Consider the following 72,089-nt stretch of genomic DNA (forward strand, 5'->3'; position numbering starts at 1 on the left):
TAATTTTTTTTTTAAAGAGTTTCAACTTATAATGTCTGCTTCTAATGATAACTTTTTATTATTAGACCAAGACACCAATAAGCTTTTGGTGTAGACGAGAATTGAATCTCAAATCTCTTATTCAATCATTAGAGATTTTACCAGTTGAGGTAACTGACACCCACTTTTTTATTATGTCATTTAGATTTTTTTTTTTTTTTAAAAGAAACATTTAGAGATAAATTGATAATTTGATGTATAAGGATTTAAAAATTTTCAGTGTTTTTACAAAAGAGATGTCACGGATTAGAAAGCCCAAAACTTTTATGGGTCATTTAGCCCAAGTAAAATGTGGCTATTCTAACACAGTGAGAATATGGGTCGTTTAGCCCTAATAAAATTTATACTTTAGATTTTTCCTCACTTGGGCTTTTTTTAATAGACTTTCGGGCTTTCCCAAGAGAATTGTGGTGGGTTTTTTTTTGAGTGTCACGTGCACAGTAAAAAATGAAAGTAGGTGGTACTAGCATTATTGAGGTTGGTAAAGTTGTGATTTACAACTATATTTTATGTTGTCTTTATTTCATAACAAAAAATGTTGTAATTGCTTTAATTTATTTCCTTGTATTTTGTGAGATTTTATTGTATTCGGCTTAGTATTAAATTGGTGAAGAATCGTGCATAAAATGGAGAATCAGTAGATTTCGCAAGTGTATTGCTAGAAGCTAACCCACGAAAGAGCCATGTGAGAAACACATGCTGGAAGCTGAAGAGTCATGCCAGCCTGGAGGATTTCGCAAGTGTCTTGCGGGTAAGGTCTTCCCACGAGATAGTTGTGAAACATTCTGCTTGGATTATTTTTAAGTGTGACTTCCCTACCCTTCACCCATACTATATATATACCCTCATTACCCACAAATATAAATATTGAAAGGAGATTTCTACCCAAACGCTGCCCACACACATTCAAAGTGTTGAAAGTGTTTTTGGTACTGTTGGGAAGTATTGGAAGTTGCCAAGGATGGCATATGAAACATGGAGCTTGTTGCGGGATTCGAAGACCTAGACAAGACACAGTTTTGAAAAGCCTTGTTGGAGTAGGAGCTTGGAGGGCTTAGGTACATCGGGTAAATTAGGCTTGGAGGGTCTCTTGCTAACTCATGTATCCCAACTGATTGTCTAGTAGATTGATTACCGCTTGGAGGGCAGCGGAAAGGTTTTTCATCGAGTTCTTCGGTTTCCTCTTCGATAATACATCGGCGTGTTATCTTATGTTTGCATATTTCTTCCCTACTCTTTTAACTTTCATTTTACTGCTGTGTTATTATGAATATGGATTAGAGTAGCTTATTTGTTTATACGCTCGCATTTACTCTTTTTCGCATTTAGAATAAGTTAGAGTAAAGTTTATCTTGCCGTAATTTTAATTTGGGGATCTAAATAGCTTTTGTGTTTTCACACATTTTTTAGCATTCAAGGTTGTACACATATTCAACCTCACGTGTACTGAAAAAAATGAGGTTGAATATTTGCACAATCTCAATAATGCTAGTATCACATATTTTGATTTTTTTTTTATAACTTTTATATGTGGCAAAATGTAAGTGATAGAGAAAAAATAATATGTCTATGTAATAGTGACAAACAATCAATTATTAAGGTTTGTATAGGTATTCAACCTCATTTTTTAAGTACACGTTATAGATAATTAATTATGATATGCTACATAAAATAGTAGTGAGTCTTGTGACAAAATGTGTAAAAGTGTGTGATTGTAATGTTATATCTTGTGTGATCATAATATTATATCCTGTAAGACTCACACAAGATAGAGCTTGACTTGGATAATCCCTGACTGGTAAGAAGTTTGCACAAAAATTATGCAAATTCAGACCAGGCCTTTCAAACTTTTTCCTTCAATTTTTTTTTCCTAAAATATTATTTAAATCGTTTTAAATTTGGGGTCAATTTAAGTCGGTCTTAAATATGAAAACTTGCAACTTATACCCTTGAGGCATTGAGTTTTAAAATAATTTTTAATGTGTTTCTTTTATCAACACTTAATAGAATCTTGCTGTTAAAAATAATAATAATAATAAGACAGCGTTGTGAACAAGATAAGGGGGAAAAAGAGTTGTTGAGAGGGTAAATTATAAAATTTGAAAGTGAAAAAGACCAATTTTGAAGTAGGTCCAAATCTCTTCAAAAAAAAAAAAAAGGTAGGTCCAAATTTAAAGTGTGTATAAAAGGCATTTTTTTTAGTTTTTTGTTGAAAAATTGTTACTATAATGTGGTTTTTGATAGTTAATGGAAGTTAAGTCAGACAATGCATCGTGCACGTAGCTATCTTAAACCGTCCAAAACAAAATTCAAATGGGGTCTTACTATCATTGGCTAAAGAGAGCCGACCATGGACTCTGGGCCCATTGAAGGTGGCCACCCTTTCGGTCAATGGACACATGTACGGCTGCTGAGGTGCCACGGTACCCTCTAAATCACTCTAAATCATTTTATATGTAATGGTTGATTGCACTCGTTTAAAAAATGTTTAGCCATTTGGATTATCAACTTTCTGCACCGACAGGCTGCCACGTTACCCTCTATGTTGTTTATTTTATTTTTATGGCATATGCGTGCGTGAGTGTTTACAGTCACAGACTCAGACTCAGACTCAGACTCACGGTTTTATGACATTCACTCGTTGGAATCGAATATACCGGGTTACCCTGGCCTCTTTCTTTAATTATATTTTGTGGTGAATGGAAAAGAACATCATGTTCATGTAAAAGGTTTGTCATGGTGATTCAGTATAGATGTTGATGTGAATTTGGGTCCAGCATTTCGGTTTATTGAAATTTACACGTGTCTAAAATTAGTCACTTTTTCGCATAGTGTTTAATTTGTCTTAATTAACTAATCACTCTACTCTTAACTTAGTGAACTTTTTATTTTGGGTGAGCTTGTATATCTTTGCACTTTCATGTAGCAGCTAGAAAAAATCAAAAACTGATTTAAGAAGGATTGGATGGCATCCTTTTGCAATGGCTATGATTTCATTCATCCATCAAGAATATCAAACAACAAGACTAGTAGGATAAGCGTCACGGATACCACAAGTATATAGATCTAATTAGTAATTACCACGTGCATGTGCCTTTTGTACCATAAGCCATGTCTTGGAAATTCAAAGAGACCTTGTGTCATCTTTCATGTTTTCCACCTACACTAGAGCCTAATTCACACTTTGGTAATTTGATTAACACAGTGTGAAATTTGTTTGATTGATCCATGCATAATATGGGTGCTATTGTCTCTAGGGTGGTAATCGCATATGAAATTATAAGTGTGGGGATAGAGAAATTGGAGGAATTAATTCAAATGCATTTATTCATTTTATTTATAGAACAATACTTAACTCGTGCAATATGAAATTCTTAGAGCATCCACACCACTTTGTCTATAATAGAAAAACAAGTGAAATTTACATATTTAAGTCCCAAAACTACCTACACAATCCATCTATATCACTGAAGATTTAAATATTTGTATCTTAATATTTTATTATTTTATCTCTCTCCCTCTTCCTCTCTTCTTCATTTCACTGTTTTATTGTGTCTCTCAGATAAAACCAACCACCACCACCACAAGTCACAACTCATTACAAATTTCATCATCTCATCACAAAACCCAATCAATTAGAAAACTCAAATCAAACCCAACAAAGATCCAAAGTCAAACCCATCACCACCCCACCTACCACTGCAACCCAATGAAGCAGCAAAGAACAACCCACAAACCCAACCGAGATCCAAAACAAAACCACCACCGTAAGAAGAAGAAGCAACAGAGAGCTGAGAGGCAAGAAATAATTTTCATTTTTTTTTGAGAGAGAGAGAGATTTTTGATGTCGTAGGTTAATTTAATAAAAAAATGATTATTTAAAGAAAATGGAGTATATAATAGATAAACTGATGTGTGTGTTTTTGTGAAGTGACTTAGTAAAATAGAAAAAGTAAGTTCTTATACTAAAGTAGACGAAAATTTTTAGATGGACTGATGTGAATGCCCTTACATGAATTCATTCAACTAAACTTGATTGACTCTCAATGTTAACGATCTTGGCATAAACTTATAGAATTTTGGGTATTGTTCGGAGATGCTACCACGATTCAACGTTAATTAGATATTAAGTGCATTTTTTATACCGTTCTTCAAAGACACACTTTGCCATTCCTTTTGCTATAAGTTAACTGCAAGTGCGGTTATAATTAGTGAACTATTACTTTACCATAGATCCATTATCTTTTTTCTACCATTTATAGTCAAATAAAAATATTTTACATGTAAAATATTTTATCTCTTTAAATATTTTATGTGGAAACAAATGGAGCGTTAGTTTCAAGATAAACCTCATGTGCAATTTACTAATTTTTTTTAGTAATTTTAATTTATAATGACTCTGAGAGGATAACTTGAAATGTATATAAACATTTTGGACTTTGACCCAACCTAAGGGAGTCTTACAAATTTTTAAACTTTACTTGCTCGAATAGGATAAGAGCAAAAAATTATGAACTATCTTATTCAGTTATTTGTTTACATAAACATTTTAATATTACAAAAAAATTGAAAAGTATAGATTTGGTAAGATTGGTAACCAAATAGAGACGGATCCAAGATTTCAAGTTAGAGGGGCTCGGACTATAAGAAAAAAAGAAAAGAAATTACTACAAATATACATTTATATAGTATTAACAAATTATAAATACACAAAATCATTATTTCTTAACACACTAAGATACAATTATCTACTAACAAAGACAAAAAAAACACAAAATAATATTATTTTTTAATACTAGGCTGGCTTGATTTTTTATTTTTTATTTTTAGTTAGAGCATTTACAGTAGTGATGGTAAAAAGAGCCCACTTAAGCTTAGCATACCATGGTAAGATGAAAAAAGAAAAAAAAGAGACCAAGCTTAGATTTAAGGTTAACTAAATAGAGTCTCAAGCTCAAAGAGCTTTGCACAGCATCAATTGGTAATTTGGAATCTTCTTTTAAAATCAAAGGGTTAGTTTTTAAGGGCGCAAATTAATGTGCATTTGATGCATTATTAAATAACATTTTAAAATATTTTTTAAAAACAAAAAATCATATTGTTCACAAATATCTATAAATATATATATCAAAGTTATTAATATCGTTTTGGAGCCCGTTTCGATTTGCCCAGTGGAACGGAATATTTCGATATCGGCCGATTTCGGCATACCGTTTCAGGGTGTTTCGGGGTTTCTAAAATATAATTTATATATATTGTTGTAGAACATAAAATTGTCAATTCTAATAAATAAATAATTAAATATCAAATAATACAAATCATTTAGTCTTAACTCTTAAGTCTTAAACATCAACATAACATCAATTTAACATACACTTAGTCTTAAGTCTTAAGTCTTAAACATCAATTCAACATAACATCAATTCAACATACACTTAGTCTTAAGTCTTAAACATTAATATAACATCACACAATAAAAACATTTAACATTAATTTAACATAATATTCCTAGTCCTCCTCATCATCATCCATGAAAAAATGATCAAATTCATCATCAAAAGAACTCCCATAAGAACTACTAGCACCCATTGGAAGATTTGTCAAGACATGTTCATTGTTGTTGTCATCATCATTATCGTCATCAACATCAATAGTTTCAAGTTCAGCATCCTCTTCCACATTCACTAGGGTTGCTGGCTCATTAAGACAATCCCAATTTATGTCATCTGGATTAAGAAGTGCAGGTTCTTCAGCCACCCAATCTCCCATCAAGTCAATGTTATCCAAGCTTATAGAAAAACAAGTGAAATTTACATATTTAAGTCCCAAAACTACCTACACAATCCATCTATATCACTGAAGATTTAAATATTTGTATCTTAATATTTTATTATTTTATCTCTCTCCCTCTTCCTCTCTTCTTCATTTCACTGTTTTATTGTGTCTCTCAGATAAAACCAACCACCACCACCACAAGTCACAACTCATTACAAATTTCATCATCTCATCACAAAACCCAATCAATTAGAAAACTCAAATCAAACCCAACAAAGATCCAAAGTCAAACCCATCACCACCCCACCTACCACTGCAACCCAATGAAGCAGCAAAGAACAACCCACAAACCCAACCGAGATCCAAAACAAAACCACCACCGTAAGAAGAAGAAGCAACAGAGAGCTGAGAGGCAAGAAATAATTTTCATTTTTTTTTGAGAGAGAGAGAGATTTTTGATGTCGTAGGTTAATTTAATAAAAAAATGATTATTTAAAGAAAATGGAGTATATAATAGATAAACTGATGTGTGTGTTTTTGTGAAGTGACTTAGTAAAATAGAAAAAGTAAGTTCTTATACTAAAGTAGACGAAAATTTTTAGATGGACTGATGTGAATGCCCTTACATGAATTCATTCAACTAAACTTGATTGACTCTCAATGTTAACGATCTTGGCATAAACTTATAGAATTTTGGGTATTGTTCGGAGATGCTACCACGATTCAACGTTAATTAGATATTAAGTGCATTTTTTATACCGTTCTTCAAAGACACACTTTGCCATTCCTTTTGCTATAAGTTAACTGCAAGTGCGGTTATAATTAGTGAACTATTACTTTACCATAGATCCATTATCTTTTTTCTACCATTTATAGTCAAATAAAAATATTTTACATGTAAAATATTTTATCTCTTTAAATATTTTATGTGGAAACAAATGGAGCGTTAGTTTCAAGATAAACCTCATGTGCAATTTACTAATTTTTTTTAGTAATTTTAATTTATAATGACTCTGAGAGGATAACTTGAAATGTATATAAACATTTTGGACTTTGACCCAACCTAAGGGAGTCTTACAAATTTTTAAACTTTACTTGCTCGAATAGGATAAGAGCAAAAAATTATGAACTATCTTATTCAGTTATTTGTTTACATAAACATTTTAATATTACAAAAAAATTGAAAAGTATAGATTTGGTAAGATTGGTAACCAAATAGAGACGGATCCAAGATTTCAAGTTAGAGGGGCTCGGACTATAAGAAAAAAAGAAAAGAAATTACTACAAATATACATTTATATAGTATTAACAAATTATAAATACACAAAATCATTATTTCTTAACACACTAAGATACAATTATCTACTAACAAAGACAAAAAAAACACAAAATAATATTATTTTTTAATACTAGGCTGGCTTGATTTTTTATTTTTTATTTTTAGTTAGAGCATTTACAGTAGTGATGGTAAAAAGAGCCCACTTAAGCTTAGCATACCATGGTAAGATGAAAAAAGAAAAAAAAGAGACCAAGCTTAGATTTAAGGTTAACTAAATAGAGTCTCAAGCTCAAAGAGCTTTGCACAGCATCAATTGGTAATTTGGAATCTTCTTTTAAAATCAAAGGGTTAGTTTTTAAGGGCGCAAATTAATGTGCATTTGATGCATTATTAAATAACATTTTAAAATATTTTTTAAAAACAAAAAATCATATTGTTCACAAATATCTATAAATATATATATCAAAGTTATTAATATCGTTTTGGAGCCCGTTTCGATTTGCCCAGTGGAACGGAATATTTCGATATCGGCCGATTTCGGCATACCGTTTCAGGGTGTTTCGGGGTTTCTAAAATATAATTTATATATATTGTTGTAGAACATAAAATTGTCAATTCTAATAAATAAATAATTAAATATCAAATAATACAAATCATTTAGTCTTAACTCTTAAGTCTTAAACATCAACATAACATCAATTTAACATACACTTAGTCTTAAGTCTTAAGTCTTAAACATCAATTCAACATAACATCAATTCAACATACACTTAGTCTTAAGTCTTAAACATTAATATAACATCACACAATAAAAACATTTAACATTAATTTAACATAATATTCCTAGTCCTCCTCATCATCATCCATGAAAAAATGATCAAATTCATCATCAAAAGAACTCCCATAAGAACTACTAGCACCCATTGGAAGATTTGTCAAGACATGTTCATTGTTGTTGTCATCATCATTATCGTCATCAACATCAATAGTTTCAAGTTCAGCATCCTCTTCCACATTCACTAGGGTTGCTGGCTCATTAAGACAATCCCAATTTATGTCATCTGGATTAAGAAGTGCAGGTTCTTCAGCCACCCAATCTCCCATCAAGTCAATGTTATCCAAGCTTATAGGATCCATTACATACTTATTCCTTTGAATGTTCCTACCAATGAAAATATTAAACATTAGTAACATTTTATAAATTATAATTATTTGAAAGTACATTTCATTTACATATGAGTAACGATTATAAATTTACCTTTCTCAAAGCCTCAAATTATAATGGACAAAGACCAAATCATTTACTCGTTTATGTTCCAATCTATTTCTCTTCTTTGAGTGAACATATTCAAATGTGCTCCAATTTCTCTCACAACCAGTTGCACTACAACATTGACTTAGCACACGAATGGCAAATGATTGTAAGTCTGGAGCTCCAAGTCCAAATTGCTCCCACCATGAAACTACAATAACAAATAAAAATGTAAAATAAGCATTACTCATGTAATGTTACAATAACAACTATAAAGGATAAATAGACATATTGATAGGAAATACTATTAAATTATTAATGTTTACCTGGATTTAGTCTCTCTCGTTGGCGGATTGCTAGTGATGTGCCAAAGTCACCAATTGATTTTTTGTACTCATCAAGTTGTGAACTTATTTTTTCTTGAATGTCAGGATCGGGAACCAACCTTATTAGAGTGCTTAGCAACCCTCTTTGAACTTCATTTTGCCTTTTAAATGAAGGCCTAAAGTATATTGCAGGGTTAAGAAAGCAACCTGCTGCATGCAGAGGACTATGAAGTTGTTTGTCCCATCTAGTATCAATGACTCTAACATAATGTCCATACAAAGAAACTTTGGTCTTCAACCTTCTTTTTATTTCCTCTTTTGCTTTGTCCATTGCTTCATACAAGTACCCCATAGCAGGTTTCTCATCCCCATCAACAAGACGAAGTACTCTAACTAAAGGCTCACTAACTTTCACTATGTGCTTGCATTGAGACCAAAACGCATAATCTTCCAAAACAATTTTACTTATCTCCTTCCCAATGGCAGTCTTAGCATGGGGGCATGAAAGCCATTTATCACAAGTGAATATTTGTCTAAACTCTTTTTTGAACCTTAGTATGCTTTGTAGACTTAAGAAGTTAGTGGCAAACCTTGTAATTGCAGGACGACATAACTCTCTTCCATTTGTAAAATTTTGCCTCATCAAGTCTAAAACAACTCCATGGTTGTAAATGAACTTTATTATCTTTTTTGCCTTCTTAATTGCTTCATCAATAAGAGGGAACCACCTAGGATTAGCAATATTCTCCAACATCAAGTCTATGCAATGAGCTGCACAAGGAGAACAAAATAAAGTACCATACTTCTGCTGTAATTTTTTTCCAGCTTTTTTATAGGTAGAAGCATTATCTGTAATCAATTGCACAATATATTCCACACCAATTTCTTGAACAACAGAATCAAATATATTAAACAAAGTTTCAGCATCCTTTATAAGGCCTGAAGTGTCAATTGATTTCAAGAACATGGCTCCCCTTGGACAATACACCAAAAAATTCATTATTGGTTGTTGCTTTTGATTTGTCCACCCATCAGACATCAATGAACAGCCATATACTTTCCAATTATTTTTTATATCTAACAAAAAATCATTAACTTCATGGATAGCATTTTTCAAAAGGGGTCCCCTCAACTCATAAAAAGAAGGCCCCTTAAATCCCGGCCCAATAGCAGCAATGGATACAATCATAGGTTGATAATAAGGTGACTGAGATGCATAAAAGGGTACATTAGAATGATACCACCATCTTGCCACATTCATTTTTGCATTATCAATCATTGCTTTTGTAGCCAAAGCACTTCTTATAGAGGGTTGAGTACTGGGGGTTGTTCTAGTAGCAAAATAACTCTTAATTTTCTTCATTCCTCTTATTTGACCCATATCATTGTCAACATCCTTTCTCCTAGATTTCTTTTACCTAATGTTTGAGGGGGACTCTTTTCAACAACCCTAACCTCATCATCCTCCTCCTCCTCCTCCTCATCAACATCATATGGGTTCCCAATTTCTAATTGAATCCTCTTTTTAGTTTGTTTAGATTTTTTCAAGTCTTCAATCATTTGTTTCATTTGAAACCTAATATCAGATGAAGTCTTTTTACATGGTTCAACTTGACCCCTAATCCCAGCAAGATGATACTTAAGTCTAGTAATACCACCCCCTTTAATCAACTTATTACAATGCAAACATATAGTGTTATTTTTTGCATTAGGCACTACACGAGCATGAGCCCATGCGGGATCATCTGATCTTGTAGGGGCAGAGGCCACAGAAGCAGAGGAAGCACCTGCACGGGCATGAGCCCATGCGGGATCCCCTAAACTATGATGAGCCATAATTTACTGTTCAATGAAATGAAATGAAATTAAATCAAATGCATGAACAACCATATATAGTTAATGAACAACCATATATAGTTAATGAACAAACAAATCAAGTTAAGAAAAAAACTAAACATGGTTTGGCTGAAGCTTGAATCTGAGAGAGTGAGAGTAAAATTTATGCAGTTTACCCAATTTGTTCAATCATATAACTTAACAAACAAATCACATATCTAATATCTTAGTAAGTTCTTAAATCTTAACCACAAAACAAATCATAAGAAAAAAAAAATAATGATTTGGCTGAATTGAAGCTTGAATCCGAGAGAGTGAGAGTAAAATTTATGCAGTTTACCCAATTTGTTCAATCACATATCTTAACAAACAAATCACATATCTAATATCTTAGTAAGTTCTTAAATCTTAACCACAAAATAAATCATAAGAAAAAAAAATAATGATTTGGCTAAACTGAAGCTTGAATCTGAGAGAGTGAGAGTAGAGAAAGAATACCTGATTTGGCTGTTCAATCTGAGAGAGTGAGACTGTGAGAGAGTCAGAGACAGATGAGAATGAGAGAGTCGAGTGATTGAGAGAGCATAGCACTGAGCAACGGCAGTGAGCACGAGCATGACGGCAGTAGGCACGAGAACAACGGCAGTGAGTGAGGGATTTGAGAGTGAAAGTGAAAGTGAAAGAATGAAAGAAAAAGGGTCTGAGTTAGGTCTTTTAGTCAAGTCCAAAACGGTGTCGTTTGGACGTTACTGTTTTTTTTTTAAAACTTAGAAACCCGTACCAGCCGAAATTTGTGTACCGGCTAAAATTGGCCGGAATTCACCGGAACGGACCGAAACCTCCCGAAATCTGACCCGAGGTGGAATGAGGGGGTTTCCGGTACCGGTTTGCATACCGGCACGAAAAATTTCGGTCGTTCCGGCCGGAACGGAACGGTATTAATAACAATGATATATATTATACAAGATAGAAATTCCACTCTAACTTAATCTAAGTGTATATGTGTATGAAACTCCCTCTTGAAAATTTGAACCCTGGCTTTGAATTTGGTAAGGATGGGGTGTAAAACCTATGTTTTACACTATTCAATAAGAGATTGCCACATTAGCATTTTACTTAAAATTCAATATCACCCAATAACATTTCAATAAACTCCCAATTTAGTTGAATTTATAGATGGGTATTATAATTGATTGAGTATGGTTGTACTTATTTTTAAATATATGATAAGATGATGTGACATATTAGGATTGAAAAGGTAAAACATGAGTTTTACATCATATTCTTACGGAATTTAATAAAAAAAATAACACATGATGGGAATGACGATGATACATCCCTAGACGAAGGCAGCTACAGTGACGGAGGAAGCGTCCTCGACAAAAGCCATCAGGAAAGACGAGGAAAGCCATCATCACTGACGAAGACAAGAAGTCATTCAATGCAGCTAATCAATGACCAGAGCGGTTACGAAATCAACTCAGCAGGCCGTTGGGAACCTCTTAAAGAACTCATTATTGGACCAGGGGCGTTACTTGAGAAAGCATTAACCATTCCAACGGCTAGTCCACAAGGCCTCAGGTATAAAACTCTCATAGAACCAACAGAAGGGGGAGGTACAAAAAAATACTCAAAAAACTACACTTTATTTTCTTACTGTATTTGATTACTATCCTAACTTTGGCATCGGAGACTGTGTGGCAGGCACCACACCGGTGGCCCTCATCAAGCAAGCCTTCACATTCTGCAGGGGACTCCATCTGCTCACTTCTACTGACGGATTTGCGCTCCATCAGTTTGGCGCCGTCTGTGGGGAACATATTTTCAGATTCATATCTGAGAGCGTAGTTCCCATCAATCTTCTACATTCAGATGGAATCCAACCTAGACTCAGCAGCCCTGGCTCAGCAAGTCCAGGCCCTTGCAGCCACCATTGAAGAACTCACCAAACAGAACCAGGAAATGAAGCTGCGGCTCCAGCAGGTTCAACAAGCTCAACAGGAAGAGAACCGGTCCAAGGGTAACACAGAGGGAGAGGGGGATAGCCAGCAGAGGGAAACCCCCCGGAGACCAACCATTCCGGACGAGCAGAACTCAGATCTTCTTCGAGAAATGAGGAAAGAGATGGACGAACTAAGGAGCGCTATCAAAGAAAAAACGGATCGGAGCGTAGACAAAATGATAAGGGCTACAGATTCGCCCTTCACTGCAGCAGTACTTGATTGCCCCGTGCCGTCAAAGTTTCGCCTACCTCAATTAGAGCCGTTCGACGGACTCAAGGACCCTCAGGATCATCTCAATACCTTTAAGACGACTCTGGGTCTCCAACAACCACCTGACGAAATATTGTGTCGTTCCTTCCCTACGACTCTCAAAGGAGCTGCAAGAGAGTGGTTTACTAAGTTGCCAAACTCGTCCATAGATAACTTCGATCAGCTGAGTAGTGCTTTTTTACGCCACTTCATAGGGGGACAACGCCCAAGGAGGCCAGTAGACTACTTACTCACCATAAGACAGGGAGAAAAGGAGACTCTGAGGTCATATGTTAAGCGATTCACCCGGGAAACTCTGGAAGTGGACGAAGCTGATGACAAGGTGCAGCTGACGACCTTCAAGGCGGGGTTGAGATCCAGAGATCTTGTGGCCTCTCTTGCAAAAAACCCCCCGAAGACAATGGCTGAAATGCTCCTGAAGGCACAAAAGTACATGAACGCGGAAGACGCTCTAGCTGCCATAAAAGATACTGACAGACTAGGGGACAAATCCAAAGGAGAAGACGGCCGCAGAGGGCAAAAGAGAGACAGACCAGAACGTCGGAACAACGACGGGAATAGAAGAAGAGACGACAAAAACCCTCGTCAGGTAAAATTTACCCCTTTGGTTATGCCTGTTGACAAGATTTTCACGCAGATAAAGGACGAGCATTATCTCAAATGGCCCAGGCCATTGCACTCGTCCCCCAACACACGTGACAAGAACAAATATTGCCGGTTCCATAGAGACCACGGCCACAACACGGAAGACTGCAGAGACCTGAAGGAACAAATAGAGGAATTAATACGGAAAGGAAAGTTACAGAAATATGTGAAGAAAGGAGAACATAGCAAGTTCAGAGACGACAACAGGACCCAACACGAACCCTTCACTCGGGATGACGACCATCCGTCCCAGCCACCACGCAAGGTGATCGGGGAGATAAGCACGATCGCGGGCGGACCATCCTCAGGAGGATCATTTAGATCACTCAGAAAAGCATGCCACAGACAAGTGAACAGTGTCCACGCCATGCCTCCGCCCAAGCACCGACGAACATACCAAGACATATCCTTTAATGAAGGGGACGCCAGGGGAGTAAAGCAGCCTCACAACGATCCCCTGGTCATAGTATTGAATATTGAAGGGTTCAATACCAGAAGAATCCTTATTGATAACGGGAGCTCCGCGGATATCATCTACCTCCCAGCCTTCCAGCAGTTGAGGTTAGATCCACAAAGGCTCCGTCCCTTTGACTCTCCGCTCGTCAGCTTCAGTGGAGACAGGGTCTACCCCAGGGGAATAGTGACTCTAACAGTGACGGCAGGGACCTACCCGTTGCAGTTGACCAAACAAGTAGACTTCCTGGTGGTAGACTGCCCCTCGTCGTACAATGTCATCATTGGGAGGCCCACCCTAAACAAGTGGAAAGCGGCGACGTCAACCTACTGTTTGAAGGTGAAATTCCCAACGGACAGCGGCGTGGGTGAAGTGAAGGGCGACCAAGTCTTGGCAAGGGAATGCTATCAGGCTGTACTGGCACAAAAGGAGAACCACACGTGGACGATTGAAGAAAAAGAAGAGAACAGGATGGAGGCCCTGGAAACAGTAGAGTTGGTAGAAGGAAATGCGGATAAGACGACCAAGATAGGGACGACGCTAAGCCCCGAGATGAGAACGAAGCTCATCAAATTCCTTAAGGGGCATCTAGATGTCTTTGCATGGAGTCACGAGGACATGCCGGGCATATCTCCAGAAGTCATCCAGCATAGGCTGAATGTGGACCCCAGCAGGAAGCCCGTTCAGCAACGACGAAGAACCTTCGCTCCAGAACGAGATCAGGCAGTAGCAGAGGAAGTAACCAAACTCTTGACGGCCGGATTCATCCGGGAGGTATATTATCCAGAATGGCTCGCTAACGTCGTCCTGGTAAAGAAAGCGAACGGAAAGTGGAGGATGTGTGTAGACTTCACTGACCTGAACAAAGCATGCCCAAAGGACAGCTTCCCTCTACCAAGGATAGACCAGCTCGTAGACTCCACCGCCGGACACAAGCTACTGACATTCATGGACGCCTTCTCAGGGTACAATCAGATAAAAATGGCTGAAGAAGACCAGGAGAAGACTGCCTTCGTCACAAGTCAAGGACTCTACTGCTACAAGGTGATGCCTTTTGAGTTGAAAAATGCTGGAGCTACGTACCAAAGATTGGTAAACAAAATGTTCAGCCAACAGATTGGCAGGAACATGGAAGTATACGTAGACGATATGCTCGTCAAGAGCAAGGAGGAGCTCGCTCACCTGGACGACCTGGAGGAGACTTTTGCAACCCTGAGAAAACACCAGATGAAGCTGAATCCAAGCAAATGTGTTTTTGGAGTAGCCTCGGGAAAATTCCTGGGATTCATGGTTTCCCAGAGAGGAATTCAAGCAAATCCAGAGAAAGTACAAGCTATCATCGACATGGCTTCACCCAAGACCGTCAAAGACGTACAAAAACTTACAGGAAGGATAGCAGCCCTGAACAGGTTCGTCTCTAGAGCCACAGACAAATGCCTACCCTTCTTCAAAACCCTCAAGCAGGCTTTTGCCTGGACCGACGAATGCGAAGCTGCGTTCCAAGAACTGAAGCGATACCTGAGCAGTCCACCTCTCTTGAGCCCGTCCAAAGGAGGGGAGAACTTATACTTATACCTGGCAGTGTCAGCCTCGGCGGTAAGCGCAGCCTTGATTAGAGAAGAAGGCAAGAAGCAACTCCCGGTGTACTACGTCAGCCAAGCCTTTCAAGGAGCTGAGTTCAGGTACCCAAGGATCGAAAAGATCGTGTTTGCTCTTATAGTAGCCTCGCGCAAGCTCAGACCGTATTTCCAGTCAAACCCTATCCTCGTGATGACGGATCAACCGATTAAGAAATCAATGAACAAGCCGGAAGCAGCAGGAAGAATGGTCCAATGGGCGGTCGAACTCAGCCAATTTGATATCGGGTACCATCCAAGAGCAGCTATCAAGGCGCAAGCTCTGGCTGACTTCATCGCGGAATTCACTCTGCCAGACGAAGATAGAATTACAGACGAAGTTGATAAATGGACGATACAAACGGATGGTTCGTCAGCCCAAAAGAAAGGGGGAGTAGGGGTTGTCATAACCACCCCAGACGGAGAAGTGATGAAGTATGGGGTTCAACTGAAGTTCCCAGCCACCAATAACGAAGCCGAGTATGAAGGAATATTGACGGGCTTGAGGCTTGGGAAAGCTCTTGGTGCCAAAAAATTGCTGATCCAGAGTGATTCAAGGCTGGTAATCGGACAGGTCAGTGGAGAATACGAGGCAAAGGAAGAAAGGATGCAGAAATACCTTAAATTGACTAGGCAACTAACTCAAGAGTTCGACACAGTGGAGTTCGTCCATATACCAAGAAGCCAGAATGTTGGAGCCGACGAAGTATCAAAACTAGCGTCATCAGAAGAAGGGGAGACGAGCACAGGCATGACAATAGAGATCCAGAAACACCCGAGTATTGAAGAGATGGCAGTGTTCTCCGTCCAGAGCACAGACACCTGGATGACGCCCATAATATCCTTCCTCCAGGACGGGCACCTGCCTCAGAATACTGACGAAGCCAGAAAGGTGAAGAAGCGAGCAGCCAGGTTTACGATCCTGAATGACGTCTTGTACAAAAGAGGCTTCTCAATGCCTTATCTAAAGTGCGTCGACGAGGACGAGGCCAAATACATCCTGGAAGAGGTACATGGAGGAATCTGTGGCGACCATGCCGGTTCCAGATCCCTAGTCAACAAGGTGATAAGAGCGGGGTATTTTTGGCCAACCATGCAGGGAGATGCTGCTGATATCGTCAGAAGGTGCGACAGATGCCAGCGGTACGGGAATGTGCAACGGCTTCCAGCAGAGAAAATGACAACCATAGCCTCCCCATGGCCGTTCGCACAATGGGGAATTGACATCGTCGGTCCTCTGCCCCAAGGTAAAGGTCAGGTAAAATTCCTTCTAGTTGCTATTGATTATTTCACGAAATGGGTTGAAGCAGAAGCCCTAGCAACCATCACTGAGGCTCGGATCCGGAGCTTCGTGTGGAAAAACATAATCTGCAGGTTCGGGATTCCCTTGACGATCATATCTGATAATGGAAGGCAGTTCGACAGCCAAGGCTTCAAAGACTTCTGTTCGGACCTCGGGATCAAGAATCAGTTCTCATCCCCAGGACATCCTCAGGCAAACGGACAGACAGAAGTAACGAACCGGACATTGCTCAAGATAATCAAAACCAAGCTGGACGAAGCAAAGGGTGCCTGGCCAGAAGAGCTACCTAGTGTCCTGTGGGCATACAGGACTACAGCCAGAACCCCAACAGGAGAGACACCCTTCAGACTTACCTATGGCACAGAGGCAGTAATCCCAGTGGAAGTTGGAGTAACAAGCACCAGACGAGGAACTTTCAGAGACGGACTCAATGACGAGGGACTACGGCTCAACCTGGATTGCCTAGATGAAATAAGAGATAGTGCGTCCGATAGAATGACGAAATACCAAAAAAAGATGGCCGAGTACTACAACAAAAGGGTCAAACTCAGGCGTCTGGACATAGGGGACCTCGTCCTTCGCAAAGTCACTATAGCAACTAAAGACCCCACTCAAGGGAAGCTGGGCCCCACATGGGAGGGGCCCTATCGCGTAATCCACTACTCAAGGCAAGGGAGTTACCACCTGGAAACTATGGACGGACAAAAGCTCCCTCGTCCCTGGAACATCGAACACTTAAAGAAATACCATGAGTAAATGTAATACACGGGTGCATTCGTTATTGAAGTTAATAAAAGTATTATTCTTCTGATGTTTTTGCGCAGGTAGCCTTGGTCAACCATAGGGCCAATAAAAAATTGAAGTAACAAGATTCCGCACTGACGGATGTAAGTTACTAACGACCATAATATGATGGTCAAGAATCTAAGTAACAAGATTCCGCACTGACGGATGTAAGTTACTAACGACCATAAGATGGTCAAGAAACTAAGTAACAAGATTCCGCCTTGACGGATGTAAGTTACTAACGATCATAATATGATGGTCAAGAATCTAAGTAACAAGATTCCGCGTTGACGGATGTAAGTTACTGACGACCATAAGATGGTCAAGAAACTAAGTAACAAGATTCCGCCTTGACGGATGTAAGTTACTGATAAAAAAAAAAAAAAGGGGGAATCCGCCTGGACGGACCCAATTTGCCACACAGCACGCCCTTACAGTCTCAAGCGGCAGGGGTCAATTGACGGAGAAAAGAGTGCAATACGTCAAAACAAAACAGGATACAACAATGCACAAAATTATAGACGAATGTAATTCAGCCAAAGCATCTAGAAGAAAAGTAAGTGAATTTCATTCCAGCCCATAACCACTGGGCCACTACCATTGTTTCCAAAATAAGATTAACTGTTCCGAAATTAGATTTACAAAAAGAAAAGGCCCAAAACAAGACGGGCACCCACCATAAAAAAAAAAATAATAATAAACAAAAAATTCTTTCTAAGTATCCGAATCAAGCATCGGCTGTGCCTTCACTGGCCGGTACGTCAGTGACGGGTTCAGGCACGTCATCACCCGGAGCAGAAGATGAACCCGCCTCGTCCAGGGCCATTTCCTTGTCAACTTCTTCCAGGTCCAAACTCTCCAAGTTGACTCCAGAAGGATGCTTGATCATGTACCTCCGAAGAAGCTCGAAACCTTTGAAATACCAGCTGAAGAGCACAGTGTTATACTCGTCAGTGGTCTGGAAAGCCTCCACGGACCGAGCAGCAATGGTCACGAGTTTCTCCTTGGCTGCAAGAAGTTGCTCATCCTTCTCGTGAGTCAACCCGCGCTCGACTCTGAGGTCGTCTTCCAGCACTTTGACCCTCTCTTTCAAAGTTGTGGCTTCGTCCATGGAGGTGATCAGGTTCGTCCTCAAGTCAGAGTTCTCCTTCTCCAAGGCCTCCATCCGGGTCGTCAGAGACGCCACCTTAGCTCCTTGAGTGAGGTACTCGGCGGTAATATGGAGGCTCTCTCCCAACACCTGTAGGGAATTATGAAGCCGTCTGTAAATAAAAAAAAAAAAAAAAAAAAAAAAAAAAAAAAAAAAGTTTTTGAAGAGGGAAGAACCTCATACCTGGACGAGCTTATGGACATGACGAGAAGCCACATCATTTAAGGACAAACTAGAGAGAGCCTTCAAATCTGCTGAAGTGATGACCTCGTGAGCTCTTTCTACAGCCAATGACTCGTCATCCCATATCGTGGATGAACGAGTGTCAGTTTTCTCCTTCCCTTTACCAGCCACACGCGGCCTCTTGGAGCCAGAAGTTGGAATCTCCTCTATTGAAGCGGTCGGGGAGGCAGTCCTCGTCGTTTCGGAAGCTACAGAAGGGACGATGTTAAGAGGAATGGCTGCGGGTCCCTTCCCAGTAACTCGCACAGTTTTCTTCCCCAGATTGGACAGAGGTTCATCCTTCTTTGATCGCATCTTCGCATACATGTCCTTGTTAAATTTTGTCGTCATCTCTGCAAGAAGAAAATGCCTGTCAAAAACTGCTTAAGTGTACAGGGGAGAACCAACGTTGACGAAGTTAAAACTTACTCCTTTTTCCTTCAATGCCGAGCTGACGAAGAACGAAAGGAGACGGGTCAGGACCAAGATTGTAAAAAGCAAGAGACCGAGGGTCAACCAGCTCGTCCCAGCTCTCAATCGTTTCAGCGTACCCGATCGCAGTCTCTATGCGTTCCTTATACCGGCTCTTCAGTCCCGGTCGTCTCTTAACTATACCAAACAAAGAGACAAAGAAATTAGCGAGACCAGAACCTCAAGATTGGCAAAATTGAAACGACGAAGAGAAATACTGACGCACCTAGGGTCGGGGTTCCCCACCGACGGAGCAACCTCGGGATATCACCCCAATCACTGCTGGATTGAGTCTCGAAGTCATCCCCGGACACAAAGAAAAAGCGCGACTTCCAATACCTGAATGACGAGGGCAATCCCCTGACGATCCTAGTCTTTCTTTCCCAGGGGATTAGTTCATAATACCCCCACTCCTTAGACTCTTTCAAACGATACAGGTAGGTGAGCTCGCCTATCCTGATCATATCCCCGTTGGAGGCCAACCATATTTGCATACAGTTGATGACGATCCTCCACGAGTTAGGCATGAGCTGCCCGGGAGCTATACCAAAGTGATCTAAAAGTTCCATCAGGAACGGGTGGACGGGGAGCCTGACCCCGCAAGTAAAGGTTGACTCATAGAAGCATACCTCGCCTGGAAAAAAGTGGCAGGCCCTATCTTCTTCCCTAGGCAGACGAACGCGAACCTTAGACGGAAACTGAAACCTATCCTTAAATCTATTTACGGTCTCGGCATCCAGACCACAGACCTCATTAAGAGCATGAAAAGCCCTAACCTCTCGAGGGCCAGAGACGGCCGTATCTCCTTCAGCCGGGCCGCCACTGGATGATAGCCCAGTCTCGAGATCACTAGACCTAACCCCAGACATTAAATCTCTCCCTCCTAAACCCTCGAACCAATTGAGCGATTGACGGAGCAAGGGCAACAGTTCGCCCAAAACCACGCTCAAACTATTGCCCTCGTACACGAAATTCTCTAAAAATGGGTAATTACCCAAAGACCCCCCTAGACGCGCAAAGAGGAAGGAGATCGACGGACAGGCTATCCTAACCTCTAAGCTATCAACCATGGAAAACGCAGAAATTGAAGGGCAGAAAAATAAAGTACGAAACTAAAACCCCAAAAGGAAAAGCAAAGGCCAACAACAGAAGAGAAGGAAAAAGGAAACAGCGAATCAAAAACCACACTACGGTAAAAGAAGAAAAAGAAGAAAGAAAAAGGGAAAGAGAAACGTACCTCCAATGGCGGAACTGCAGAAGCGCAATGCAAGATAATTTGGAGGAGAAAGGAAGTCCCAAAGAAATACTCAGAGAATCACTAAAAAATGGGTCTGTTTTTGCTATCTGAGAAGTAGAAAAATGAAAGAGCAGAAGTTTTAAACATGGGCCAAAAACGATTGAAAAACCAGCGGGAAACCCAAGGATCAAGCCATTAATTCTACAGATCATAACATGCCACGTGGCCACGATTGCCTGTGGCGCCGCCATTAAGCATTAAAAGCGGAACAGAACCCCAAGAGTCACAAGAGAAGCTTTTCATCTTCTGTGATCGTCATGACACGTCACCGACGATCTCAGAACCTGGGGGGCAATTGATGGGAATGACGATGATACATCCCTAGACGAAGGCAGCTACAGTGACGGAGGAAGCGTCCTCGACAAAAGCCATCGGGAAAGACGAGGAAAGCCATCATCACTGACGAAGACAAGAAGTCATTCAATGCAGCTAATCAATGACCAGAGCGGTTACGAAATCAACTCAGCAGGCCGTTGGGAACCTCTTAAAGAACTCATTATTGGACCAGGGGCGTTACTTGAGAAAGCATTAACCATTCCAACGGCTAGTCCACAAGGCCTCAGGTATAAAACTCTCATAGAACCAACAGAAGGGGGAGGTACAAAAAAATACTCAAAAAACTACACTTTATTTTCTTACTGTATTTGATTACTATCCTAACTTTGGCATCGGAGACTGTGTGGCAGGCACCACACCGGTGGCCCTCATCAAGCAAGCCTTCACATTCTGCAGGGGACTCCATCTGCTCACTTCTACTGACGGATTTGCGCTCCATCAACACACATAGTCATAATAAATTTATTCCTACAAATCAATGAATTGTAGACACATATAATCATAATTAAACATTTAATTAATTATGAGAAACCTGATTTTGAAAGGAAAAAATAATGAGTAATGCTACCAGCATAAACTATTTTACAACATTTTTATAAATTATTGATGTGGCAAACTTCTTACTAGTTTTTAGCTAAACCTATCACTAACATCAATTTTTTATTTACCAATAACCGATCACTATATTGGTAGTTTGTAAAAAGAAATTTGTAAGAAATTTTATATCGGTACTCAAAAAAAAAAAAAAAATTGTTTGAAATAACCATGAGGGTATAATGGTATTTTTGAAAGAAAAAGTAGTTCTCAGTTCCCACCGGTCAACGAAGAACAGACAAGGAAATTCAAAAGCAGGCAATCACCTCATAAAAAAATTCAAGCAGCAAATGAGGAGAAGAATGCAAGCAACGTAGTGAGAGACATGATATGTGATGATGATGATGATGATGGGGTCATTACATATAACTCATGATGGCTCGCTCATGCATGCATCACAGTCTAGTTGAGTTCACACCGCGTTAATGTAATTTAATGAAATAAAATTGAATGATGAGGTTTTTTTTTTTTTTTTTTTTTTTAGAGTAGGGTAGGGCCCACATGGGAGGGAAGTCACGAGGCAAGTGGAAGAAAAACAAAGATCAGGGGGAGAGAGAGAGAGAGAGAGAGAGATATTCCTAGCACAGCATTGAGCCACGTAGTGTTAGGCCGAATCAGACTTTGATTTTATAATAATCAAATAATAAAATAAAAAATAGAAATGTATATATCTAGAGCTACGCTCTCATTGGTCCTAACAATTGGTACAAATCCCCATTGCAATGCTGCTGCGCTGTAAATATCTTCTTCTCTCTTTTTTACAAAAAAAGAAAAAAAAGAAAAGAAAAGAAGATGCTAAAATAGTAATGGTAATGGTGCATGCGTCCGCAGCCAGATATTTGTGGCCTGACCCTTTCAAGCTGCCCTTGTGTTCTCAGCCACTAATCTGCCCACGTGTCCACACCATAATAGAACGATGCTCTTTGGGCACTACCTGCCCGGCACCTTTTTTTCACCTGCGTTGGATTTGGGCCCACCTTTAAAGAATCGGTTTTTGCACCACTCGCCAACTCGGGGAACTCAGCCGAGCTAGTCTCTCATGTTTATTTATTTTGGTTAGAAAAATTAGTTACAAATTCAACTTTCTAATTAGATTCAAACACATAACCTCGGTTGCATTTAAAAATAATGATAATTTGATGCAATAAATCTTAGAGAGGTAGTATGTATATAATATTTTTACAATAAATAATAGATGATTAGTTGTTATTGGTTTTAATTTGAATCTATCGTCGTAACAACTTGTCATATAGGATTTGTTATAGGTTTATAACAATGCTTATATAATATATATTGTAATTTGAAGTTATAGCCAAGTTTATTCAAAGAAAAATGTTTTCAGTATATTACATAAATGACAAGATTTGGTTATAAATTTGATTGTATCTAATGGTTACAACTCTACTTAATATCTTTTTTATAAGATGTAAATTTTGACAAACCAATCATTGGATTATATATATATTTTTTATATCCTCCATGCTTTCAAAATTTTCTAGAACATTCAAAAATCAATAACTGTGTTATCAATTTCAAGTTTTTGTAGTTTAAAATTATTCATAAAAAATAAATTTATGGTTGATTAGTAAATAACATCTGATTGGAAAGAAATTTAAAATGCATGTTAAGAACATAAAGAACATACAATTTAACAATTAAAATTTTAAAATATATAACTATATTAATTTTTTTAGTAAGAATGGTAACTATAAGCTACTACTAAAAAAAAAAAAAGGTTTATAGTCAAATTTTATCAATAATCAAAATAAAAATAGTTTTAATTGTGTCTGTCTCTGAATCAGGATTAAAGAAGCAATGTTTTCAATTAAGGATGACTCACACAAAGTCCACCCATAAAGAAATCATAATGTTCAAGTTGCTAGCGTAATGGAATGTCGCTTTCAAGCATTATAAATTATAAAAGACAGGCAACTAGCCTAGCTAAAGTCCTTCTATGTCTTTTTAATCTATCATGGACACACAGAAAGCTAAGCTGCATGATCGAATAAGTCAAAGTTTTTGTACTAGTTTATTAATTAGTTTCAATCGATAACATTCATCCTTTATATTACGTGGATCGCATAAATTTTTCTTTAATCAAATAAAAACCACACTGAAATCCTTTCTCTCGCATTGGTTGCCTGCTTGTATTAAAAGGAAGAAAAGAAAAAAATTTTACCAAAAAAGCTTTGTACTACTAGATCACATAAATTGTTTGAGATATTTTGATATTCATGAATATAAAGAAAATTAAGCAACTTGTTATACGAGTAATCTTTGTAGGAGCTCTGATAAACACCAACGAGTATCTTTGAATCAAGAGCTTTCCGTGGTCTGTTTAGATTGAAGGGAGAAGGAAGAAGTGTAGAGAAGAGGGGAGTAGAGTAGAGTTGATTAAAAATAAACTAATTTTAAATTAATTCTTATCTACTCTACCCTGCCGTGACTCCCTCTCTCTCGATTCAAACGGACTATATTAAGTAATAAGGTATATGAAATTATCATGTGATGGATTGGAGGCACCAATTCATCAGCTTACTCAATCTTCTCATCTCAATGTCCACTTTCAATAAAGTTAATCATATAAAACTTTTGAAGAAGTTTATAAAAGTGTATTGTTGAGACTTTATAAAATTAGTCAGAATATCTGTTGACGAGATTTCAAGATTGCTAAAACCTCTTTCACAAAGTAAACGTTAAGAGTATTTCTTAAATTTGTTTAAATCATGAGTAGTTTATGTAATATATAGTAACTACTAGTTTCGATTTATATGATAAAGCTCAATACAAATACAAATTCAAAAGACAAAAGAAAAAGAAATTGTTTTTCTCTATTCAATTCATGTGTTCAATCTCCATAGCTTTGCTTTCCAGCTTCCCCACTTCGAAGTGGTTGACATATAAGTGTCATATCGCTGCCGAAAGTAGTCAACAAACACCACTATCTGTGGCGGCCTAATAAATAAATTATGATGGTCAACTTATTTTACTAATTTTAGCAACAGCAAATCGTTTTAAAACTTCAAGTCAATCAATGAAAACATTTTTTTGTGCTCTCTCTCAAAACACTTTCTTTCTTCCAAGGAAAGCACTAAAATTTTTTGTGCATAACAGCTCGATTAGTCAACACTAGACCAATTATTTTATAATAAAAAAAAAGGTCAACTCAGCAAGACCAGATCGAGTTAAATATTACAAAATCAAAGTCAATTGGATATCTCCATTTTAATTCAACAAAATAAAACAAAACCTGGACATCAATATTTTGAGTAAGACGGAGAGCATATGTTATTTTAGGTGTCAACGTAGGGATTTGGGGAACCAACAACATACTCGTGCATATTGGGGTCAATGGCAACTAGTGCATGTGCGAGAAAGATTGGAGGATGACCCCTCTCCCTCACGGTGTGTTGGTGCGCTGCTTTCATTACTTGTGCATGTAGAACTTCAGGGGTTTGTGAAGAGTCTATGGAGCACCAAGCCACAAACTAATGATTGAAATTTCTTAAAGGTGTGATTAGTCAAGTAAAGTCAAAATTTTGTCAAATCATCTTGTACGAAAGCCTAAATTTTCAAACCCGTCTCACAAATTTGACCAAGTTTGATCATGGTTAACCTGAATTCAATCAAGATTTGACTGAAAATATGACCATTGCAATAGAGATACTTTCTAACTCCCATTGTAGATAATTGTATTTCCTTTAAAATGATTGTTCACAATCCCAAATTGGATACAAAACAAGAAAGATATTGCGGAGATAATGAAAAAGTGCAAAACACTTGGCCAATTTTTTTTTAAAAAAAGAGTGTTTGTAAACTTCATTAGAATTTAATCTTAATTAAATTATAATCAAACAACCACCAATTGAACCAAATAAGGAGTCGCCGGAAATACCTTATGATAAATTTCAGTTTGGTATACTTGGATTGCAAAATTCCACTTAAATCAAACTCAATTTACAAAAATATCAAGGCGAGAACTCTTGAATTAAAACTTAGTTTGACATCACTTTCCAAAGTGTCTAGCTTACCAAATATGAAATTGGAACAAAAAATTGGATAACTTTAGAAAATAGACATCATGACCTTTCTAGTGACATCTCGTTTGAGCCAAACGAAGGTCAAAAAGGCTAGAAAGCAACATTGTAGAATTAGTATAAATCATGCGTAATTCACAAAAACCAATTTTGATACTCCATTTGCAGCCAAATTCTTAATTGCTCACGAAAATCAAATTTGAAAAGGTAGTGGACCTTCGAAAAATATGCTGCATTGGCTTAATTTACATCGGCAGCATGAACACAAAAATCAGAGTTTGTTTAAGACTCCAACCGAGTATCCAAAGTTACAGCCACAAAATAGAAGAAACTGGGAAAAAAAAAAGGGTAAAGGAAGGTGTTGTAAATTTCAGACTCGAGGAGAAACTACCTCGCATGGATTTACTCTGCGCGAGATGCCTCTTGCTTGGAGTATAGGAATTTGATTTCATTTCACAAATAACATGTTTCAATTTCTATGTGTATATTTGGTGAATTATGAATGTATCTGGATATCCATGTTTGTTTGGCTAAATTTTGATTGAATTAAAAATGGGTATTAGCATGCATAGTGAGATATGACACCATCATTCACATGTATATGCATATGGACTGTTAGCATCTTTATTTGCTTTGGAATTGATTAACAGCATGCTTGAATTCATGGATTATGAATGAGCTTCGTGTCTCTCCTTTGATGTATTGATGATTTGAACATGTTTGTTTGGCTACACATAATTATACAGGCATGCTGAATTGCTATTGTAATTTGTATGTCCAAGTATGATATTATGTTGGTTTTTATGAATCTTGTTATTGTTTATATGTCTCCGTTACTTTACATGTAAGGGTTTACATCAAGGGAGTCAATCTCGTATCGGAGGTTATACCTGTTTGGTTAGCGGAATGATATATTTCGATACCGGTCAATACCGGTGTATCGTTTTGGGTTTATTGCTATTTTTTATATTTATAAATATATATATATATATATATATATATATAATAAAAATAAAAGTTTACCGTAAAACATGACCTCAATTTAGAACAAATTATTCATGATTTTAGTATTTAGCATCAACTAAAAGAAAAAAAAAAAAAAACACAATATAAAAAACAAAAAGCTTAATTATTCACATACTAAGAAGACAAATAATGCAAATAAGTTACCATTCTGCCCTTATAAAAATTTGAAAATTACAAAACTAAAAAAAAAAAAAAGGATTTTTTTTCCTATATCGACCGGTTCGCCTGAAATCGGCCAATATTTAAATCGGTATAAAATAATTGTGTTTTGGTACCCGTGTATGTACTAGAACATTAAATATCGACCTTACCGACCGGTGCGGTATGGTATCGACCACCTTAGTTTACATGTTAACTTCCTAGCTAACATTGTGAACTTCATTGCACCAAATCAAATTGGCTTGATTCAACCATCTCTTAAAGTGCTTTAAAACCCTTTTCAAAATTGTTTTCCAAAATCATCTTCCAAAGCCTTTCTACAATTTAATTTCAAACTATATTCCTTGTTATTTTCTTAAAAAATGGTTTTCCAATCCATGTCACGAGGAATTTTTCATAAAAATATTTTCCATAAAACCATGGGATTTTTGCATCTCCAAATGCTTTTCCACAAAAACTCATGAAATACCCTTTGGAAATATTTTTCTAAGGAATTCGAAACTCAAAAACCTGGATTTATATTTAAATTGGTTTTCTCCATAAAACTCATAAGATACCCTTTGTGTGATCCCCAAGCCAATAGGCCATCATTAGGATTTGATTATGTTATGGGGAATGATGTGGTCCGTCTATGTATGAGGTTTGAACCCTTTTTTTGATGAACAATGAGGTTTGAAGTTTGAACCCTGAAACCTCATCTCATCAATCATCATATTTTACTATATATGTATATTATTATTTATGTCTTATAGTGACTAAGATTTTTAAACCTTCATGCATGATGCCAAGACCTCCTTCAAATGGCTTGACAATGAATTTAAAGATGAACTTGACTTCTTGAAATGCTGGACCTTCTAATTCACGGATCTTCCCCTTGATGGATGGAAGGAATTGTGTGTGTTGGTGAACGCATGGTGTTGAACTTTGATACATACATTTATCATCAATTTAGTCCAAGGTATTTAGTTTCAACTAAACTGCTTCAGAATGGTGAAACTCTCCCATGTGTGCCACTAAGCGAATCAATCAACGCGTACTCTTGCTTAGTATGCTAAAGGCATTCATAGTTTTGTAACTTGGTTAGAGAAAAATCTAATATTATTGAGTCAGCTCTAATTCAAAACGAATTGTATTCGTCTTATACTAAATAAAAGTTACAAACTTCTCATAAAAAGAAAAGAAAATAAACTAATTTTTAGCTTTTTGTCATACATTTAACATAAAAGTGATCAAAAATTGTATATTTTGATGAACATTATGTAAATAAGTTACTGAAAATAAAGAAAATCCAAATGCACTACTATTAATGATGCCATGTTGTCTAAAATATTACAAGGTCACAAGAAATGTGGGAGTGGAGACACAACTAGTAAGAGATAAAGTGGTATTAGGACAATATCACTTTTACATAAGTTCATTGTTTATATCATTTTATCATAAACCAATTATAATATATCTTTTATTTTTATATTTAAAGTATATTATTATTTATAACTAAGGAAGAAAGAGAGGGGAAGGGCCAGAACCAATGGGGAAGAGAAAGAGATGTTTAAATGGCTATCCAATTACAATATATCATAACAATGGTTATGGAAACAGTTATATGGAAAAAAATTATTGAAATTAGATATCATACTTTATTGGATGGAATGTGATTTTAAATTATATGGTATGATGTATATATATATTTTTAAAATTTGTAATGTTTATTCAGAAAAAAGAAGAGTAAAATAAATGAAAATTTCATTGTGAAAAGAAGGAGATGATGGAATCTTTGATTTGAGTATTTCAGGGTCAGATGAAAAGAAGTATGCCCAACCCACTGTCTTCTGACTCTTCTCTTACTCTCTTGTATTCTACTATTCTTCATTTGGATTGGGATCCAAATGCAATTGCACCGTTCAATTCACCTAAGTCCCTCACATTTTTTTTTTATAACTTTTTTATCGTTACTTTTTTTACTTTTCCTCACACTCTGCGAAAATCTCGTGACAGCCAAATGGTGGCAAAAGTAATCCAAGAAAAGATTAATCCGATGCGCACTTCCAGACTTCCCATGGCCATGGGTTATCTTCTTCTATATGTGGATTAAGACTTTAATTTAAAATAATCACGATTCAGAGTAATGGTTTTTGATTGGCAATCTGACGGTACAAATAAACAAGGAAGACATACACATAAGTAATAGATAATAAAGCCAAACTGCAGCAAAAATATCTAGCACTGTCCTCAGAGACCACTCCAACAACCAAAATATTTTATTCGCCACGTCTCCTACCAAACAATAATTCCAACTTTGGAATTTGCTACTTTGAACACGACCCAATACCATGTATTATGTTCAATTATTCATCATGTTGGGGCCATTTCCATCATTTCAAATTTCCCTCTTTTAACTCTGTTGTTGTCAAAATTAAACAAAAAAACAAATTTAAGAGTTTAGTTTTTTATATTTTATTTTTGTCATTTTCATCATGTAGGTTCCAAAAATTATTGAACTCTATAAGTAACATAAATACGTATTTCTACCTCTTATATAACTGTAAGTCCTAAGTACGCATTTATGGTATTCTGAAAGTATTCAATAATTACCCTGTAGATTCACACTCGTTGTCACTGCTAGTTTTTTATCAAAAAATTTATTTTTTGGAAAAAAGGTGAAAATACAAATTATACTCTTAAGTTTGGTTAATTGTCATTTTGGTCCAATAAACTTCATTTATTTTATTTCAGTCCAATAATTTACATTTGTTGTCATTGTTTTTTTATTTTATTTTATACAAAATATAAATTTTATTCAAATCTAATCTAAATGTATACGTGTGTAAAATCCCCTTTTGGAAATGAGAAATTATTAGGTCTACTGAGAGGATTGCTAAAGTGGTCCTTCCAACCAATGAAATGATGCCACCTATGCACATGTGTGAGTGAGCTTCCTAATTGGCATAAGAATAAAAAATAAAAAATCATCAAGTAATGTCATGTTTTCATAAATAACTGCATTTTATTGGTTGACAGGTCAGAAAGAACTACTTCTGCAATCCTCCCAAAGAACCTAATAATTTTTCATTGTAAACACCTTTAACCCTCACACCCTACAAATATTTATATTTATTGTCATAGATAGTCTTTCCTCCAATAAGTTCACATTTATTAGAATGATACATTAAGTTCTCAAATTGAATAAAATTTTTGACTATTTTAAATTTAGTTATTTTTATTTTATTGAACAATGCAACTAAATGTTTGAATCCAATTATAGAACCAACTAGTCTAATTAATACCCTGTCAGCAAAAAGAGTTTAATAGTTGTAATAAATAAAATGCATGATGTTGGGGGCATTTGCGTCATTTCACATACCATCTTATATATCATTGAATCAGTCCCTCGTGCTTGACGACGAGGTACAAGTTGAAGAAGTTTGGTTTCACTTATGTATGTGAATTGTGAATGTGAATGTAATGTAATGTATGCATGTATGGGGGATGGGGATGGGAATTTAAAAGAGTAATATTAATAGGTGATGACGTGACAGGCAACCTCTAAGGCTCGCGGAAAATATCATTGCCACGTACGCACTCCCCAAATCTTAAGCATAACAATAACAAGCCGCTCACTCTTCTCCTAAAGATCTTCAATTCTCTGTCTCTCTCTCTTACAACCCAGTACTTCCACATCTCTCTCTCTCTATCATATTTCTCAGACCAAAAGCAAAGTAGAGAAAAAAAAAAAGGGAAAGAATTTTATTTTTCTCATTTTACATCACAGTATTTCAGAGTTAAAAATATCTCAAGATTTTTTTCCTTCAGATATCAGCTTCCAGAGAGGCACCTGTAGGTACTTGTAATTATTTTCTCTTTTTTGTTTTTTTTTTTTTTTTTTTTTCCTATGCTTGTTAGAAAAAAAAAATTATGTTTCTTACTTAAATACTTTTGAGTGTTCTTTTTCTGATTATTCATGCTGTAATTTTGCCTTAAAAAATAACATTTTTCTTTAATTTGAGCATATTTGCCAAATTTATCAACTACACAAAGCTTAGTTGAACTGGTGGGTACTGGTTGCTTAGCGTTTAGATTTTTTATTTTATATATATATATATATATATATATATTTTTTTTTTTTGTGTGGTTAATTTGTTTCAAAATTTTTGTTTGTAGTTTCAGAATATAAGTTTTGTTTAAATTTAGGCTGATAAAGTTGATTTTTTTTTTTCTTTTTTAATTACGTAATTCTGATTATTGTTTACTCTGTTAGCCATTGAACTTAGATTTCAATCACAATTAAGCTAACAATTAACAAGATTTTCAAGTCTGAAGCTTTTTCTTTTTGTTTTTGGTTAAAAAGTTAAATAGTAAAGTTGGCGATTTGTTTTGCACAGGGTTTTGAATTTGGTTGTCGGTTTTGGGAGTTGTGGAGCTCAATCCGTGGTTTCTGATCGATCTTATGACCACATCGGGCCGGCCTCTGGGCCCTGCTGTTGAATTACAGTGTTTTGATTATTGATTGTTAGCTAGTTTGATTGTGTATTAAGAGAGCATAAGTTTGTTTAATGGCTGTTTCATCTGAGAGGTGGATTGATGGTCTTCAGTTCTCCTCATTGTTCTGGCCTCCCCCGCAAGACGCCCAACAACGAAAGGTGCCTGCCCATTTCTGATTCTAATTCTTATGATTTCTATTTCTATTTCTTTTTCTTTTTTATGCTTGATTTTAGTCTTTTCAGTAGTAGTAGTGAAAAATGATGTCAGTTAACAAAGGGTATGACTTCGGATAAAGAATAGAATGGAGAAAAAGAATTCACGTGGCCGACCTTGACTAATCTGTTGAGCATCCATAACCGACCCCCCCAAAAAAAAATATCCATGCTTTATGCTTTTGTTTCTTGTTTGGTCTATGAGCCTTGGTTCAAGCTGCTGAAATAGTTGATTTTGAATAAGTGAATACTGAATTTTGAGGAATTTATGATATGAGTTATCAGTTGGAAAAAGAATTTGGTTGTTGTTGTTGAGTCTGAAGTTTGGTATTATTTTCCCATTTGGCACTGAGGAGATAATATTGTAACTTCTTTCCTTTGTTCATACAAAGTTGTCTACTGAATAGAGTGCATAAGTGCTGTGTTTAGCTATATACTATTAGGAAATTTACAGACGGATGGTATCAATGTCAATTTAGACTTACGAAATTCCAATTGAATTGAGTAACTTCAATTGTAATTTGGTTAAATTAAACCCAAATATTATTGTATCCGATCTTCATATACTTGGGCACAATATGAGGATCATGCCTTTTCCCCATCTTCCTAACTTAGGGGGAAGGTCACCAGTTTGAATCTCCCCCTTTTCCTAACTTAGGGGCCAAACTCACTCATCCACCAACACAGGAAAAAAGTAGAGAGCAAACTGGAAAAATCTGAAGCATTCACAGTTCCCAGTCAAGGGTGGAGAGTTAGTCTTACGTTTTCCCCTATGTTTATGAATTATTGAGTGGATATGCTTTAAAAAAAAATTATGTCCATAAATATCCCAAGGTTTCTGGAGATAGCCAAGTATCAAACTCAATTCTCCTGTGTCTGTCTATCTATTTGTTTTGTTTGTTTTTATTTATTATTTATTATTATTAATAATCATCGTAATCTTAAATTTTCCAATCTAACTTCTTGTTAAGTTTCTAAATATTATCACTATAACATTGAAACAGAATAATATTTATAACTACCTGAGATTTTCATAGAATCATCAATCCTTTTCGGAAAAATATTACGAATAACCACTATTGTAACAATAAGGGGATTTTTTCTGAAACTTGAATGCTTTAAGTTTAGTTGATAAAGCTGGAAAATTTGGTTTGAGTTTGATATCACCAATCAACATATAAATCATTCCGATAAAAAAAAAGAAAGAAAGATAAAATTTGATTTCCTTCTAGGTTATGTAAATTGATGATACAGAATATTCATATAAAATACTCTTTAAGAAAAAGTAAAGTGATCAAATCCTCGCTACAGAATCTAAAGGAGTCATGAAGAGCTTTTCACATGCAGTTGCTATAAACTTTGCAAAGGGCTTTTGTGATAACACACTTTTGAAAATTTCCTTAGTAGTGGCAAATTAATTATCGTTAAATAGGACACAAGGTAACCTTGTTAGCTTAGCTTCCCTAATTTTAAAATGGCTCTTAGTGATCAGATTTATCGAAGTAACAAGGACCAAAGTATCCTACCAACAGAAGAATGGCTTTAAATCAGAAAACTTAGATCCTGATCTGCAATCCTCTTCAAAATTCCTAATGACTGACAATCTAAAAATTATTTTCAAATTAGCAATGATATGCTCAACTGCTCAAGTTGTCCTCACAGGAAGTAAGACCAGCTCGTAGGGCTGCTGACTTCAGTATGTCTGGTAGTATGAGAAGTAGTTGATCTCCTAAGAGAGAAGAAAAATGGAAAAAGAGAAGAAATTTCTTCCCTCGGTTGGATACTTGGATGTGAAGTGTTTCATTTTCAGATTTTTTTTTTGGTAAGAAAATGGAGATAGAGGGAATACCCAACACCAATTATGCTCAGCAAAGCGGTCCCCCCCCCCCCCCCTCCTCTCTCTCTCCACTGCCCCGTTTTTCAATAAACTAATGGAGAAAGTTTAAGAACAAGATTTGGAGAAAAACTGGAAGGAACACAACTGACATAATATGTAGATTTATCTCATTATCTAAGTGTTATATTCTTAATGCATCCGTTAGTTCCTCAATTTACTGTGGTGTAAATTTTATTTCTATTTCCACAGCCATCTTGTTTGCTTTGAAGGTTAAGGTATTGAGAACTTGCTCTATGCATGCCTATTCCAAAAGTACAAAGGGGTTAAAAAAACTACTTGTTTGTAGATTATCTGCTCTGAAAATGATTGTTTGCTTTTGAGTGTTTATTGATCTTCTCTATATCTTATGTTTTCTACTTGATTTCTTTTTGGTTATTAGATTTTTGCCTTTTTTGAGTCCATTTCTTACAATATTTGAGAAACGTACTTCTTTCTTTCCTTCCCCACCAGGCTCAAATTACTGCTTATGTTGAGTACTTTGGTCAATTTACATCAGAACAATTTCCAGAGGACATTGCTGAGGTATGTTCTTTTCGTTTTTATTTTTGAACTAATTTTTCTCATCCTGAAAGCTGGAATGAGACAGATACTCTACTAATTCCATTTATTATTAGAATGAAAGAAGTGCTAATTTCATGGAGGCTTGAGGTGTTGGATGTTTATAACAGATTTTGCTTACTGAAACATGTTATTTTTGACAGTTGATCCGTAACCGTTATCCATCAAAGGAAAAGCGCCTTTTTGATGATGTTTTGGGTATTAATGCTTTCCTCATGTTAGTTTGAATAATAATTGATTATAAGTTCTCATTTGAAAATATTTTCTCATGCTGTATAATGACTGCTTTGTATATTTAAATGTACTTCCAGCTACTTTTGTCCTTCATCATCCAGAGCATGGGCATGCTGTTGTTCTTCCAATTATTTCATGTATCATTGATGGTACATTGGTGTATGATAGGACCAGTTCTCCATTTGCTTCTTTCATATCATTGGTCTGCCCAAGCAGTGAGGTATTTGCACTAACAAGCAGATAGATCATGCTATTTTCAAATCTCTTTCATTTTGTACTGAAGATTTTCCTTGCTTGATGAACAAAATTTTCTGCCTTTATATTTTGCAAACTTTTTTTCCCCCTTTTTACAGAATGAGTACTCTGAACAGTGGGCTTTGGCATGTGGGGAGATTTTGCGAGTTTTAACTCACTACAATCGCCCAATATACAAGATGGAACAACAGAATAGTGATTCAGAAAGAAGCAGTAGTGGCTGCCATGCTACCACTAGTGACTCTAGTGGGGAATCCAGCCACCATATTCCTTTGTTACAGCAAGAGAGGAAACCTTTAAGGCCTTTGTCTCCCTGGATTACAGATATATTGCTGGCTGCACCTCTTGGTATCCGAAGTGACTATTTCCGATGGTGAGTGCATCATTTAGAAGTGGCTTAGCACTACTGTTTTGGTTATGAAGTTATGAAAATTATGATGCTGATTACAAGACATGAACTGTGGAAAGGCAAAGTGGCACCTGATCCAATTCTTAGAAAAATAATTAAACAACACCAAGGCTTAAAGGGGTCAAGTTTATTCTTAGATAAACTAGTATTTGGGGTTCCAAACTGCCTTCATTAATTGATATCTCTATCTTCTAGAACAACTGTTTTTAATTTGGTAGACTGGATGTTTTATTTATTGTGAGGAAAAGGGCTTAAGTGAATGAATTTTGCTCTTGGACAACCTGGTTTTGGTCTTGCAAACTTCCTTCATTTTTATTCATAAAACTGGCTACATTGCAATTCATTTACCAATGTTTTGTGCCAAGCAATGTGTTGTCTGTTAGAATAATGGTTAAATGATTAAAGTCACACTTTCCTAATAGCTTAAGCTTTTGGGATAAGTGGTAGTTTACCATTTTCTATCATAATCGTTTTTGTGCAGTGGCAGCTCCACTTGTACGTGAGGGTGGTCCTGGGACTTCCCTCACTTGCCAATTTATTTATTTATTATTTTTTTTATACTTAGCAAAAAACATTATATAAATAATTAGATTAAACTAATTTGTTTTGTGACCACCTTGACTTGAAAAAAAATTTATATATTAAATTAACCTATTTTGACTACCCTAATACAAATGTTAAACACCTTGACTTGAGAATTACAAGAATTTGAGTTCAACAAAAATAAGAATAATGTTACATCCACAATTTTTTCACAATAAATTTTATGTGGTAAGCTATTACTAATTTTAATTTGGGCTCAATATTGACATGTTTTACCCATCAATAACAGGTTGTTGCATAAGATTTATTATGAAATTGTTGTGGTCATTTTATTATTCTCATATCAGCATTTTTAATTTTTAATTTTCAATTTCCACTTCTCTCTCTCTCTCTCTCTCTCTCTCTCTCTCTCTCTTTGTTAGGACAAAAAAATTGTAATATTTCATGTATTTGTGTGTGTGTGTTTTTTTTTGTGACGTTGTTATATTCAAGTTGTCTCTATATTAGATTGTGTAATTTAAGTTTCTTAGTGACCACCCTAAAACAAATTCCTAGAGCCGCCACTGTTTTTGTGTTTTATAATCACAAGCTTTAGACATCACGCTGTTATCATTGTGATGAGATTCTTGATCAGTTGGCAATGCAAGATATCTTATGCTAACTTGAGGGCAAAATGAATACTGTAACTGAATCTCTGAAAAGATAAGACAGTTGATGACTTAATTCTGGGTCTGTATTCTTTTTCTTTTATTATTTTATTTATTTTTACATATACTTTTTTTGTTTACGCCAATGATATCACGGTGGACTTGAGGAGTTTAGCAATTTCTGTTGCTGCTCCATTTATCATGCTCTCTGTAATATTCCAAAATTGCCGTCTGTTGGTTTTAACTTTCAAGGACATGCTGGTTTATTGATGGTAAACAATTCCAAGCATAAACTAGAAAGTAATGTTTTGATTAATTACAGGTTTCAATTGGTAGTAAAGGTTTACACATGGTTGAAAAAGAAGACTTAACCTTCTTTTTTGTTTCTTTTCATATGCTCTTATTTAAGTTCTCAAATGTTCTCTTTCATTTACAGGTGCAGTGGTGTTATGGGTAAATATGCTGCTGGAGAACTCAAGCCACCTACAACTGGTTAGTTAAATCTCTCTTCAGAATATAAAATGTGACTTTGCATTCCATATTTGTTTTTTACGTGATTTGCAGTAACATAATTTGAAACGATGGTTCTGAGTTGCAATTCTGAATAATCTTAGTTAGTTCCATAAACGAGATGAAGTTTTCAACTGGCAACATTAAATTTGAAATACATTTTATGGAAACTGATCTTTTTTTTTTTTTCTACTTATCAAAAAAAAAAAAAAAACTTATTACTAATTTTTTATGTGAAATGATAGGACATATTGAAGTACTTAATAAAATATAGAAGGTCTAGGTTAATATGTACCTTTTTTTGTGAGAACTGAAGAACAAATTGCATTTTATAATGTAGTTCACTCCTACTTGACAGGATTTTGGAAAACAAGGGTGATACTATCTTTTTTCTTAGTTTTCCGTTCATTATAATTTTTATGAGCAAGAAAAACTTACGCTGTTGTATTAATAGCAAGGAAAAAACACCTAGTATTTGTTTCTTCCTCTTCTTGTAAGCTATCTTGTAAATAGAGATGGCAATGAGGTGGGTTTCTCCATTCTTATCTCACCTCATATAAAACTTTCGACACCCATCCCCAAGCTGCTCTTCTGATTAGCTGAATGAAGAAAGTAACATAAAGAAGAAAATGAATTCGAAGCAAGCAAACTAAACAAATTTAACATTAAAAAAAAATTAATAAACTTTTATGTGCACTGAAACATATCGAACTCTAGAACTTTATGAAACTGTATGGACTCTCTCTGTATGATAAACTGGTTTGGGTCCTTGGTTCTTCAAATAGCAATGGAGAGAGAAGAAATAGGCATAATAGGATGAGGAGGGATAAAAGGAAAGAACATTGATGGTTTGGGTTAAGATCAAGACTATGATACCATGTGGTTTTAATGACTAGGGGCAAAGAGCAAATAAGAAAACAAGGTGAGACTCCTAGAGTGGAGGGTTTCTCCATTTACTTAATACTGCTGAATATGGTTGTACCTTCTCTATTCACATATATTACTAAATTCGTAAAAGTTTATAACGGCCCTTATCTACATTTACACTTCAAATCTTCGTAAATGTAATATCGAGAAAGATTTATACTGCATGAGACAAGGGGCAACATTAGTTGACTTATTCAAAAAAATTTATTTCATTTTTGGGATCTTTTCCAGCTTCTTCTCGTGGATCTGGAAAGCATCCTCAGCTTATGCCATCAACTCCAAGGTGGGCTGTTGCAAATGGTGCTGGTGTCATTTTAAGTGTTTGTGATGAGGAAGTTGCTCGCTATGAAACTGCTACTTTAACGGCGGCTGCTGTCCCTGCGCTTCTGCTTCCTCCTCCAACGACAGCTTTGGATGAGCATCTAGTTGCTGGGCTACCAGCTCTTGAGCCATATGCACGTTTGTTTCATAGGTTAATATTTGAACCTGACATCCTTTTCCTCCCTCTACCACTCTCTTTTCCTGCCGAGGGAACACAAGGGAAAGAAAAGAAACTGAATCTAGCAGCGTATATCTTGAGTTTTTGCTGATAAATTGATTGAATTTGTTTCTTTCCTCTGTTAGGTATTACGCCATTGCTACACCAAGTGCCACACAGAGACTTCTTCTTGGACTTCTTGAAGCACCACCATCATGGGCCCCAGATGCACTTGATGCTGCTGTCCAGCTGGTAGAACTCCTTCGGGCTGCTGAAGACTATGCATCTGGCATAAGGGTAAGCTGGATATTTTGGTAGAAAACTACGTATGCTGTGACACTATGCTTTTGATCAATATCAATTGAACTCATTCAAACCAATATAGTTTTCTTTTTAATCTGTTACCCATTAATAACCTGCTTCAGTAGAAATCTTTATTGTTGAGTGTCATTGATCTGCAAGAAGAGATCTTGTTGAATTTTATGGAAAACCTGATATTCATATTTCCATCAACAAAGATTAGGATTTTGCACCAGCAATGAATTATACAATAACAATCTCCTTCCGTTTCCCCAGTCGAGGTAATTGTCACTAATGAATATAAAATCCTGCATATCTTTTATTGGTAACTTTTCTAAAATTTACATCAGCATAAGTAGTCAAATGTTGATGAGTTTCTTGGAGATTCCCTTAAATTCCAAATATGTTTTGAGTACATCCTTTGGGTGGGAAGATTTTGGAGAATTATTGAACATCCTAACAACATTGAAAACTTAAGTGATGTTATGTTTTATAGTCTCTGACCTTTAATAGTATCAGCTGGAGAATCTCTACAACTGAAATCATCATTTGGTGTTGTACATTTTATTCTCTCTCTCTATACACACACACACACACATGTATATAGTCTTCAACTTTTTCATTTCATTACCCTGGTCCCAAATCCTTTAGGCCCATGCTTCATGGCTCCCAGAAACCTCTTAAAATTAAGTATTTTTTCATTATTTTATTTCTTATAATATTGATAATTGAATAAATATTTCTCATAAATCTCTCCTTCAACTCACCATGCAAAAATGCAATAAAGAGTCGAAGTGGCTAGTCCCTGCTGATATGCAATAAACTGTCGTAATTTTTGCCACTAGTGGGACTGATTCCCTTGATCTACTCCAAAGATCTGTGGGATATCAGTCAGGTTTGCATCTTTTTATTCTACCTCCTGCTTTAAACCTCAGTGCAAAGCTCAAGTTATCTGGTTCACTCTTCACACTTCTTTCCATATAGGTTCCCCTGGAATGTAACTGAACACCTTTGTTCATTTATTTCCCCTGAAATACACACACACACACATACTTGGGCCTTTAATTTATTAGGATAATAAATGCTTTAATCCTTAATTAGTAGTTCAACATTGTATTAGAGCTCTAATAGGTTGTTGCTCTTATTGCTTTTCATGCATTCCTCTCCTACCTAGACTACTATCCTTATTCTAGAATACAATATTTTTGTTGCAAAAGGGCTCAGAAGATTTTGATTTACACAAATACTTCCATCAAGTATTCTCATGGGTCACCATATGTTATAAGGACAAATTTGCTCTTGTTTTCAAGTTAACCATAATTGGTATTGTTGATGTTTCAATTTGTTAACAGCCACTTTATAGCATTAAAAACAGATAAATCTAAATGTATATAGCATTTTTGTTTTTTGGTATAAACTGCTATTCTTTTGTTGTTGTAGCTTCCTCGGAACTGGATGCATCTGCATTTCTTGCGTGCCATTGGGACTGCAATGTCCATGAGAGCAGGCATAGCTGCTGATGCTGCAGCAGCTTTACTTTTCCGCATACTCTCACAGCCTGCATTGCTTTTTCCTCCACTAAGGCAAGTTGAGGGAGTTGAAGTTCAACATGAACCTTTGGGCGGTTATATTTCAAGCTATAAAAAGCAGGTACAAGTGATAATTGTTGGCATGTCTTTTTATCTTTCTCAAGTTTTATGATTCCATATGCTAGGAGAACTTCAACATAGTTTTTTTCGACTATGATTCCTTTTATTTTCTGCGTGTGTAAATATGAATCTAACCTAAATGCCATCTCAAAAATTACTTCTGATCAGATTGAAGTGCCTGCGGCTGAAGCGACTATTGAAGCTACTGCACAAGGGATTGCATCAATGCTTTGTGCCCATGGCCCTGAGGTTGAATGGAGAATTTGTACCATATGGGAAGCTGCCTATGGCCTGATTCCGTTAAGTTCCTCTGCAGTTGATCTTCCTGAAATCATAGTTGCAACTCCATTGCAACCCCCCATATTATCATGGAATCTGTACATACCTCTCCTTAAGGTCCTGGAATACCTTCCTCGTGGAAGTCCATCTGAAGCATGTCTCATGAAGATTTTTGTTGCTACTGTTGAAGCAGTTCTTCAGAGAACTTTTCCATCCGAGTCCTCTAAAGAACAAACCAGAAAAACAAGATACCTTTATGGCATAGGGTCTGCCTCCAAAAACCTTGCTGTGGCAGAGCTTCGTACCATGGTCCATTCACTTTTCTTAGAATCATGTGCCTCTGTAGAGCTTGCTTCACGACTACTTTTTGTTGTGTTGACTGTGTGTGTTAGTCATGAAGCTCAGTCGAATGGGAGCAAGAGACCGAGAGGTGAAGAAAGCTTTCCATCTAATGAAAGCAGTGAGGACTCACAAGTGATATCTGAAAGGCAAAGGGAGATGAAAACTAGGAAGTTGAAAAAGCAAGGGCCTGTAGCGGCATTTGATTCCTATGTTCTAGCTGCTGTTTGTGCTCTTGCCTGTGAGCTTCAGTTATTTCCTCTAATTTCAAGGGCGAGTAGTCACCCAAACTCTAAAGATGTTTCAGATGTTGTCAAGCCTGTGAAAATAAATGGATCTAGTGATGAGTTTCAAAATAGTATTGACTCTGCAATTCGTCATACTCACAGAATCTTAGCAATTTTAGAAGCACTTTTTTCACTGAAGCCCTCTTCTATTGGCACCTCATGGAGTTATAGTTCAAACGAGATAGTTGCTGCGGCAATGGTTGCCGCACATATTTCTGAACTATTTAGACGGTCAAAGGCTTGCATGCATGCTCTCTCTGTATTGATGCGTTGCAAGTGGGACAATCAAATTTACACCAGGGCATCATCACTATACAACCTCATTGATATTCATAGCAAAGCTGTTGCATCCATTGTTAACAAGGCTGAGCCACTAGAAGCACACTTAATACATACACCATTGTGGAAGAAGTCCCTCCTGAATTCTGATGGCAAAAGACGAAGTCAATGTGAAAACAGTGTTTGCTTTGATCCTGGGCAGTCATCTACTCCACAGTCTTTGGATTCAGCCCATTCAGATACTAAATTTAGAGCATCACATCCAAATGAAGGCTCAGGAAATACCTTGGGTAAAGGTATTGCAAATTTACCATTAGATGCTTCAGATTTAGCCAACTTCCTCACAATGGATAGGCAAATAGGATTTAATTGCAGTGCTCAAGTTCTTCTAAGATCAGTGCTGCCAGAGAAACAAGAATTATGTTTCTCTGTTGTTTCATTGCTGTGGCACAAGTTGATTGCAGCTCCTGAAACTCAACCTAGTGAAGAAAGCACTTCTGCCCAACAAGGATGGAGGCAGGTATGAATCATTTCTGTTGCAGCCTTTCTTTAAGTCTTTCAATATATAAACTCCTGAACATAAGCAATATAATTTTCTGACTATGATGTTCCCTATATTGGATTTATATTCTGACAATATTTTAAGGATATAATAGAAATATGAATGTACCTTGTTATGTTCCTAGAACTGAATTGTTGTCATGTAAAAGGAATATCACTTATATGTCTGACGTTAAAAGGATCTGTTCATGGTATGGTTATATTGTGTGTGTGTGTATTTTTTTTTTGGGGAAATGCAAGAAATCACAAAACATGTATTTGCTGTTGTCTCCTTGTGCTATTTTATTTACTATGAATTTTGTGTGTACCTTTCAGTCTATGCTTGTAGATTGTATTAGTGACATGAAATTTCAAATGTGAACAAGATATCTGATTCTGCCTTGATCTTGTGATTTGGTTCCCACATTCTATGTTGGAGTAGGAGTTTATTACCAATTTACCATTAAGTATTAACAATAGGCACTTCTGGTTTGGAGACAGTTAATTCATTTAATATATCTCTGCTATATTTTATTTGAACAATTGTGTCTGTTCAATGTGAAATGTAATTCACTGACCATATTTGGATGTATTTCAATTTCAATAATTGTTTCTATGTTGAATTTGAAATGTATCTCACTTCTGGTTCTGGGATGGTTCATTCATTTAATATATTTCTGCTATTATTTCATTTCAATAATTGTGTCTACGTTCAAGCTGAAATGTATTTCACTGACCATATTTGGATGTATTTAGGTTCTAGATGCGCTATGCAATGTCGTATCAGCATCACCTACAAAAGCAGCTACAGCAGTTGTTCTTCAGGTCCAAACTTTTTTTCAACTTGTATTGTCACCTAGATATATATATATATATATATATATATATATATATATTAGCTTTCTTTTGGCAATTGTCTTGAAACAACTTTTAAATATGGCTTTAAAAATTCAGAACAACCTTTGTGATAGGATGAAAACCTAATTTCTAGGAAAAGAACAAAAAAATATTCTGTGAAATTTAATTCATTGTTGTAATGAATTAAATTCACAATTTCCTAACAGCTTAAGCTTTTGGAACAATTGGTAAACTCCTCCTTAATAAGTGTGGCCCAACACGTGAGATTTTTAACATTTTAAATGGGAGGTAGAGTAAAATCACAGATCAAACTTAGGATCTCTTGTTCTGATACCATGTTAAATTACCGATCAACCTAAAAGCTTGAGCTATTGTGATATGGTAAATTTAACCATTTAACCACATACCTCTAATAGAGGTGTTGCCTAGCTGGTGTTCCAGTCACCATCCTTATTTACTGTTATATTGTAATTCCAATTATTTTATTTGTTTCATCACTTTCATGGCCTTGTTTGCATGTCAGGCGGATAGGGAATTACAACCTTGGATTGCCAAAGATGATGATCAAGGTCAGAAGATGTGGAGAATCAACCAACGAATTGTAAAACTGATTGTGGAGCTAATGAGAAATCACGATAGGCCAGAATCATTAATGATTTTGGCTAGTGCTTCAGATCTGCTTCTGCGCGCCACAGATGGGATGCTCGTTGACGGAGAAGCTTGCACTTTACCACAACTAGAGGTAACATCTCATAACTTTATGTTTTTGTAGTTCCATGACTGACACATATAGTTTGCAACCACTATGATCCCTGAAGTTTGGATTAAAATGAAATTGTTATGGATAGATACATTAGGCCGAACTCTAATGATTTCATTTTAGTCCAAATCTTAGGGGATCGAATGTAACAATTGAAAATTTGTGTATTAAATTGTGATAGGGTCAAACAACAAGAGTAAATTGTAATTTTTCCCTTTAATTAATTATTATTATTTTTATTATATTTCTATACGTCTTCAATGCTTTATTGATGATCCAAACATATAAATTGTCAGTTACTGGAAGCAACAGCCAGAGCGGTTCAACCTGTGCTGGAGTGGGGAGAATCTGGATTGGCAGTTGCAGATGGCCTTTCAAACCTCTTAAAGGTAAACATACACACCCAATTCTTGACACACTTGATCAAGTTTGATTCCTGGCTGAATGTAAATTTGCTATGAACTCCGGCACTGGAAAGTCCAAGTGCCTGATTGACTGGCCACCTGACATTACTCATTAACAAGATGAAAAGAATGAGTATTCTGTTCATTTTATGTTAATGTAAAACCATTACTAATGTCAAATTTTTGGTCCAATGCTGCAGTGCCGCCTATCAGCTACCATCCGATGCCTTTCTCATCCAAGTGCTCATGTTCGTGCTCTGAGCATATCAGTTCTTCGTGATATTTTGCACACTGGTTCAATTAAGTCTAATTCTAAACCAGTGGACATAAATGGCATGTCTGGTCCCCCTTATAAGTATTTTAGTTTAGGTGTAATTGACTGGCAAGATGACATTGAAAAGTGCTTAACATGGGAAGCTCATAGCAGACTCGCAACTGGAATGTCTATTGAATTTCTTGGTACTGCTGCCAAGGAATTAGCCTGTAGTATTTCCTTATAATATCAGGTAGCTTTTGCCAGCCATTTTAGGTTTATGACTATATTTTTCCTAGTGAGACTTACACAGAATCATACATTAGTTATTTGCTTGAACGACGTGGGCTTGCAGGTTGGTAATTATGCATTCTGTTGTAGATATAAAAGCCTGAGACTGTCAATTACAGTGATTTCTTTGGCTAGACATAACAATCCTTCTGCAAGTGTTATTGCGTACATTGAGTAGATAGGGCCACAATTAGTCTTTATTTCTTGTCTAATATTTATTCCATATAATTACTTTTTTTTTCTTCTTTCTTTCTTAATGTTAAGTAGGCCCAAGTGACCTTTATGATTGGATTTGAAGATGTAAATTTGGATTTCCTGGCAGAGTGAAAAAGTGAGCGAGATAAGAATAGACGGGTAGATTTTTTTATTTTTATTTTTTCCATCTCACTGCTCTTGTAATCTTGGTCCCGGTGTGGACACAGGTCTAAAGCGGCTAGCGTGTCAAATAGTAAGGCTGTGTTGTTTTGATCTAAAATTGTGTTGTTTTGATCTAAAATATTTTCAGGTGTTTAGTTGCATTTTAAAAAATTCTTTGGGAAATATTTTAAGGTGTTTTCTAGTATTTAAAAAAAAAAAAAAAAAAAAAACAACAACAACAACCAGGAAATCATAGAAAACATTAGCTCAAATCAAATTTCAAAGATCAAACAAAACCCAAGAAATCATAAAATCTGCTCAAAACAGACAATTATCTAAGCAAATCCAACAAATTTCCTGAGAAAAAAATATCACCCAAAAGAACTGACGTAAGACAATCATACTATTTTAATGGAGCAATTAAATAACAATAGAATAAAGAATAAACCTTAGGAGTCAGCATCTAAGAGTTGCTTGGGGTCAGCACTAAGCAAAATTGGAGTTGGCACCAATGTAAAAGAAACGCATGTTTTTAATAATACTTAAAAAGCTGTCTTATAATAATCAGAAAAAGTGTTTAAATAACTAATAATAAAATGCATAAAGAAACCTTAATTATTAAATGTTCGGGCGTGCTTTATCTCAAATCCAATAACTAATAGACCCTTCGGAGTCAGCATCTAAAGGTTGCTTGGGGTCAGCACCAAGCAAAATTGAAGTCGTCACCAATATAAAAGAAACGCATGTTTTTAATAATACTCAAAAAGCTGTCTTATAATAATCAGAAAAAGTGTTTAAATAACTAACAATAAAATGCATAAAGAAACCTTAATTATTAAATGCTCGGACGTGCTTTATCTCAAACCCAATAACTAATCGGCTTCATTTATAAGGTTGGGTTGTCTTCTTTTTACTCTTTCTCTCATACATGTGTATAATTGGGAGCTTGTACCTTGTGTTTGCACCAAGAAGACACCAAGAAGGCAAGAACTAGACAATTAAGACCAATTTGAACTGAGGGCGGAAGTGGGAAAACAAATGGTGTAAGTAAACCAATTTTTGCCCTGGGAAGGGTTTAATAATCACTACACGCATGTTCAGATTTTTTGTATTTTTAGTTGTCAAAATTTTCTATTCATAAGACCTACGCACGTTCAAAGCTCAGAGGTTATATATTTTTCTACTCTTACTATACCACTGTTGAGCTAAGTGAGTTTTAAAGCAATAAATTATTGACATCTCAGTTATAAAATTTCAAAGACTAACAAAAATCCCCAAAAGTCTATGATTAGATAATCTGTTTTTGTTTTTTTTTTTTTTTTTTTTTTTTTTTTTTGGTTTTTTTTTTTCCACAATTGCCAATTATTTAAAAGAATGACACATATATATAAATTTATTTAAAAAAAAGTGAATTGCTTCTTCCAACATCATATTCTCTTATTCTGTAAGATGAATTCTTAACTAAAAAAAAATAATAATAAAAAGACAGAAAAAGTACAAAGAAACATTAGTGATAGAAGCTGAGGAAAAAAATAGTGGCAGAAAATTGAAACAAAACCAAATATTGAATATAGTAAATCACGCATACAACAAAATTTGGAGGGAAGTAAGATTAATTAGTGACCTAATTTAACACACTAAAAGACACATTTTTGTGATTCCCTTAACACCTGTATGGATATGATAGTGATTTTCAAGCGAGTTGGGCATGTTTAACTATTAAAGCGGTGGGTCGGGTTAGATGGCGAGTTGAGTTTTTAAAATCACAAAGATCCAACCCAACTTGCCTAGATATATTCATCTATTTTTAGACTATCTTATATCAAATTTAAGATTTTTATTATTATTATTATTTTTGGTTAACTCCATGATTTACACACGTTAATATATATGAAAAATGAATGATATTTTCCCAACATATTTTTAAGCATACATAGTGACATGGATATAGTAAATATAGTGACATGGATATAGTACTCATACCATTTTTTTTTTTCTCTTTTTTAACCCAAAGAAAAATTTAGAAAGTACTCTTAAGTTATAACTTAAGACATTTTTCTTTTATGGGTATAACTTAAGACATTTGAACTTTGATAAATGGGAAAGTGAGTCACATTATGATTTTCTTCAATGATTTATAGAATTTATTGGAAATACAACTCAAATTTATTCATAAGTGGTAAAATAAATTTTAAAGCTTAGTATACTACCCATAACTAAAGCTAACCCACCCAATTTGCAAAATTGAAACCACCCAAATTTTCAACTGGCTCTCCATTTTTGGAGGTTGATGAGTCGGCAACTAGTGGGCTCAGATGAAAAATTTTCTCTCAACCTACCCAAAATTTTAACTTACCCACCATTTTTGGAAGCTGGTGAGTCAATAGCTAGCAGGCTTGAATAAAAATTTTTCCCTCAACCTACCCAAATTTTCAACTTACCCACCATTTTTGGAGGTTGGTGAGTTGATGATGGTTTGGAATTTTTCCAACCTTGGTAGTTGGTCGAAAATTTTTCCATCAACTCAAGCAATCCAATCCATGCACAGTCATGCCAGATAAACACAATTAGTTAATGTTAAATCATGAAAACTAATAAATTTATACTTAGGGATTGTTGGTGGTTGCAATCATTATTTTTTACTTCTTTGCTTAATATTTTAGTTTGTCTATTTTTCTTTACATGTTTTATTTTACTTTGGATATATAACAAGATAATAAAATAAATTTTTATTTGATTTGTAGTTTAGGAGAAAATTCAATTACAATATTTGACATTTTCAAAAGAAAGAGATATTCAAATTATTTAGAAGCCAATACTTTTTTCTTTTTTTTTGGTTCATACTTTGGCTCCTCAATTGAAATTCTGGCTTTCTGGCTGTAGGGAGAGGAAAAGACTTTTAGAATTACATGGAATGAGTTTCTTCAAAGAGTAGTTTGAGTGTTTATTTATTTTTGTTTTTTTTTTGGGGGGGGGGGGGGGGGGGTGGTAATAGGGTTATGGATTTTTGTGGTTGTAAGTTTGTGTGTTTGTGAGATGCTTTGTTCATATTTGTGAGGGTTGTTTGTGTAAGTAGATGAGTTTTTTAAGTTTGTTTGTAATCAATGCTATTCTTTTCACGCGAATGTAGCGCCTCCATAATAAACTAACCATGCACTTTGAATCACCTTCAAAGACAATGTCTCGAAATCAACTGTCCTGTGCTGTCAAATGCAGCAACGAGTTCAGATTCCTTTGCAAAATTCGTAAGACTTAAATCCCACGCACACAGCGGCTTCTTCACTGCATGTCCTTACCTTCCAGGGCCGGCTCAAGGCCTAGGCCTAAGGCCCACCAAAAAATAAAAATTTTCTTAGGAGAAAATGCCCCACTTTCCATAGTTAAAAGTTCAAATTTTTATAAAACTATATATATATATATATATATATTTTCTAAAGGTTGTATATTTTTTTTATTAGTGATGTTAAGGATACTATAAATTTTACTATTGGCTTACAAATTGTCATGTTATTAATTACAAAAAAATGATATAAACATTCATTAGTTAAATTGATGAAGTTCACCAATGAGAAACAATGTTACATTATATTTTGAACATTTTATAGTGCTTTTAATTAGTGCATTTTTCTTTTTCATTTCTTACGAGACCAATAGAACCTTTAACTCAATTGAAACCTTAAAATATTTCAAAAAGATGTTGCAAATGTGTTAAATCATCAATTATAGATTAATCTCCTTTGATAGTTTGAGACTTTGATTTTTGTAAACTAATATTCTAAAAAGCCACACACCAAATAATATCTATCTCTCTCTCTTAAAATCAAAATATAAAATTAAAAATTAGATTACAACTTTATTTAACTATACATATTATATCCAAAATAAAGTATCTTTTTCAATCGCAATATATTTTTATTTCTTTTTATTAATATTTATAATTCAACTATGATATTCAATTATCTATATGAAATTAACATTAGTCTAGTTGGTATTATTTATGTACTTAATGTATCAAATTAACCTTAATTTGATTAGTATTAAATAATTTTGTTTAATTAATATTTACATATTAAAGGCCCTGCATAAATTTTTTGCTTTAGGCCCCCCATATTATGTTGGGCCACCCCTGTTACCTTCTTCTTGTTATATATATATATATATATAGTATTAGAATCTAAGATGTTTCCAAAATCCTTAGGTTGCGGTTACGTACGATAAAATTTAGACGATCGCTGATCCTGAAAACGTTATTCTCTAGATTCCAACACCGATCAAAATAGTGAGTCTCATTTTATTACCTCCATAGCCGTAGCCATGGGTGTGTAATTTGTTTATAATTAGTGGTTTGATTATTGACGTCAGGTCGTCAGTGTTTGCGTTTCTATTTGTTTGTATCACGTATTTGATACATACATGATATATATATATATATATATATATATATATATGCATGAATCGAGTGTGGGAAAGATTCGCCTATCTTATCCAGGTAGGTAATACTACTATACTAGTAACAAGTCATCCTTACATTTTTGTAGGGGTGTGCAGAAAACCCACCGACCCGTCAAACCCGATCCAACCCAACCCGACCCACCGGATTGGGTCGGTTTTTTAGGCTTGGTGGGTTGGGTTGAGTTATAAAAAAAAATTTATAGCGGGTCGGGTTGGGTTTGGGTCATAAAATTACAAACCCACCAAACCCAACCCGACCTACCATATTTAATATATATTTAAAATATATTTTATATTTAATAAATTTTTAAAAGAAAAATCAATTGTAGGGCACTTATATATATATTTAAATATATATTATATATTTAATAATTTTAAAAAAAAAACAGCTATAGAGCAACATTTTCTCAATTCCTCCTACTAATACTAATTTAATATATATATAAAATATATTATATAATTAATAAATTTTTTTAAATGACCAATTCTTCCTATCCTATATAAAAGTCAATTAGTTCACACAAATCCTAACAAATTACTATTATTGTTTAGTCATTAATGTTGAGCCTTTATGGAGTTACATTGATATTAATCTTTAAGTTTTTTTAATATATTAATATTAATATTTTTTTTTACTCAATTTAATAATAATAATAATAATAATTTGTCAAACCCATGGGTTCAACTCGACCCAACCCGACCCATGTGGGTTGGGTTGGATTGGGTTGGGTTGGGTTGAATTTTTTTGACCCACCATGGTGGGTTGGGTCAAAAAATCCCCTCAACCCGATCCATGCACATCCCTACATTTTTGTATGAGGGGTAGTTGAAAAAAGTGCAAATTAAAAAAAAAAAAATATATATATATATGTACAAAATTTTATCAAGCAATAAAAGCAAAGCGAGGCCTATCTTCCATTTCTCATTGAAAATTTTGTTTTGGTTTGGAAAGAAAGATTTATTAAAGCCCTTTTTTTTTTTTTGGATTTTGGAACATGAAAGATAAATGGAAAATTGGAAACACACAGCTCTACTTGTTATGGACATGCAGGTCCTCTCACACACACTCTCTCTCTCACCCAAAAAAAAAAAAAAAAAAAAAATCTGAAGTTGCTTTTTTATTTTTTCAATTTTTGGTAGAAAGATTTTATAGATGAGGACGGTCAGGTGCCACTGAATGGATGAAGAGCCATAGTCCCTAATGTAATCGAGGCCGTTGAGGTCGCTAGGCAGCGTGGCAATCTTGTTATTTGGGTTTGTACACTTTTTCGTTCTATTCACTTTTCTCTGTTATTGTTCGCTTTATTTATTTGTTTGATAAACATTGTTCGCATTATTTGCTTTATGAGTTAACGGGCTTTAATTTGTTTGTTTCCATGATTTTTTTTTTTTCTTTCAAATTTTACTGTTAACAGATATATGATTGATTTGAGGCATAAGGAAGATGGATAGCTCTGTTTGCGTGCTAAGAAAATGTAGGGAAATGGCTATAGAGCATGTTAAAAATTTAAGTTCAATCATTGCTTCTGAGCCGAGAAATTCTATACCTTCTACGAACTAAAAAGCCTAGAAGAACTAGATTTTTGGGTTAAGCTGAGTTGGATTTTTTCACCTTTTGGAACTTAAAGAATGGATAAGAATTAGAGCACAAAACTAATTGTATAGAATTCTTCATTTTTTTTTGGTAATAGAGTAATGAAAGAATATATTCGATTCCATCCTACTTCTACAAAAAATACAAAACATTTCACCCTTATAACCCCATTTAGCCATTCTATACCTTGTGATCAATCTGTCGATGGCTAATCGTGAGATAAAGGAATGCTTTGGAATGTGACTAGAGAACCAAATACCATTCCACCAATCAACAACAGCACAATTCATCCTATTAGCAATAAAACTTTCCAATTTCCATTAGTAGTAGTAGCCTAGTAGGCACTCCTACTTACTGGCATGATTGTCCTCTATCATAAATTTGGATTTCAAATAAGCTACTTTGAATTTGAACAAGCTGCTCTGACTTTGCTCGAGGAGTTGCCCATTTTGAATCATGCTGGAGTCGAACAACTTAGCGTTTAAATTCCTGCCAGTGTCATTAACCATTCTATGCTCTAATGCTCATGCTTCTGATACAGAGGCCCATCTATATGCCAATTATCAAACCAAAGAAAAATAGAATCACCTCTAGCCACTTTGAACTTCATAAGAGGCCTCACAATATTTAAAAAACACTTTACTTGGTGCGAAACAAACAAATACCAAAGAAGCAACAACAACAAGTTTTAATCTCAAATTTTGGGGTTGGCGATTTTCAACAAATTAGTTAGGGTCCTCTACATGTATTTTTTACCTTTTAATTCTCAAAAAAAAAAAAAAAAAAAAAAAAAGACATCATTTTTTATTACTTCTACTAATTTTTTTTTTTTTTAATTATCTTTTTCTACATTTTTCGTTCCTTCAACTTGAATTAATTATACTTGAATCAATTTTTTTAATCTTTTGGATATGATTGAACTATCTCAAGTTACTCTCCTTCATCTTTTCATCAACGTGGAAGAATTCCAATTTTAAATATTTGATGAGTACGACAATATAGAAATTGTTGTTACAATAATAATAGGGGATTATGGTTTCTTCGAATAATAATAATAAAATTCAATTTATTAGTATTATTGAATGATACACTAGTAACCTTATGGTAGAGTGGTTAAATTAGGCATTTTAATTTATTGATTGTGAATGTTTCTTTTTGTTTTTCTTAATAAATTCGATGGCATTGATGGTGATGATCATATTAAAAAAAAAAAAAAAAAGGGTTTTAGCTTGTTCGTGAGCATGATGCACTAGGAAGGAAGAGATGTTGAACTCTTCTGCCGACACTGACTGGTATGCTGCTGGGAAAGTGGGTCCGGCTGTTAAGGGAAGTGTGGGTGCGGAACTGGTTGATCTTGATGGTCTGTTGGTCAAAGAAGGAGACTATATAAATTGGTGAAGACGCGCTTTAGTGCTTTCTTTGCTACACACCTTCATTCTTTACTTCAGGGTGCTGGGATTAATAATCTGATTATATATCGCTGGTTTGTGAACCTTAGAATCTGGAGATTTAAACTTTTTATAGATAGTGCTGCATGCATGTTAAGTTTGTATTTACAGCTTCTAGTTTGAACCTCTGCTTCTTGGTGTTCAAACTCCAAATTGCATCAGGCAGACTGCCTTTGACGCTTTAGCATTGGATTAACAATCTGTTTCTGTTATTTTTGATGCCACGGCTGCTGCTACACGCCCACACCTGACATACATGCTGGTAAGTAAACAACTATTATAATGTGTTATTTCATTCAATTCATACTGCATTTGCAGAAACTTGTATTTTGGTTTCCTATCTTAGCAGATGATCTTGACTGCAATAGGTAATTAACAAAACATTGTAACGTAGACATATTGATTATTATTATTATTATTTAAGTTTTTATATCATCTTCTTCAAATGATCTTATAAAATCGTTCTTTCTCTTTTTTGATATAGAAATCTTGCTTATGAGAACAACTTTAACATTTTTTTTTTTTTCGAAGAATGAGTTTATTGAGAATTGGACTATGGCTAATAGGATTCCCCCAAAAGCTCTCATTTGCTGAAGCTTCGAAGGGACAAAACATAGCAGTATTAGGACTGCTCCCTTTATATTGTTGTTTGGTTTTTATTTTTTAGTATGGTTCCTGAGTAGATAGCAGTATTAGGACTGCTCCCTTTATATTGTTGTTTGGTTTTTATTTTTTAGTATGGTTCCTGAGTAGTATCAGAATATGTTTATGCCACAATAGGTAGAGTTTTGGAAAAAAAAAAAAAAAAAACAGTAAGATCTGGCTACTTGGGTTTGGTTATGCTCCAAGTCAGACAAAAGAAGACCACTACGACTCTACGAGGATTTCCATTCAAGCATGTCTCCTTGGGACAAAACAAACCCTTCTTGACGTAAAGATTCACTTTTTTGTATTATGTTCGTGTGAAGAAAGTTGTCCTTTTTTGTTGTTGAAGAAAGTTGAACATTGATACTCGATTTAACTGGAGTATAAATGATATATTGAGCTTCTATGATCTAATAAAAATTCAGAGAAATGATGGGCAAAATATCAACACGTTTTATGAAAGCTTTGAAAAATTGATAGTAGGGTATGTCATTTATGCAATTTCTAGAAATTTTCTTAGCATGATACATTAACGTGCAGCAAGCTTTGCATTTAAATAATGTGCTATTTCATATTTCAACTTGGAGCATGATGTACAAATCTATCCAACGCTGTATACACATGACATGAGGTATTGATATGTAACAAGGAGAGCTTTATAATGTATTTAGCTGCACAAAATGTAGAAGGGCCTTGTAGATCTAAGGGTTTGAAATTAGTGATTACAGATGTGAAGGTCAGGATTGAAACTCAAAGCAGCTAAAATCACCTAACTTCCACCTGTGAGGCTTTGAGAGAGCATGACTTCTCTGTCAAAGAGAAAGGCAAGCAGGAAGCTGTAAAACGGCAACTGAAGCCAGGTAGTGAAGGCTAATCCCTATGGTAAATAGAAGTGATCAAGGTATACACAAATGTCTGTTGCAGAAGAAAAGCAAAACTAGACCGTCTTATATGTTTTAATTTCCTATTTTAAGAGCAAAATTTCAAGTGATTGCTAATTGAAAACTACAATCTTTCACGTCAACCCTTTGATAGAGAGAAAACAAGAAAGGAAGAAGGTTGGTGGAGGGCTGTGGTAGGAGAAAATTGTAATAGTTGAATTTGAAGGTTTCAATAAATTTGGATAAAAATCATGCTGTTGTAGAATCAGGCAAGTTGAAATGAAGGGAACACCAAAATGACAGACTAGAGAGATTTTACAACTGATTATCAAAAAAGAGAGGTTTTAGAACTGAATCATGTGCAATACAGAGTTAGAACTTAGAAATGTATGTTGAAATTGGGATCTTTATTAGCTAAGGCCTAAGATAATCAACCTATACTAGAAACAAGACAAAAAAGATTTCAAATGCTAACATTCTCAAAAGGACAAACCCTATGAGGCAGTTTTAGCACTATAAAATTGCTCCAACATGATATTTCCTGGCCATTATTCTATATGCAGTTGTCTTGGTTTATGTTGTCATAGACATTTATTTAGGACCATATCTAGCATGATGGTAGTGGGTGATCTGTTCTTGCAAATTTTTGACATTTTGCATTTTTAAATACATGTGGTACGGATGTTATTGCTTGGTTGATGACTGTCGTATTTGTCTAGCAGGCAGATGCAGGTATGTGATATACTGTTGTTACTTATTATTAACGTATAAAATTTCTTGCACTTTCACCTCTCATTTAAATTTACTTGCCGTCAAGGATTTTAGCTTGCTAATATGATACCCGACTGACATGGACTACCTCTTATGAACCAGCCAACATTTTTTACATGAAAAATGTTGGAGTTGTGACCCCAACTCTACAGGAATGGTGCGAGTATGATGCTTGATCTGTCTGGCAAGAAAATCATAGATCATGTGTATTCTGCTTGAAGTTCCATGTGATTGTATTTTGTACTGATGTTTGTGTATGGTGATTTCTCTTTGATTATTGCATCATACCATTGTGTAATATATGTTTCGCATTTCAATAGTCAGATGGTGGAATATAAAGCAATGAATTCCCTATCATGTTCCTTGTTCCCCCAATTAGGATCCTCTTCACTATAAGAATGAAGAGGATTCATTTTAAAATAAAAATTATGTATTTTCCTAAATCTGAACATATATATATATATATATATATATATATATATACACATACATATAGTATCATGTTATTTAAAATCTCGTTTAACCAATAATAAGTAGAAAAGATTGTTAATATTGTTCGTTTATGTTTTAGGTCTACCAGTGACAGTAGGTTGGCCATTGGCCAAGGGCAAGGTAGCCTTACTATAATAGCTATACACAACTATTCAATCCTAACGAAGGGTGTAACTTTAGCAACAAGTTGGTTGGTACTTCGGGTAAACTAGTTGTCTAAATACTTTGAATGTGAACATGCTTCAAGAGTGTAATAATGAAATCTTTAAAGTACAAATACTTCACTTGTATCATTCTTGCAATGAATAAAAATTGTTGTAGGTCTATCTCTTAACTCAAATTTGCCATGTGGAGGGAAGGCTTACACTCTGTGTTGGGATTTTCTTTTTTATAGAAAAAAATCTCTTGGGATGATTCCAAGATATTGGCTAGGAGGTTTGAGCCCAAGACCTCATAGATCTCATGAGATCTTTGGACAATTAGGTAAACCCCTATGGGTTTTTCATATGTATCAATATTTTTTTATTCCCTAGTTTGATGGTATCTGTTAGCACCATTATAATTGCTCTATTAATTTAGAATGTACAGTATGAAGAGATTTTCGTAATATTCTTGAATTACGCTCCTAAAACCTGTTTGTTTTAGCATAAAACATTTTTTGGAAAATAATTTTAGTGCTTGGTGCAACTGAAAATGTTAATCAAAGGAAATTATTTTCTGCGATTTACAAAAACTACCCCAAAATTGTAAAAAAATGTTTTATGCTAATAAACTAATAGTTGAAAGCATTGATTCAGTTCATTGCATTGACGTGAACATAGTTTTGGGAGTTGGAGGTAGATGTGCTTCTATTTTGTACAAGTAAACCTCTGTAAAGTATAGAACTTTAAAAACCAGTATTATGATATTGGTGATAGGGATCGAACAGGTTCGATATTGCCTCAGTTAACTAAGTAGTGATTTGTGGTATAAAATGCTAATAAATTAACTCCAACAAGAAATCGACTATGATTGAATTATAACTGTACTACATATAACACTTCTTAGGGGGGAAGGAGGAAGGGTCCTCGGTTTGATGCAATGCAATTGCTCCTTATTAGAATTTAAGCATATAATTCAACCTGACCTAATGCTATGGAAGAAGTAGACCGCTACTTCTTACATACACTACGAAAATTGAGAAGTTCAATCGAGTAATGCTAGAGACACATAAAATACACAACTTTGTGTCAGAACTTGCCATGTGGCGAGTTGTGAGTGGTGAAAGTCTGTCTCCACATGGCCTACCATCACACATTCACCAATCACAACTCACTACGTGGCAAGTTATGGCACAAAGTTATGCATCTTTATGTGTCCATAGCATTACTCAATTCAATCGAGTATGTTGCTAACACAACATTTGGAGGAAGATCATACAAAGGTTTTATTTCAGCTTTACCCTTGATGATGCTGACTTGCTACATACACGCTTACTACACACAAAAAAATTAAAATAATTTTTCAGTGCTACTACTTACATTTCTAAGCAGAATAAGGCTGTTAAAAAAAATTTCAGTGCCTTTCATTACTAAACTATTTTACAGTATCTACATTATTCCTATAGTATTTTAACATTAAAAAAAAAAAGGATAAAATCAAACAAAGAATGCATAATCAAGGGGGAAAAATTATATATGGATTATAAGTGTTGAAAATGAAGAGAAAGTCAAGCATGAAACGGCAGTGTTTGATTTACATGAAGAATTCCTAAATTGGATTGATACGGCACCGTTTTGTTATATTCATGATTCGGGCCCCATAAAAACGACGATGCATTGCTTAAGTGAAGACATGCTTCTATCTCACGTGCCATCAGCTATAGCCGTTTGTCAGAGGCTCCACGTGTTGATCAGTGATTAGCTGGAAATCTTTTCCCTCCAAAACTAATTTTCTATTTTAGGTATTTTCTTCTCTCTATAGGATTGTATATAAACTCAGTCTCTGTAATTATTCTGTAACAACTCAGCTCTCATTCATTCATCACCAATCAATTTTAGAGAGCTTGTAGGTTTTTTACAATAATAAGTATATTAAGGTGATAACAACATTGTATTTTAATCAACTTTGTTTGTATAGTCACTTTTAAACCTCCATAATGTCTTAACATGTGTTTAGGGACTTTTTTTTTTTTTTCCACATCATGTGGTCCAATCTCATTGAGTAATATTTGCTTAGTTAGCAAAAAAATACCAAAAAAATCAGAAAACGGGGAATAGGCCCAATAAAATTATCCTTTATACAACACGGGTTGGGCTTTGTCCAACACATTTGTTTCATCACTTATATGAATTTTTGGGCCAATAACTATAAACACCACTTCACGAAATGAGCTAAAAGACCCCACCATACTTCACTAAACCAAAGGCCTAAAAATTTCCCTATGAAAACCAACCGGGCTTAAGGCCTAATTATTTTGGTTCCTCACAAAACTACACAGCATAATTTTATCATCTCACCTGTTGGGAGTAAGGGCCCAAAAAGACCCACATCACTCGAAACCAAAGAGAAAAGGAAAAGGCCACACAAGAAAAAAAAAGAAAAAAAGAAAAAAAGTCATTTGGGCCACTCCTCTCACTAAAAAGACTTGGCCCACTCTGTAGCTCCAGCTTAAAGGCAAAAGCAATGAAGCCCAGCTCGTAAAAAGATGATAAAATAAGCTTAAGAAATAAACTAAGAATTGTTGGATTAGTTAGGCTATGTTTGGTTTGTGTGTTTTCATCACTCATTTCTCAATTTGATAACTCAATTCTCACTTTTTGTGGGCCCCACCACAATTTAGCTTGTTTGGGTTTGTTCCCATAACTTAATACTCAAAAAATTGAGTTTGAATTGTGAAAATTGAGAACAAGATTTTGATGTTTTCAGGTGATGGAAAATGAGTTATAGTGGCATTTTTGTGATTTTAAGTAGCCAAGTGGGATCCATCTCTTTGTCAGACCGCACTTAAAGGCCAATGGTCCCTCTCCTAAATTCCTATAACCCGTGCTCTCTCTCCCTCCTCTCTTTCTCATCTTCAACCTAAACACTGGCTTAATTTGCAAGATCTGCCCAAGCTAGAAAGCATATGCCCACAAGTCGTTTTTGTTTTGGGTTTTGGGGTTTGTTTCAAAATTGGTATTTGTGGGTTTATGAGCTGGGTTGTGTTTGTCCTTCACTCTGATGCATTGGGGAGAGAGAGAAATGAAAGAGGAAGTAGGAGTGTTTTAGAAAAAAAAATTGAAAAAAGAGTGGTGAGAGAGAAAATATCAAGCAAGTTGTTGTGACAAGGGTACTGTTATCGTTCTATAAAAAATAGACACGTAGGCTCCACATTTTTGAGTTAAAGTTGAGTTTTTAAGCTAAAATCTAGACCCAATATTTGAGCCAAACACATTGTTGAGTGACTTAAGAGAAAAATAGAGGATAGAATATGAGCTATGGGTTAGAGTTTTGAGTTATGGAACTAAGTTTTGAGTGATGCTAAAACCAAACATGGCCTTATTCTCTTGTTCAAATTACATCGACTGATAGTTGGACCAAAACACCATGTAGAATAAGGGCTTGACATGTGGCTAATAATTCAAAAGTTTCCCTTTGTAGCCTATTGTTGCTGATACTAGAAATGAGACAAGAACCATTGACTAATTGAGAATCGAAAAGGGAAAAAAAGAAAAAGAAAAAGGAATTTGTTCCTTCCTCACGAAGCTTTAGCCAGGCTTTGAGAAGTGATGATCGAAGCTCCATAAATGATGAAAAATCCTCTATATTTCTTCTTCCCTTCACCAAACTTCATCATGAAAATGAAACAATTTGATCCATGAACTAATCACATAAATCGCGATAAGAGAAATTTGAAAAATCGTAGTTTGGAGAGCAAAAGAAAGAATATGTCTAACAAAGTTCCAACAACCTCAATTTAACTGAGAAGCAGGGAGCTTCGCATGTCTTCTCCTACCTCTTGGATCTCTGACGAATTTGTGTGGAGGAAGTAAGCTCCATTATACATTCTTCACCATTGGCATTGCTTAAGTTGATGAGGCTTTCTTTGCTCTAAGCTCAATACATGAGCAAGAATAAAATAACCCAAATGGTGACAAGGCATTCATTATCAAGCTGTTTGAATGTCTTGTACCAATTAGGAGATGTGACCAAATGAATTAAGGAAAACGAACTTGCCATTCTTAGCTAAGAACTACGAAGAATGGTTAAAACTCCTTGCCTATTGGATCATACATTTACTACCTCTATTATCTTTCATCTTTTCACTCCCAAAACTTTGTGTAAGGGGGGCATTAATTAAACAACAACCAAAACACACTAGTCCTAACTAGTATGTGCTCTCATGCCTAGTGCATGTGGTGGCAGTGGAGAGTCCTGTACTATCCTTTCAGGAGTTTAAGTGATCTCCCTGGTGTGAGGTCGTGTGCCATTTTGTTTAGTCACCGAAGTAAATAAGTGGTGTAAGAGTCCTAGATAGCTAGAGTCTACTATGGCTGAGGATCTTGAAAAGTTGTGGAGCAAATTGTCTTTTACAGAGGAGGAAGATGAAGACATTGAACTGGGCAACAACTGCACTAAAGATGTGAGGGCCGTAGGGAGGAACTGTGTAGTAATAAAGGTCTTTACGTCCAGATGTGTGAGTCTGGATGTGCTGAGGAAAAAAATGAGGATGCTGTGGAAGCCAACTAGAGGGGTTAAAATTTCGGAAATAGAGAATGAGCTTTTCCTTGTAGAATTTGGGGATGGTAAGGATAAGTAGAGAATCCTCGACATGTGTCCATGGAGTTTTGAAAAGCAATTGGTCCTCATGCAAGATTTCGAGGGGGAGCTTGTCCCTAAGGACATTGTTTTGAAGTGGGCGCCTTTCTGGATTCAAATTTATAACCTCCCCCTAAAGAGTAGAACTAGAGAAACGGGTGTGACTATCGGATCGAAGCTGGGGGAGGTAATGGAGGTGGATGTGGCTGAGTCAAGGGTACAATGGGGCAAGTTCCTGCGTGTATGGGTGCGAATGGATGTTACTAAAAAACTGATTTGAAGGAAGAAGATAAACGTTGAAGGAGGGGAAAGCAGGTGGGTGAATTTTAAGTACGAAAGACTTCCAAATTTTTGTTATGGATGTGGTTTACTAAACCATGCCATTAAAGACCATTGTGAAGGCTGGGCGGAGAAGAGCAGGCTTGAAGAAGAAAGTTTTCAATATGGGGCTTGGTTGAGAGGGGACACATGGAGAAAGAATGGGTGGGCATCAACCTAGGTTGGAATCGGAAGGGAGTTTGTTTCGAACCAAAAGGTCACCAGAGAAGGTTCGGAAAAGCAAACGGAGCTGTCACGGTTGGCTGTTGCAGGGGATGGAAGCGGCAAGAGTCACGTGCAGTTGCCCTCAGGCATGGAGCCTAACGCTTCATTGGGTGTGGTAGCAATGTCAGAAAAGTTAAAAGGCATGGAAGAGGACTTTCACGAATGAGGTAAGGTTAACAGGGTGACAGGGAAGGTTGAAGAGAAGGTAGCCCATTTTAGTGAAGTGTCCTTAGGCTCAAAAAGTCCCCAGACAAAACTAGGGGCAAATATGCAGTGGGAAGGTTCCAAGATTCAAAAGGGAGAGCCCAATTTTGAATACAAATAGGGGCCAAATTCCATCCTACCTAGATCTGAGGTGAAGGAAGGTGACCCTACACCCGTGTTGGGCCCAATGGCAATGACGTTTGACCCATTAGTGGGCTGGGTTGCAGAAAAAATAGGCCCAACGACCAAACATTGGAAAGGATTGACATGGGGAAATCAAAACAACAAGCCCACAACAGGTGAAAGCCTAATAAAACAAAAGAGAGAGAACTCTAGTCCTTTGAGCGACTTGGACCCAAACACGTTAGAGCAAAAAAGACGAAAGGGAAAAAGGAAGCAGAGTGAGGTTGCAAAGAATGAACAGAAGGTTGGCGGGGTGGCGGAGGCTGCGGAGTAGCCCTTTCATGAAGGTGTCCTGCCTCCTAGATAGGGAGACGAGTTCCTGGAATGCAGACAAGGTGAGATGCTCCTTCCTCCCTCATGAAGCTGAGGTGATTTTAGGGATCTCCACTAGCCCTCATTTGTTGGAAGATTCCTTGATTTGGGCATGGACTAACAATGGAAGATTCTCAGTGAAAAGTGCTTACAAGGTGGCTCAAAAATGGTTGAAGAATCGAAATATTAAGGCTGATGCTGGGAGAACATCTGATAAATCACGGGTGTAGACCCTATGGAAGCTGATTTGGAATCTAAACTGCCCAAATAAAATCAAACAGTTCATGTGGCGCTCATGTAGAAATATCCTTCTGACAAAACACAGGTTGAAGTCTAGGGGAATTAGCATTGAGGATTGTTGTGATCAGTGTGGCTTAAGTGAATCCTCAGGTTATATATTATGGGGCTGCAAGTTAGCATCAAAAGTGTGGATTGAATCAAGGCTAAAACTTCCCTATATACCAAACCAGATGCAGGAATTCATTGAGCTAGTTTGGGAAATAATTGAGAAGAAGCCTAACATTGACTAGGAACTCTTTGCTGTCACGGCTTAGAGTCTTTGGAACCATAGGAATGCTGTCAAGTATGGGAGGCAGCGTAAGAATGCAGCTAGGATCACAAAGGAAGTCTTTGATTACATGAAGGAATTTAGGCAAGATTCCCATAATCCAGGTAAAAACCCAAATAGTCCCAACCTTCAATGGTCCCCCCCCCCCCCCCCCAAGGAGGGGCTGGTACAAGATCAATACAGATGGGGCATTGTTTAAAGAGAATGGCTGCTATGGGATTGGAGTGGTTATCAGGAATGAGGTTGGCTGTATGATGGGCGCAATAAGTAAGCGGATTAAGCTCCCACTGAAGGCATTAGAGACAGAAGCTATAGCTATGCAGGAAGGTATTGAGCTTGCTTAGGATTTAGGCCTGAAGGAAATTGAAATTGAAAGTGACTCTCAATTGGTGGTATCTGCCCTGTTGAATGCAAAATCAATGTCGTGGTCCATTTCCAAAGTTGTTGAAGGGGTGAAGTTAAGTTAAGCCTGCGTTGCTTCAAGGCATGAAAGGTTGCTCATGCACATAGAGAAGTGAATGCAGTTGCGCATCAGTTGGCGAGGAAGGCCTTTTCTGTCTTAGATTGTAATGTGTGGGTTGAGGATATCCTGCCTTGTATTGCTGAACAAGTGCTTAAAGATGTACCAAATCTGTATGAGGTTTCAGTTTAATGAAAGTTTTTCAAAGTTTCTTATCAAACAAGAAAAAAAGAAAAAGAAAAAAGAAAAGAAAGACTCTTAGTTCACATATGCGCCATACAGTCATACCCCTAAAAAAAAAAAAACCCCTTCATTGAGCTTCACTAAATTGACCTCACCATCTCAAATGACATTCATTTTGTTGTTGTTCATATTTATAGATCACAAAGTAAATTATTTTGTGTATATATTGTGACAATTTTCACTCACAATTTATTAAAGTGACAAGTTATTATTAAAATAATATTACTTTCATACAAACGCATTACTATCACTTTGGGTTAAATTTTTACTTTTTTAGATTCTCCAATTGAATTTAACCATATAATTACATTGATAAATGAACTATAAGATTGAATTTATTATGATCATTAAAAAAAATAATACTAATTTTTATTATATTGATTAAATATAATTAAAAAATACAAGTTAAAAGTAGATAAAGCATCTAAAAATTATTATTATTATTTTTTTTTTGAGAAGAGAGGAAGCATCTAAGAAATTTTAGAGGAGAAGTAGATAAATCACTTTTATAAGTACCTTGACCATCTATATATAAAAAGAGTGAATGAAAAAAGATATAGTAGCTTCTCTACAGTAGTTTTGATTTGTTCAATTTTCATTGTTTTGCTAGCCACTTTTTTTTTTTTTGGGGGGTGGGGGGGTTGTGGGGTGAATGCATAAAGCTGTAGTAGATTTGCTACATTTTTTGTTTATTTGTCTATATTAACACAATAAATTGACACAATATTTTCATAATTGTTGAAGTGTTAATTCCTTATAGGTCAAAATAAAATAATAAAATATCATATTGGAATCAACCACAACTGAAAATAAATGTATTGTGAAAAAAGAAGTGTTACATCCACAATATTTTTTAAAATACTTTCATAACAAATCATAGGTGGTAAATTGTTATTAGTTATAATTTAAACTTACCAATGAAACTACTTTTTTGCCCACCAATAACAACATGTAATAATCTACTACTTATGATTTGTTGTGAAAATGTCGTGGACATAATATTTTTTGTGTGAAACTGTTAAGACATTTTGTTGTCGTTACAATATTTTTCAAAATTGCTGAGTTGTCAATTCTTTACAAGTCAAAATAAAATATAACAAAATTATAAAGGTATTATGAAATGTTGTGTCATTTTGTTGTGTTTTTAGAATTTTTTTTGTTGGTTTAGTTAGTTTTGTTGAGCCAAAATTCACTGTTTCACATACAATTTTCTTAGGTTGATTTTTTGTATTTTGTTTTCTTTGCGTACCATTTTAAGTAAAAATACATAGTTTACACACAAAAATAAAAACAAAAACTTAGGATAAAAACACTTTTCAATCAAAACACTTATCATTATTTATGTTTGGAGTAGTTTACAATTCCTCCTTAAACTTTAAAATCAAGCAATTTTTCCTTGGAAAATAGCAAATATGTCAGTTAAATCCTAATGAAAGTTTATGATTCTTAAAATATTTTATTATGTAATGTCTAAAATACTCCCACTAAATTATAACATCCCAAAAATTTTCTTCACATATTTTTAGTTTTAGATGGTAATAATTCTTAGAAAGTTGGAATGATGATATAAGGTGTTTTATTTGTTATCCAAAGAACATTGATTTTCTAGGTTTAAATTTTCGAAACTTATAATTTATCTAATGGAAAATTTGATGACATATGTCTTTTTTTTTTATCTTTTTAATTTTTTTTTTGTTATTTTCTTAGCAAAACTCAATTGTTTATTGTTGGAGGATGATGATATTCATTATCATTTTTAGAAATTTTTAGTGAGTCGATGTATTGCATATAACAAATAGGTACTAAAAAACTATTATAATAAAATAGATATTTATATCTTAAATAGTTATCCTAACTTTGTGGTTGATCAAAATTTTCATTTGAATGAGATTAACTTTTTATGATATAATTATTAAAATTTTAAAATTTTAATTAATATATATCTCTATGTGCTTCAAAAACTAAAATGATTTTTTATGATATAATTATCAAAATTTTTAAAATTAATATATTTTTTTTATTAATGTAAATCACTATATACTTTAAGAATCAAATAATTTATATATTTATTTTATGATATAAATAAAATTTAAAATTAACCTTAATCATTCTTCTTTTTCCGCATGTCTTGCATGTGCTGCTGTAACTATAGTGTTGAAAAAGTGGTAACAAAAAAAAAAAAAAAAAAAATTTTGTGTGGTTTATTATATCGGAAACATTAATTAAAAAAAGAAAAAGAAAAAAAGAAAAGGAAAACCCTTCATATTGAGGGAGGGAGGGCAAAATGGTAAAAAAGGTAGAAAGTGGAAAACCCTAATGAGTACTGTATATAAGAGAATAAGAAGGCAGAGATGAGAAAAAGTAAAGAAAGAAAAGCAAGAAAGCGGTTTCTCTCATTCACGGCGTCCGTCGCAAACAGCCTCACGGTGGTCTCTTCTGCAAAATGGTAAATTATATTTTCTCTCTCTGTCATCATAGTTCTATAACCCTACTTAGATTTAGATTTAGATTTAGAATGTTGATTTTTGAGAGTGTGAAAAATGCGCGCAGTCTCTGGTGGCAAACGAGGATTTTCAGCACATCCTTCGTGTGCTGAACACAAATGTGGATGGAAAGCAGAAAATCATGTTCGCTCTCACCTCCATCAAAGGTATCGGTCGCCGCTTCGCCAACCTCGTCTGCAAGAAGGCCGATGTCGACATGAACAAGAGGTCTTAGATTTGATATATATATTTTTTTGTTGTTTCAAATCTTATATAATATTTGCTCGTATTGATTTTGAATTTGTTTTTTTGTTTTTGTTGTTGTTAGAGCTGGGGAATTGAGTGCAGCTGAGCTGGACAATCTGATGACTATTGTTGCCAACCCTCGTCAGTTCAAAATCCCAGACTGGTTTTTGAATAGGAAGAAGGATTACAAGGATGGAAAGTACTCTCAGGTCGTTTCCAATGCTCTTGATATGAAGTTGAGAGATGATTTGGAACGCTTGAAGAAGATCAGGTCCGCTACTCTCTCTCTCTTTTCTTCTTTTTTTAATTCATCTCTCTCTTTATATGGAATGGAATTGTATGTTTAGGGACACACCCAGTTTCACTCGATTGTGATTGGTGGACGACAATCCCTTATAATATAGGGACACCCAATTTCACAATTTGCTAATATGGTCGATTGTGAGTGGTGAACAATCACTTTTTACATGGACACTCTTTACTTTGTCTCTTACATGTTTGAGTCCTGTTTTGATGCTCATGGTTTAATTGAGAAGAAAAAAAGAGAGTTATTAACTGCAGTTTGTGTACTATATAAGTTATTGATTCTTGAGACCTAGGAATGGTGTTTTACTTTTGTTTTAAGATTTGTTTCTTGGCAGTCAACCCTTAGAACTCATGGAATTGATTTGAGATTCTTTCCCTAGGAGTCATGTGAAATGAAATAAAATATTTGATGGATGTTTTGTAAATTTTTGGAAGGGTACAAGGACCTGTACCTTAGGTTTCCCAATTATATTTAATCATGTTGGTTGCGTTAACGAATGAACTACATAACCGAATTTTATTTAAGTTTTGCCCTTGTTGGATAATACTTACCATCCTTAGAATGATCAGAGGAGTTGTTGACAATTGTTCTTCATACATTTGGTATATTGGTGCAAAATATTTTATCTAAAAGACATTTAATCTGTGGCAGTTGCTTTCTCAAACAATTCAGTGGAGTGTTCCAGAATGTTCTCAAACTTGTTTAATCACTCTTACTAGCTGTTAGTGTGGTTTCTGTGTTCATAGTTGCCAATATAACATATGTCTTGCCTGATACTTTCTACTCTCTGCTGGTGAAAGAAACATGTCTGGTGCTAGAATATCATTTTCTTAATACCATAAAAGGTTGCATTTTAAGTTTTGGCTTGTGAAACATAAGATAGAGCTGACTCTTGAGAGTTGTATGCAGGAACCATCGTGGTCTGAGGCACTACTGGGGCCTTCGTGTTCGTGGCCAACACACCAAGACTACAGGCCGCAGGGGAAAGACTGTTGGTGTCTCTAAAAAGCGCTGAGATTTTTTTTTTTTTTCTTTGTTCCAAACTAAATATATATGGTTTGGCAATCCAGATTTTTGGCTCTTTAGTATGTTTGATTGGACATTTTTAGATTTTTGTTACTGTGGGCTGTGGTTGGGTGTTTCACTGTGGTTGTGTTTTTAAGCCTGTAACCCTATTATCATATTTGGTCAATTTTGGTTTTTCTATGGTTCTATCTAGTGTAGTCCATCTGCAGAGTTGCATTATATATCAAGCAATTGATAAATGCATCCATCTCTATATATGCTTTCCAATCCTTGATTGGTACCATATTAAGAAGAAATTTACGCTTAAAACACCAACCTGAATGTTCATACCTTGCTTGATCTCAAGTAATTGGAATGTTCAACTTAATGAGACGTGAAAGACGAGGTATGGGGCCAAGTAGGCTAGCTAGATATATCATGGCTGGAAGTTCTGGTTTGTAAATTCGTTAATAAATTACAGTGAAGGATGATTGTTTTCTTAACACGATGAGGATTTCTACTGATTATATTTGGACATCACAAATATCAGGGCAAGGCCAGGCCAGGCCAGCAAGGTATGGGGACAAATTCTTATTGTTTGGAGCTTTGGGGCCTGTTTGGTAGGAGTGTATTTTTAGGAGTGTCTGAGTCATGATTCTCAATTTTGAGGTGTTTAAACACTGCATTCAGAGGACTTCTTAAGATTAGTTTTCAATTTTTGATTTATATTGTCCAGTGACATTATTGTAATTAGCTAGAAAACTGTAGCACTCACTGATATTGACCACACAAACAGTCGGCTCTCTTTCACGAGTAAACTCCTCTCTTTCTCTCTGGACCTGGCCCTTATGGTTTCAGATCTCATGCTCTTTCTGTCACGAGCTTATTCTTTCTCTCTCTCTCTTGGAGGTTGGATTGTGGTGGATCTTTCTTTTGGGTTGGTGGGTTTTTGTTTCGGTCTTTTCTTGTTCTTTTTTCTGGGTTTGGATAACCAATGATGCAATATGGCTTCTTTCCTTGTATTTTCGTGTTATTTTCTCTCGGCCTCTCTCCACTAGTTCTTTTAATTTTTTCTTTCGCTTCTTTCTTGTCTGGAGAACGGGCTTGCTAAATCTCAGTTGTATAATACTTATTCTTTGGATTCATTAATACAATTTTTGTCTCAACTAAAAAAAATAACAATTTTGCTTTGATTTAGATGGGTTTGCATTGATTTCAGTGAATTGTTCATGCTTGGACTTGCAGAGAGGGAGATGAGACACAGGAAAGAGAGAAAAGTTATTAGAAATGAAAAAGTGAACAACATTTTAAACAGCTCTTTAATTTTCCATAAAAGTGACCAACATTAACTGGATCCTTGTTTATTTTCCTATTGGGTGTATGTTTGAGAACATCTTATTTAGTTGAAATTGAAATTTTGTTGTTGAAAGTATTATAGATAAAAGTAAAAGTTAGCTAAATAGTGCAGTGAGATTTGTGAATAGTATCAAAAAGTGCAGTGGAACTCAAAACTAGTAGCAAAAATAAGCTGAAAGTAGAGATAAGCTGAAAAATTCTGCTCACATTAGTTTCGCAAAAGCTTTTCTCTTATTCGTAAATGTCAATTACGCAATGAGCTGGATGTGTGGAACCAGTTTCTCCCATATGTGTTCAGGTGTGAATGAAGGAGAATTCAGTAACGACTCTTACCCTTTCGCTACTTTAATTTCTCCTAGTTCATGTTACTGGTTCAGATTTCTAAAAAGTACTTGAATATATGTCCATATAAAACTTGCATTTTTCAGCAAAAACACGTATATAAACTTGCATTTTTGCCTCTTGTGGGGTTTTTAGCCGACGAAGCTTTTCCTCCGCTTTCAATTTAATGTTCTATTACTAAATGAGGCCCATCAATTTCATTGAAGCATAGTCCATCCTTAGGACAAAGAGGTATTCAAAAGTATACATGCACACCCCTAGGACTATGTCTGGGCTTACAAATGCACTGAAATCAAATTCGTATATGATGCTGCGATGGACCTCCTCAGCAGTCTTCAAAGTCAGGATTACACAGTAGCTTAAGAGACTTTTGGTCAAACACCTGCTGGCTGACCATATTGAGGTTGAATTGGGAACATGCCCAACTACATCTCAGACCTCAGTGGAGCACAGAAATCACGCAGGAGTGTCCAACCCAATAAACTTGGCTAGATGTTGTAATAAGAAATAATGGAGGCCATGCATAAATGAAATCAAGCTCAGTAGAGAAGTAGAGCGATTTCCTAGGTATTGTCTTAATGCCAAACTACATGTATATGTCCTCTCTGGGACTGGCAGCACATGCAACTACATGTATGTGTCCTCGTTACGCGCACATATTTTTTTTAAAAACCGAATAACTTGTATCAATGCGCCAGTGTACAATCAATACCAATTCTTGGCCACTACCCCTCAAACCATCATTTAAATTTTCACCAATAAAAAGTAAAAACATTATCATTTCATCAAATATAAAAAATTGCTGAAAATCAGGAATTGTTTCAAGGTACCCCAGATTTGGCGGAAGATTTTGATTCTCCTATTTGTCTGGCTTGCACAACGGCCAAAACACTTCAATATTTACCACTACTAAAAGCCTGTTTTTCACCAATACGATACTTCTGAAGATTCCCAATACTAGTGCTCATTTGATTTCCTTTAGCACAAGAAGACAACAATGCCAATGCTTCTGAAGGATAGTGCTTATTGGTTTCTTTTGGCACAAAAAGACATTAATAATATGGCCTAGACCCTAAAATTGTAGGTCTCTAAACTCCACGGATGATTCCCCAAAAATGAGTCAAAAAGTGGAAAAATTCACTTTAACTATTCATCTATCACTATTCACCTGTCAATATTTACCTGTCACTGTTCATTCATTACTATTCACTTGTTACTATTCATAACACTGTTCACTCTGAATTTTGCCTATCTAAGGGGGGGTTGTCCCCTTAAGTTTAGAACAAGCTTTTACTTCAGAATTTTCTCCCCTTAGAACTTCTTTTCTTAGAAGCCTTCTTTGAGAGAAAGTTCCTTATTTCTACTACCACTATTTCCTACTACCTTACAATCTTGTATCTTGAACTAGAACAAGCTTTTTAATTGTTAACTTTGTAATTGTTAACATGTACTGTAGAGATCAATGTGCCAGTTTACAATCAAGCTCAGTAGAGAAGTCCTTCTCAAAAAAAAAAAAAAAAAAAAAAAAAACTAATATACCAAGTCAAAACCTTCGGATCCGAACAAATTAAATAAAACAAAATTCCTTGGGCCTGCTTATACATTATGAATCTCAGAATCGTATTAAATTGGCACCCTTGATTGATTCTTTAGCGGAGTTGTTGTGACTTGTGATCAGCCGGCTTCATCTGGGATGCTTTGAAATATTATTGTAGAACTAGAACCCTGAGGAAATCTTGAAGAGAAAGAAGTTGCAGGGAGAAATCAGCACCACCCAATAGCACGTCAATCTCAACCTTGTCAATGCAACAAGAACCACATAGTTCTTGATTCTTGTCACAATAAGAAAGTTGCTCCAAATGGGTATGAAGAGAGATATCATTATCATGACCAAAAGTTTCCACGTTTGAAGTTTGATCTACGAGTGCATTAAAGAAACTCTCATCAGATGGTAGATTGAATGTCTGTATATGTGCAAGCGCAAGCGAGGAGTGATCATCATCAGAGGAAAAATCCTTGAGTGACAAATCTGCTTCAGAGATGGAAGTCATAGAATTAAGAGGAGATATGAATAATGTTCCAAAGTACTCATCTTCTTGAATGGGAAAGCTATTGAACTCCATGATCAAACTGTAAACAGAACCAAAATCTTTGAATGCAAGAGAGTGTTTTGTGTTGGGGGGTTAGGGTTGATCAAAGACACTGGCTTTGTGATTTTGCAAATAATGGGATAATATAGCTGTTGGAAACTTGGGGTTGGGCTTTTAAATATATAAAATTAATAAACTTGAGGCGGTTTTCAGTGTAAAACCGGATTATATTATGGGAAGGCGGTGGTAACTTCAGCTACTATATTTTGGGATTAATTACGCCTCACTGTTTTTTTTTTAATGGCCTACTTTATGATTATTTTCCACCTTCACCCCTATAATTAAGGAACATAGAAATTATTTATTATAAAAAATTATAAGGTAATGAAGAGCAAAATATTTGTTTTGGGAGCACTTAAAAAATAAAAACAAAAATTATGTGATGCTTGAATTAATTGATTTCAATTGTTAAAATCTTTTATCATTGAGAGATTTGAACCCTGCCTACGCAAAAACCAATTTATATATCTATATCTATATATATAATAATAGGTGAAGTTGAGAGAAATTCAAATTAAAATTCCAAATTAAAGTTCTAATTTTATGCCATGTGTCATAAATTATTTATTCTTAAAGAGTTTTATTTCTTAATTTTAGGATCAAATGTGGGACCACATCATAAATATTAATCTAAGTAAGTTATTAAGTACAAAAACTAAAAAGTCTAGAATAAATGAATTAAAAAAAATGCTTCACAATAAATTTATTTTTTTAAATGGACAATTTACATTTTATACCTAATTATATTCTTACAAATTTTTTAAAGAGTTAACAAAATATAAAAATGACTACTAATAGTATTTAAATTAGGGTGCTGTTAACGGGTGTTGTACAACACCCGTTAATGTGATAAAATTTAAAATAAGTTATTCAAGTTTTTTTAGGGATGTGGAAAAAAATGAATATGTATTAAATGTGTGTCAGTTTAGATGGTGAAAGTCAAATCATTTTGTGATAAACCACTGCTGAAAAGTAAAACTTTGCCAATTTCCTGCAGTGAGATTTGTGATAGATCATAAATGAATCACAGCTGGTTCATTAACAAGTGCTAATCGGCACCTGTTAACAAAGTTCTTTAAATTTTATATATATATATATATATATGAATTATATTATGCATCTTATTGTATATCTTTAAGTGTCTCCATGTATATGTATGGGATTACAAGCTAGTTTTTCTTAAGTAGTAAGGATAATTTCAATTGGGATTGGGTTTTTCAATAATCAATTTACTTATTTATTTATTAAAATAAAATTATTATATTTAATAATTGAAAATTCCACAATCATCTTGTAGGATCCTCCCATGCATAAATGTATGACTGATAATCTTTCCAATGAACCATCAGAAATCAAGATTTTAATTGAATTTCATTACTCCTCTCAAAGGGACTAATGAATTTCCATTCATTTTAAATCAACTCATTTTTTTTAAAAGAAAAATACCCAATTATTATTATTATTTTTTTTTGGAAGAAGAAAACAATGTTTCTAAAGATAAAGAATTATTGTTTTAAAATACAAAATATCTTACATTTTGATTTTGCAATAATAATAATAATAATAATAATAATAATTTTTTAATTTATTTAAAATAACTTGGACTCACAGAACACACCAATAATAAACTCTGAACAAAAATAATGCTTACAAAAATTCCTACAAGTGAATAATTAAGATCCTCTTCCATGCTGATTCTATTTAATGAGCAAGTTTTGGGCTGTGTTTGAGTAAATGAGGTCGAAGCAATAGAAATGTTGCTGTACTAAGGTCTTGAGCGATGAGAGAATAGACAGGGATAGCGAAGTGAGTGAATGTTACTTGTTACGTAGTTTCCTTGCGCACACAGGAAAAAGTAAACCAATAATGATGACACTTTGTCTAGAACTGATATGAATACTATTCTACAACTAATCACGCAATGGTAATGCCAACACTAGTCTAGTATATAATGATAAGTGAAGCTGAGAGAAACTTAAATTAGAATTTCAATTTTGCGTCATG

The 72,089-nt window shown here is 35.3% G+C and overlaps 3 protein-coding genes, 1 long non-coding RNA gene and 1 pseudogene across 5 annotated transcripts; 4 read left to right on the forward strand and 1 right to left on the reverse strand.

Moving 5' to 3' along the window:
* Positions 1-5,463: 5,463 nt before the first annotated feature.
* On the reverse strand, positions 5,464-9,932 carry LOC115964031. Its single transcript, XM_031083319.1, has 5 exons — positions 8,672-9,932; positions 8,364-8,556; positions 8,008-8,255; positions 5,604-5,801; positions 5,464-5,486 (listed from the first exon to the last, which is right to left on the reverse strand). The coding sequence occupies exons 1-5, from the start codon at positions 9,930-9,932 to the stop codon at positions 5,464-5,466; spliced, it is 1,923 nt and encodes a 640-aa protein (XP_030939179.1).
* Positions 9,933-30,446: 20,514 nt separating this feature from the next.
* Positions 30,447-31,312, forward strand: LOC115975520. Its single transcript, XR_004088125.1, has 2 exons — positions 30,447-30,714; positions 31,256-31,312. It is a non-coding gene; the product is annotated as an uncharacterized LOC115975520 (long non-coding RNA).
* A 50-nt stretch (positions 31,313-31,362) lies between these two features.
* On the forward strand, positions 31,363-44,492 carry LOC115975519 (protein GIGANTEA-like). The gene is made up of 14 exons (XM_031096323.1): positions 31,363-31,513; positions 33,915-33,986; positions 34,166-34,220; positions 34,334-34,476; positions 34,610-34,884; positions 36,547-36,602; positions 37,779-38,019; positions 38,172-38,322; positions 39,766-39,975; positions 40,143-41,678; positions 42,455-42,523; positions 43,080-43,298; positions 43,613-43,705; positions 43,921-44,492. The coding sequence occupies exons 1-14, from the start codon at positions 31,427-31,429 to the stop codon at positions 44,218-44,220; spliced, it is 3,507 nt and encodes a 1,168-aa protein (XP_030952183.1). The 5' UTR covers positions 31,363-31,426; the 3' UTR covers positions 44,221-44,492.
* Positions 44,493-50,079: 5,587 nt separating this feature from the next.
* Positions 50,080-54,588, forward strand: LOC115975299 (annotated as a pseudogene).
* A 9,889-nt stretch (positions 54,589-64,477) lies between these two features.
* On the forward strand, positions 64,478-66,446 carry LOC115977879 (40S ribosomal protein S18). 2 transcript variants are annotated; one of them, XM_031099906.1, is made up of 4 exons: positions 64,478-64,483; positions 64,747-64,907; positions 65,008-65,196; positions 66,142-66,446. In XM_031099906.1, exons 1-4 carry the CDS (start codon positions 64,481-64,483, stop codon positions 66,245-66,247), a joined length of 459 nt encoding a protein of 152 aa, XP_030955766.1. In that variant the 5' UTR covers positions 64,478-64,480; the 3' UTR covers positions 66,248-66,446. The 2 variants fall into 2 exon arrangements, with proteins under 2 accessions (XP_030955766.1, XP_030955765.1); XM_031099905.1 differs by lacking the exon at positions 64,478-64,483 and adding an exon at positions 64,558-64,642.
* Positions 66,447-72,089: the final 5,643 nt, after the last annotated feature.

This window comes from Quercus lobata, chromosome 2 (assembly GCF_001633185.2).
Source record: "Quercus lobata isolate SW786 chromosome 2, ValleyOak3.0 Primary Assembly, whole genome shotgun sequence".
Classification (NCBI taxonomy): domain Eukaryota; kingdom Viridiplantae; phylum Streptophyta; class Magnoliopsida; order Fagales; family Fagaceae; genus Quercus; species Quercus lobata.

Excerpts from the sequence above, each read along its gene's own strand:
- LOC115964031 (XM_031083319.1), bottom strand. The coding sequence starts at position 9,932 with ATGAATGTGGCAAGATGGTGGTATCATTCTAATGTACCCTTTTATGCA. Across the intron at positions 8,557-8,671 it reads ACGAGAGAGACTAAATCCAG|TTTCATGGTGGGAGCAATTT; the intron begins GTAAACATTAAT and ends TTGTTATTGTAG. Across the intron at positions 5,487-5,603 it reads TGCTAGTAGTTCTTATGGGA|ACTTAAGACTAAGTGTATGT; the intron begins GTTCTTTTGATG and ends TTAATGTTTAAG.
- LOC115975519 (XM_031096323.1), top strand. The coding sequence starts at position 31,427 with ATGGCTGTTTCATCTGAGAGGTGGATTGATGGTCTTCAGTTCTCCTCA. Across the intron at positions 38,020-38,171 it reads TATGCACGTTTGTTTCATAG|GTATTACGCCATTGCTACAC; the intron begins GTTAATATTTGA and ends TTCCTCTGTTAG. Across the intron at positions 43,299-43,612 it reads GCACTTTACCACAACTAGAG|TTACTGGAAGCAACAGCCAG; the intron begins GTAACATCTCAT and ends ATAAATTGTCAG.
- LOC115977879 (XM_031099906.1), top strand. Across the intron at positions 64,908-65,007 it reads GATGTCGACATGAACAAGAG|AGCTGGGGAATTGAGTGCAG; the intron begins GTCTTAGATTTG and ends TGTTGTTGTTAG. Across the intron at positions 65,197-66,141 it reads GAACGCTTGAAGAAGATCAG|GAACCATCGTGGTCTGAGGC; the intron begins GTCCGCTACTCT and ends AGTTGTATGCAG.